Source organism: Lathyrus oleraceus, chromosome 6, assembly GCF_024323335.1.
Source record: "Lathyrus oleraceus cultivar Zhongwan6 chromosome 6, CAAS_Psat_ZW6_1.0, whole genome shotgun sequence".
Taxonomy (NCBI): Eukaryota; Viridiplantae; Streptophyta; class Magnoliopsida; order Fabales; family Fabaceae; genus Lathyrus; species Lathyrus oleraceus.
In genome coordinates this window covers 223,057,848-223,129,936 of record NC_066584.1, presented here as the reverse complement: position 1 = coordinate 223,129,936, position 72,089 = coordinate 223,057,848, and the positions used below count along the sequence as shown (strand labels likewise).

The 72,089-nt window shown below is 36.9% G+C and overlaps 3 protein-coding genes across 3 annotated transcripts; all 3 read right to left on the bottom strand.

The window, feature by feature from the left end:
* Nucleotides 1–40,940: 40,940 nt before the first annotated feature.
* LOC127092496 (ABC transporter C family member 8) lies at nucleotides 40,941–47,746 on the bottom strand. Its single transcript, XM_051031376.1, has 12 exons — nucleotides 47,269–47,746; nucleotides 45,061–46,997; nucleotides 44,615–44,935; nucleotides 44,425–44,511; nucleotides 43,733–44,353; nucleotides 43,490–43,654; nucleotides 43,092–43,386; nucleotides 42,444–42,658; nucleotides 41,922–42,227; nucleotides 41,769–41,832; nucleotides 41,460–41,699; nucleotides 40,941–41,370 (listed from the first exon to the last, which is right to left on the bottom strand). The coding sequence occupies exons 1-12, from the start codon at nucleotides 47,291–47,293 to the stop codon at nucleotides 41,240–41,242; spliced, it is 4,407 nt and encodes a 1,468-aa protein (XP_050887333.1). The 5' UTR covers nucleotides 47,294–47,746; the 3' UTR covers nucleotides 40,941–41,239.
* A 13,710-nt stretch (nucleotides 47,747–61,456) lies between these two features.
* LOC127093571 (uncharacterized) lies at nucleotides 61,457–63,195 on the bottom strand. Its single transcript, XM_051032522.1, has 6 exons — nucleotides 63,085–63,195; nucleotides 62,884–62,985; nucleotides 62,690–62,745; nucleotides 62,438–62,493; nucleotides 61,806–61,970; nucleotides 61,457–61,719 (listed from the first exon to the last, which is right to left on the bottom strand). Exons 1-6 carry the CDS (start codon nucleotides 63,096–63,098, stop codon nucleotides 61,663–61,665), a joined length of 450 nt encoding a protein of 149 aa, XP_050888479.1. The 5' UTR covers nucleotides 63,099–63,195; the 3' UTR covers nucleotides 61,457–61,662.
* A 265-nt stretch (nucleotides 63,196–63,460) lies between these two features.
* LOC127092873 (zinc finger BED domain-containing protein RICESLEEPER 2-like) lies at nucleotides 63,461–66,032 on the bottom strand. Its single transcript, XM_051031766.1, has 3 exons — nucleotides 63,857–66,032; nucleotides 63,690–63,774; nucleotides 63,461–63,608 (listed from the first exon to the last, which is right to left on the bottom strand). The coding sequence occupies exons 1-2, from the start codon at nucleotides 65,937–65,939 to the stop codon at nucleotides 63,701–63,703; spliced, it is 2,157 nt and encodes a 718-aa protein (XP_050887723.1). The 5' UTR covers nucleotides 65,940–66,032; the 3' UTR covers nucleotides 63,461–63,608; nucleotides 63,690–63,700.
* Between the last annotated feature and the right edge of the window lie 6,057 nt (nucleotides 66,033–72,089).

Genomic DNA, 72,089 nt, shown 5'->3' with positions numbered 1-72,089 from the left:
CTTCTATTGAGCAGCCACCTTCCCTCGAGCTGAAGCAACTTCCTGAAAATATGAAATATGTTTATTTAGAGATGAATGAAAAACTACCGGCTATAATTTCTTCTAACCTTGATTTTGATCAAGAAAATAAGCTTTTGCAGGTTTTAAGGAAGCATAAAAAGGCTTTTGGTTGGACATTGGCTGACATTCCAGATCAGATCACCTTCACGTATCCATTTGACACTTTTACTTTTAGAAGATTCTTTGATCCTAGAATAAGAGGCGAAGATACTAATAAAAATTTCAAGTTCAATGGACATTACCCAAAGCTATTCCATGACAGCCCCACTTTGGAAGAAGAAAATGTAGAATATATCTCTTTGGGAAAGGCTGCTTATGTGATCACCTATCCTCCTTGACTACTCGGGTGTGTTCTTTCCTCTCTCTTCTCTCTATTATTTTAGGTTTGTTTCTTTCATTGAGGACAATGCATATTTTAAGTGTGGGGGAGGGAATACTTTATTTTCTTTGTTTTTGTTCTTTGTTTTGTTTGGTTTTTGTTTTCTTTCTTGAAAAAAAATGCATCTTCTTGAAAGTTTTAGGCTATAGGTTACTTTGAGTCGAGTTTGCGGAGACTTGGGAAAAATTCACAAGATCGGTATTGTTTTAACACCGTAAGTCTCTTGCATATGGAAATTGAGTTGAATTTTTATTATGTTTTAGCCTTACATTCTCATCCTCTGACAGCTCTTGAGTAGTTTATTTCAGTAGTTAGCACCATCTCACACACACTCTACGCAGGGAAGCCGATGAATATAAGTGAGTGTTCCGAAAAAGAAAAAAAAAGAAAAAGAAAAGGGAATGCACCTTCTAAGTTTGGTGACCCTCACCCGGTCACTTAACCCAACGGATGTAGAACCTTAAAAAAAATTGAAAATAAGACTCGTTGTCAGTTGGTTCAGCGGTTTCTGGTGCTGGACTTGGTAGGGCAGATTAGGGTCTGATCCCCCGCAACTACAACTGAGTAAGCAAAGGGTTATGCCACGTAAGTACTAGAATCCCGTGCAAAAAGGATCAGAGTCACTAACCGGTCGCCTTGCTATGGGTGTATGGAGATAACGGGCTTAATGTGATTGCGCCTGAATGAAAAAGAGCAAAAAGAAGGATGAGTAAGTTAGGCTTTAACATAATAACATGATTCGAGTTGATTTGTGCATTCAGGAGGTTTATGTATGCATAACTGTGGATTAGTGTTCTTACAATGTCCTTAGTGTGCAAGATTAGTACCTATCGATGCAAACTTAATCGAAGATGACTTGTAGCCTAGAATGAGTAACCGTTGATGTGTCTGTGTTTTGTTTTTCATTTTGCTCGGAGTGCAAAAGTTCAAGTGTGGGGGAATTTGATCAGTGCATTTTGGATGCACGTTCTTCCATGTTTGTACTTAAGCATTTCTTCAGTTTGTTTTGATTATTTTTTATGTTTTAATGTGTTTTCATAATTTATGTTATTTTTGCACTTATTTAATTTTCGTATTTAATTTTCAGCATTAGCAGCTTTCGCGAGAAAAATCATATCTTGATCTAGGAGTATCGAATTGAGACGTGCTACCAGTCGATGGAAAGCTAAGAAAAAGATCTACAACTTTTGTTCAGAAGTCGAGAGCTGAATCAGACTGTAGAAGGGCCAGAAAAGTCGTTGAAGTTGCAGCATTAGTTTTATTTAAGTTTTAGGTCATTAGTTTTGGGCTTGGGTTATGTTTTTGATCCAGTTGGGTTGTAAACCAAATTCCTTGTTTTCCATATACCTAGCAGCCGCATAACATGAGGATAATCATTATTCACGAAATACTAGAAAGCTTTGGCAAGAATTCTCATGAATAACTAATCGATCCAAACAATTTGCTGTATTCGGGTTCCGATACCTTGAGACTTTAGTAATTCTTATTCAGGTTTTTTTATTCCTTTCAATATTAATATATGTATTTTGTTTGCTTAATCGGATTTACATATGCTATGTTGATTTAATCCGATTGATTGTGTGATCCTAACTATAGTCACGATTTCGTTTGCTTAATTCATTATCGAGTCCGTTTAATTCATGTTTGCTTAATTCATGAAACTTAATCCCGTTTGCTTAATTCGGATAATAGGAACATACAACTTATACTATCAATTGCGCTTGTCAGTTGATATTATAATCGAATAGGAATAGTTAATCTGCGGTTGGAATTACGATAGTCGATGATAGGTAAAGATCGAATCAGTAAATTGTTGCTACAGCTTATTTCAATAATCACTTATTTTAATCTATTTTTTTGATTGAATCCTAAACCAACCAAAACCCCATTAAGCGTTACTATCATTGGTTAATTCATTCAAGAATCCTTGTGAGAACGATAATCCGAGTCAATTTGTCGCTAACTATGTTTTGTCAAAAATACTCGTTTTTGATCCGCGCACGACAGCGGATCAGTCATCAAATGCACAAAGTGAATCATGACTTATTCAAGCCATTGAGGATCAAGAACTAGGGTTGAGGTCCTTGGGTGACCAGATGAATCTTCACATATATTTAATGAGGGATCACCATCCAATTAGGGTTTTGGAGGTGAGGGAGTTGTCTTGAGTGACCCTCCAAGGTTCAAGAATGCTTGAGGATGAAGATTATGGTTAAGGTGGCTTGGGCACACTTTAACAAGATCAAAGGGTCTTGAAGCTCCGTAGATGTGTAAGAACAAGATTTTGTGTCTACACTTCATTTCTAAAGTTTTGATGATAACAAAGGATGAAACAAATTGGTACCCTAACATAATTTATCTAAGTGTGCAGAACTCTAATCGAAAAAGGGTCAGATAGACATATATCTGATATACAAGTAAGTCCAGAATGACCACTTAGAAGTTATTCAAGCAGAGGTTCTGACTCTGAACAAAAGGAAACGCACAAAGCTCTACGAAGAAAGAGGTATCAGACGCTCTGAGTCTAAACAATGCACTCTAGGATCTGATGATTTTTCACTCTTAAGAAATCACTATCAGAAAGACATCAAGAACCTCCGAAGTCAATCAGCTCTCAACAACTATCTGAAGATACCCACGCTGAACAGAATCATTTGGGCTCTATATACTCTAACTCAGAATGTTCACCAAGACTTAGCTGCGAAGTCTTCCACTTTTAGTAAGAATCTATTTTTGGAAGAGAGTTAACGCGCTCCAAAACTGATATGGAAAGGACAAAGAGATTAATTACATTAAAAGTCCATCATTGACATGATTTCCTCATCCAACGGTCTCTTCATCAAATTTCTATATAAAGGATGGATCATCGATCATAACAAAACAATGAAGCACACAAGAATATTGCAAACTAATCTCAATTCTCTTTTATTCTTGTTCATTCTCTTTCACACGAGTTACTTCTCTAAGTGTGAAATATTTTCTATTCTCATATTGTGTAACCTCTGCTTATCTAGAAGCACTAAGCACATTACTGTATTTTCACTACTTGTTGAATATTACTCAAGTGACTTGTGCAGTCTGTAAACTTGAGAGGGCTAAGAGATCTTTATCCTATTAGACGCTCTTTGTTGTAATCTTTCAAGATTAGTGGATTAAGTCCTTGTTAAAGGCGAAATCACCTTGGTCGGGTGGACTGGAGTAGCTTTGAATTTCAAGTGAACCAGGATAAACTTTTGTGTTGTTAGTATTATTTTTCGCGTGTGTTTATTTGCAAAAGTTTTTATTATCCGTGGAAACAATTCAAACCCCCCTTTCTTGTTTTTCTCTACCTTCAAGATGAACCCCATATCTTAAGTTTGGGTTTGTTATGGGTGTATATGCACATGAAATGATGTATGAGGGATATATGTTAACGAATTAGGGTTATGAAAGGTGAAACGAAGGTAGGGTAAATTTGAGGGTATGACAATCATCACCTTCCAAGTCATGGACATCTACCCTGCCTATAGTTGCCTATTAGGAAGGCCATGGATCCATGCAACTGGCGTTGTAACTTCTACTCTGCATCTGAAGTGAAAATTCTTGTTTAAAGACAAGCTTGTCATAGTTTGTGGTGAGGAGGATTCTATAATTAGTGAGTTGTCTTCCTTCCGATATGTTGAGACTGAGGAAGGAATAATTGAAGTCTCATTCCAAGGTTTAGATTTTGAAGAAGTCATCTTCTCCTCCGTCAATCAGAGTTAATCAGCAGCCATGATACTATCATCAGCCAAAAGTGCTAAGCAGACTCTTGAGAATGGTCCTCTTTAGGGTTGGGGCCATATTGTGAAGGTATCTGATAAGCATGGTCGCCTTGGTCTCGATTATTATCCTACTTCCCAACATCCTGTTGTGAGAGGAGGTAAGAGGTTCAACCCAGTCAGGTCAAATAACACATGCTACCAGCTTGATTCTTCTGTAGTAGTTATAGATGATGCAAGCTCCAGCAAACATAAAGTTTCCGGTTTCGTACACAAGTGTCCTCCGGGAGTCAAGCTCGACAATTGGACTTCTATTGTAATCCATATGGTTTTATCGGAGAAAATGTAATGCATTTTGTTTTCTTTGTCCCTTGCCTTCGCCCGAGGCATGTGGATAGCTTGTAAGGGACTCCTTTGTTTTTAAAACATTATTCAATTAATGAAAGGCAACTTTTGTATTCAAAATCATGATGTTTTTCTTTCTTTTATTTTACTTTTTCACTAAAAATAAATGGAAAAAGTTTCTTTTTCATTATTCTTCACATTTTTCAAAAACAAAAAATCATATTCTAAAAATAAGCTCATAACATGCAGAGCAAACAATTCCACTGAGAGCAATGTTCCTGAAGTTCACTGTAGACCTAGGTTTCCAATTAACTAAGCAGAATACGATGGTGAGGAAGATTATGAAGTACTGCCTGAACTTGCGAGACTCCTTGAGCATGAAGAAAAGTAGATTCAGTCATACAAAGAGCCGTTGGAAGTAATCAATATAGGTTTCGAAGAATTTAGAAGAGAGGTCAAGATTGGGGCATCCCTTGTCGAGCATGTACACTATGAGTTGGTTAAGCTACTACGTGAGTATGTTGATATCTTTGCATGGTCTTACTAAGATATGCTTGGGTTGGATACCAATATTGTTGAACATTGTTTGCCACTCAAGCCCGAATGTCCTTTAGTCAAGCAAAAGCTTCGAAGAACCATACCGACATGGCACTGAAGATCAAAGAAGTAGTCAAGAAATAGTTTGATGTTGGTTCCTAGCTATCGTAGAATATCCTCAGTGGGTCGCTAACATTGTTCTAGTTCCGGAGAAGAATGGGAAGGTTCGAATGTGTGTGGACTACTGTGATCTTAACAATGCAAGCTCGAAAGATGACTTCCTTTTACCGCATATTGATATTTTGGTAGACAACACAACTTAACATTCAGTCTATTCTTTCATGCTAGTGAGGGGTTAACCCTATAATAAGCATGAAAGACTTATAGTCCAACACTAAGGATACATGTGAGTATTATATCAACCTCTATGATAACTCAAACCTAATAGCTAATGTTTATGAAAAGTTTTGGCAAAAAGTGGCCATTAGAACCACAAAAACAATTTGAGTGAGTTGTATTTACAAACGAAAAGTATTCATAAAATAAGGTCAAAGTTGACTTAAGATTCAATTCAAAATAAGTGTTATGAAAAGAGTTTAAAAAATCAAAGGCATAGTGCCTAGGTTTCTAATTTTTGAAAGCAATGTTAATGTTTGCACAAAGTAAGTTTGACTTGGGTTAGAATGGAGAGAAGAAGAGAAGGGCTAGGTCCTAAACATGCAAATATGAGGGAAGAGAAATAAAACCACTTGGAGTTCCTTTCTTGAGATCATAAAGATGGTCCAATTTGCTCCTTTCCTTTGGACTTAGCAAGCAATAAGCAATTAACTCAAGAAATCAAGCAAATATTCAATCAAGCTCCTAGGAATCTTCCAATTGGACTTGTCTCTCTCATTTTGGATGCTCATGACAATGGTCCTTCTAAGTAGCTAAAGTTTGGGATCCCTATCACAAGAACACACAAATAAAAAAGTTCCACAATGCAATAAAAAGAATGGACAAGAGTGAGTTTAGAATTAGGGGTCCTTTCAATGTCATCTTCAAGATTAAGCATTCTAAAGGCATGAGGCCTAGTTGCTCTTCAACAATTTTAGCATTCTAAAGGCATGAGGCCTAGTTACTCTTCAAACTCCATTTAGCATAGGTAAGGTCCTAATTCTAAGTCCTTTCTCCATTTTGCATTGGGTTCACACAAACAAAAACAAAACAAGCACAAGGCAATAGTATATACACAATAATATGCTCAAGTGAGCAAAAGGCAAATGGCATAAGCATAAATATGAGCTCAAGTGAGCAAAGGGAAAAGACAAATGAATTAATGAGCAAGAAATTAAATTGCATTAAAGTAAATTGCAAGAATTAAATGCTTGAATTAAAAGTTAGTAATTAGTAGTTAGTGTTAGTGTGCCATAAGGCAATTTAGCGCTATGTTAAGCAATCGTAAGTCGACTAATATAGTAGTCACACCTATCTGAGGCCGGTCAACAAAACTATAGGCAAATAAACACAAGTTAGAGTTCATGACTAGTAAGCCAAGCTCCTACGACTTGCCATGCCAAAAGAAAAGAAGAATGACCTTGTATGGATTTAGGTTTTTTGCTTGACCAAGAAGCAACCTATCTTTAATGCAAAGAAATTCACTTGATATTTGATCAAGATGAATTTGATTTGGATCAAAGAAGGTTAAGCCTCTCATATGTCAAGGCTAACCACCAATCATTAACTCATTGGTCAAAAAGAAAAAAAGAAGAAGAAGAAGATGGAAATGGAATGTACATAATTGAAATTCAAATGACATAAGTAAAACACATTGATCAAACATGAATGAAATCAACATCAATCAATGGTAAACAGAAGTGAGATAAAGCTTAGAAGTCAAGAAATAACAAAAATATTTTTGGTAGTTTTTGGAATTAAAATAATACTTGAAATAAAATGAACAAATAAAGGTCAAACTTCAAATCCAATTCAAATCAACTTGGAAAAGTCCAATTGGATCATCATAAGTCTAACATGGTCAAACAAGGTTTGACAAAAAATTTCATCATTTTTTGAAAACAGAAACTAATTTTAAACAATTAAAAATGAAGAAAAAATAACATAATTGGACTAAAATCTCAAATAAATCTCAAATCAATTAAGAAATTGATGAGAATATTTTATATGATCCATCATCATCCAAAGATGTTAAGAAAATATTTTTGGCATTTTTGAATATCAAAAAGTATTTTAAATGAATTAAAAACAATTAGAAATGAAATAATTCACAAAAAATATTAAATGGAATCACAAAAATAATTAAAATCATTTTCAGAAACTAGAATTTAAGAGAATTTTTTTGCAATTGGTCCCATATTTTTGTGATTTCAAATAAAGAAGTTATGAATTTTTAAAATAAAATGGAACAAAAGAAAATTAAAACAAAAATTAAAAATTGGAAAAATCCGCAGCGCTTGGATCCCACTTCATTAATTGACGTGGCTGATCACAAGGCTGGGAAACGCGCGCGCATGGTGCACTCTAGTCAACAGCATGGCACATGGATTAAAAGAAAGTCATAACATTGTATCGCTGAGGATAGGACGCGTGGGGACGGTGGTGGAAACCACCGTCTTCTCCGGTGAGAAGCCTTTTTCCGGCCACAGTTGCAGGTTTTCAAACCTCAACTATAACACACGACCCATACACCATTCGAAAGCTGGGGTGATGTACATCACCCCTGTAACCTTAATTTCTACTCAAGACTCTCATAGAAGGAGAAATCTGACATAGAAAAATGAGGTGTTCAATCTGAACTTGTTCAATTCACAAAATTAAAAGCACAAATCAATTGCCTCTCACATGAGGACTTCAGAGGTACCAACTAAACCAAGCAATGCATTATAATAAGGGAGATTCGAAGGAAAACAGTTGGAGAATCAACCTTTTCAGTGCAGCTTTTCAGTGCTTGATCCAATCCAAATCTTCAATGCAGCTTGATCTTGAAGTAACAAGGAAGCAAGGCTAAGGAATTGTAGGTCAAAGATCAACCAATGAAGTTGAAATTTGTACTTAAAAAATGAAGAGAAAAATCAGAATTCCTTTAATGGAGGGTTAGGGATTCAGTTGTGCAGAGCTTCAGGCGCCTTTAGGTTGGTTTTCAAATTAAGCAAGCATGTGTATTTATAGCAAGAGCTGATGCAATGCATGATCAAACTCGTGTGCATGTGAAGTTGGGTCCTCCATGCATGGGCCTGTACAGGCGCATGTGAGGCCCAAAAGCAATGTCAATTGAGTGCTAAACATCAACCAAATGAAATTGGAGATGCAGATTGCAATGCATAAGCTTGTGCACAAAGATTTAACATGGTTTCCATAAATGATCACAAAACTTCACCTCTTCGAAAATGCCATTTGCAAAATTGAAACATAGGCATATGGGTAATGGTTGGAAAGGTCTTGACATAAGGAACAAATGTTATGTTGAACAAAAATCCATTTGGAGTTGGGAAAATATTGAAAACAGGCCATGAAGTTCAATGTACAAAACATGTATATGGAAATTTTGCCAAAATGAATCAACTTCAAGCCCTTCTGTTTCAATGATGCAAACCTCAAATGACAAAACCTCCAACATAAAAGTTGTATACATTTTCAAGCTAATAAATTTGGACTTAAACTTTGAATCATTTGGAATTTTTATGAGAAAGTTATGGGCACTTGAAGTTGGACTTTTTCACATTTCAATTACTTTTGTCCAAAGTGACCTATAATGTTTTGTATTATCACATGTGTTTATTTTAGGATTATGAAATTTATTCCAACATAACAATTGAAGCAGACATCTTAAAATTTCCAATGCACTTAGTCCCACCTCAAAATCATGAGAAATGAGTGAGTTAGGTTCTTGGGAAGTTGACCCAAAATTAGGGTTTAAGTCAAAATGACCTATAATGTTTTGAAATGAATGATGACATTCCAAGTTTCAAATGAATTTTTGATGAACATTAAAGTTGTTAATATGGTTCTTAAGAATATTTTTCTCTTGGGGTAATCTTCATTTTACAAACACATCAAAAGTTAGGTCTCAGTGGATTTCAAAATAGTCAGATGAATTGACTGATCAACTTCTCAAGCCCAAACTTCAAATCTTGATGAATTGATGATTGAGGACACTCACATGGGCTCATATATGCATAAAATGATGAACGAAAGAACTTCCCTTGATTGTATTTGATCATAGGTTGAGGTTGCTTCATGAGCAAGGCACGGTCAATGCACAACTAAATTAGGGTTTCCTTGGGGAACAAGCCTCAAGCCCTTTGGTTTATCTTGATCAATTTGACAAATTAAGATACTTGGGAGGCATATATGATGATTGAGAGCTTTGGGACCATTGTCATGCTTGATTTCACCTTCATCTAGCCACTTCAATGAGCATAGGGGCCTCCTAGGAGCCTTGGATCACATGACTGCTTAAGCTTCAAAACAAACAAAGTTAGTGACATATTTTTGTGCTTTTGGTTAGTAAACAAAATAAGAAAAGCAATAATATAAAATTCAAGCATGCTTGGTGGTCTCAAAACATATCACACAAGTCCCAACCCTAGGGTAAAGGAGCCAAGATGCTATGATCCTTGAGGCAAAATGCAATGAGGAATGGTATGATGCCATAAGGGATCTTAGGGTCAAAATTAGGGTCTTACAGAGGCTTCCTTGGACGACTTAATTACATATCACAGTTCATCTCGCACTTGACGTCTACCTATGGTCCAATATTTAAGTTGTTAAGGAAAAATTAAGTAGTCGTGTGAAACAATGATTGTCAAGAGGCATTTGACAAGATCAAAAAATATTTGCAAGAACCACCGGTCTTAAAGCCAACAGTTCCTGGTAGGCCATTAATCATGTACATCACTATACTGGATGAATTAATGGGTTGAGTATTGGGTCAACATGACGACACAGAATGTAAAGAACATGCAATTTATTACTTGAGCAAGAAGTTTACCGAATGTGAGACCAAATACTCACTCTTGAAGAAGACTTGTTGTACTCTAGCTTGGCCAACTCGATGCTTGAGATAGTATATGATTTGCTACACAACTTTGTTGATATCCAAAATGGATCCAAAAAAATACATTTTTGAGAAGCTCGCTGTTAGTGAAAGGATTTCCCGGTGGCAAATGTTATTAACCGATTATGACATCTAGTACGTGACTCAAAAATCTATCAAGGGGAGTGTCTTGTCTGACTACCTTTCCCATCAACCTGTTGAGGGATACCAACCAATCAAGCTTAGCTTTCCCAACGAGGACATCATGTTCATTAGGGACTGCAATATTCCAAGCCCGAAAGAAGGACCCATACCAGAAGCGCGATGGACACTCATGTTCGACGATGCCTCTAATTCGAAAGACCATGGAATATGAGCAGTAATTACATCTCCGACTGGTTTTCACATTCCATTCACCTTCATATTATGCTTTGACTACACGAAAAATATGGAAGAATATGAAGCATGCGTCTACGGTATTGAAGCATCCATTGATTTAAGAATCAAGATTCTTGAAGTGTTTGGAGACTCTACTTTAGTAATCAGTCAAGTCCAATGAGATTGGGAAACTTGGGATAAGAAGTTGATTTCGTACAGAGAACAAATTGTAAAGATGATTCCCAATTTTGATGAAATCACTTTTAATTACATTCCAAGGGGAGATAATCGGTTAGCCGATGCTCTAGCCACTCTTTCATCCATGTTTAAAGTCAAGTGGAAGAATGAAGCACATGCCATCCGCATTGACCACTTGGATGAACCAACGCATTGTCTAGCAATAGAGGCCGAATCTGACGATAAGCCTTGGTTCTACGACATTAAAAGATATCTCTAAAGACATAAATGTCCCTAGAAATCATCCATCACAGATAAGAAAGCTTTGAGAATATTTTACTCTAAGTTTTTCTTAAATGGGGATATTTTGTACAAAAGGAATTATGATTTCGTCCTGCTTAGACGTGTGGATTGACACGAAGCGAGCACGATCATCAAATCCATACATGAAGGCTATGATGGTGTACATGCCAAGGGGCCTACTATGACTAAGAATATTCTTTGGGCTGGATACTATTGGGCAACAGTGAAGGTGAATTGTTACAACTTCGTCAAGAGGTGTCACAAGTGCCAAATTTTCGGTGACAATATCCATGTTCCTCCAACACCGTTGAACGTCTTGACTTCTCCTTGGACTTTCTCTATGTGGGGAACTTACATGATTCAAATGATCGAGCCGAAAGCTTCTAATGGTCATCGTTTCATTCTCGTTGTCATTGACTACTTTACAAAATGGGTGGAAGTTGCTTCCTATACGAACATCACGAGACAAGTGGTTACACGATTTATCAAGAAATAAATAATATTTCGCTACGGTGTTCCTAGCAAGATTAGTACTGAAAATGCTAGTAACCTTAATAAGATGATGAGTGAGTTGTGTCAAGAGGGGTTCCATGGAAGTAGCTAACAAAAATATCAAGAGAAACATCCAGAAAATGGTCAAGACCTTCAAGGATTGACATGAGATGCTTCCATTTGCTCTACATGGCTACAGAACCTCTGTGCCTACTTCTACTGGGGAAACTCCTTATTCGCTAGTATATGGAATGGAGGATGTTCTTCCTATTGAAGTTGAAATACTTTCTCTGAGGGTTATCATGGAAGCAGACCTTGGTGAAGAGGAATGGGTGCAGTCCATATATGATCAGCTGGATCTCATTGAAGAAAAGCGCTTAATGGACATTTGTCATGGTCAGTTGTACCAATGACGCCTCAAGAGAACTTTTGATGAGAAGTCTCTTCCTCGCTCATTTCAAGTCAGCGATCTTGTGCTCAAAAGACTTTCTCCTACCACTTGGATCCTCAGAGCAAGTGGACTCCCAACTATGAAGGACCCTTTGTTTTCAAAAAGGCCTTCTCAAGAGGGGCTCATATTCTCACCACAATGGATGTGAATGACTTGCCATTTTCGCTGAACTCAGATATAGTCAAAAAATATTACGCTTAGAAAAAAATTTGAATACAAAGCCCGCTAGATTGGCATCCTTCAGAACCAATCTAGGCAAAAATGGATATCCCGATGGACCCGAAAAAGTAAATGTCCATGCAAAAGTTAGGGGTTAAAACAAAAAATACAAGCCTGCTAAGTTGAAAACCTGAAAGGGTGACTTAGGCAAATATGGCATCCCGGTGGACAAAAGAATCAAAAATTCCACGAAAAAGTTAAGGATAAAGGCATCTGACTATATCTTGACGTTGTCTTTTAAGCACATTCTCACCCTTAGCTTGACCTCTGGCGGCATCAGATCAGTCCAATCACCGTCAACAGAAGCAAAGTATTAAAGCTCAATGCTACAACGAATGACAACCAATGTTGTAATCAATGGAAAGTCAAATAAATTTCGCATTGCCATTTAATTTGTTTTTTAATTTTTGCAATTTACTCTTTAAGGATTTTTGCATCCTTGTACACACTCTACATGTACAAAAATTTCCACTATCAATAAAATTCAGTCGTTACTCAGTAAATTCTCATCCTTTTTATTTTTCCGCATTTTGTTTGCAAAATAACTGCCAATCTTGATTTCATAATTCCATAAAACTTTGAGAATAATAAAAAGCTAAATCAAAAGAAAAACTTTATGCATTGCTTTTATTGTTAAAAAAGTCCTAGTGGATTATCAGTAGTCTATAGTAAGCATTTGTCATATGCTTGTATGTCAACTACTGCTCAGACATGTCATGCACTATTTTTCCCCAAAGCATAGTCAAATAGTAGTCCTTAACCAGCCAGATTTTCTCCAGCTGCATTGGAAGCTCTTCCTTGCAGCTCTCCGATGTGGATACCGATGATTCGAAGTCTATCTTTCATCGACAAACCTCACATTGCTATCTAATATTGCATTGCATACACATCATAAGTAAACAGTCATGCATTGCATCATACAATCATGCATATCAAGTATTCATTTTACAGCTGATCTATCTCCCCAGCAGAATAGTTCAGTCTATCCCCAGTAGATCAAACAAACCATTTTATCTATTACTCTTTACACTCCCTTTTATCAGAAAAATTTCGGTTACTTTTGTATTTACTCATCTTTTACCTTGAACACCCGAAAAGCTAATGCAATTTGCACCTTCAGGTTAAAGATAATTAAATACTGGCAGTTGTCATACCCCAAATTTTACCCTCCCTTTTCCTTTTTTTTGCATATCCCATTTGCATACATCAACTCATGTCATGCATGACCATTACATTTTTTCATGGGATTACAAGCATGGTCAGATTGTGTCTTGTATACCAACACTAGGGTTTCATCTTGTTTTAGTTGTCGACTATCCCTAACTTCATTAAGAGATGGTACTTGTTTGTTCTTTTTACGCATTTAGGTGATCAAGCTTCAAAGCAAATCAAGACAAAGGTCTTTTGATCAAGGGAAATGCAAGTTGGTTCATGGTGATTCAAAGGAGGTTCATTGTGTTTATTTTCATGCCACGTCACTCGATCTTCATGCCATTTTCCATATCACTCAATCCCTAACCAATTATTCATCAAGGGATGCTCATTCCATCATCATTGTGGTTTAAAATGCAAGAAAACATCAAGTTTTCACAAAGGAGCACAAGTTGGTTTAACCTAATTTGCAAGTATGCCAAGCTTTTGGTCCAAACTCCATAACTCCTTCAATTTTTATCCAATTCCCAAGTTTCTTTGAGACAAATATGCCTTTTGGGATTATTTACAACTTTGATTCAAGGGTCAAACATCAATTCATCCATTAAGGACCTCATTTGTACAAAAGACCAAGTTGCCAAAATGGGCCAAAACCTTGACATGACCCCCACTCTCCACCCTTTCCATTTTCAGCTCAAGGACTCTTTTGATCTCATTCTTTTTGAATTTTGTTAAAATTATGTCATAGATCATTTGGACCAAGTTTGGCTCAAAATGCACAAGAGAATCAAAATTTATGGCATCTTAAACTTGGGACCTCAAATTGACCAAACATGTTGCAAAGTGCTTGGCCAATTGCCCAACCTAGAAACCAGGCCACGACCTCAACTTCACAAGAACATATCTTTTACCTCAAAGCACCTTTGGACTTGATTCTTTTTGCATCTTGTTCTACTCCATGAAGTAATCATTTGCCTCAAAGAAAATTGGAAAATGCATTAGTGGACTGGAATTGGCCTAAGCATGACCATGGTGACCTGGACTCTGTTTTGCATCGTGACCTATAACGTTGAATCGTGCACAAATCAACTTGGGACCACTTCTCACGCGTGAAAATTCATTTCACATGACCAAACACATCTGATGACAACATGAAACGACTTGCAAACTCCAAAATCACAAGTTTGGTGTAACACCCCTTTTTTCTACCCCAAAATACTTAACATATAATCAGAGTAAATAAGCACGCATATAAACAAAAGGGTTTCACATCGACGTTTTCAAAAACTAAAAGCTTTCAAAAACCAACATCATTCTTCATCAATATACAATACACCTGGTCATTTAAAATAACCCATTTCACTTATCATGAATATTCAAGAATATGCGTTCGCAGCGGAAAATAATGAATACTCATGTATTTCATAAAATGATCCATGTCCCATACCATGATTATCTCTCAATAATCTCCTCAAGATAACTAAAACCATATCCAGAATATTTGGCACTATGGCCTCTCAAACTGCAATTTTCAAATAACATGGTCACAAGTAATAACATAATACGTATCCAAATCAGATATGAGTTCAATACTACCAATCTACCCCCGTGTTACATGACCAGAGCATTGACTCACTACTTAGTCTCTAAAACAAAGCATCGAAGCTCTCCAGCTAATCTCGAGTGAGCTACCATCCACTTACTTCAGCAATACTACTCTTGAGTATCTGCACGATGCCGTGTAAAGCATCATTCCAACAGAAGGGTGAGAATTCAAATCATTATGAAGAAGTATAATAAGTCACAATGATTAAATCAACAATTAACGGAATTCATCACACCTTGTATAACCATGTAAATAATACTAACCAATATTTATTTCACAGGCTTCAAGCATACATCAAAACTCAAGGAGTATAATATTCAAATCCAATATTATATTCCCAATTACCATATCACATACTTTGCTAAGTTATGTATTCAAACATCATCAAATTCAATTACCATATCTCATACACACATCACAATCACAATAATGCATACACTCAATTATCACATAACTCTAATGTGACTCAATGCAAGACATGTGACTCTATGCATGTGGTACCGCAATGTGAACCCAACGTTTCACCGCTTTCCGATTCAATATCTAGAATCCAAGCCACTACGTTGATTTCCAATTAAGGATTAACGTCTGCTACGCCTATTTCCAATTAAGGATCAACGTCTATGTGAACCCACAGTTTCACCGCTTTCCGATTCAATATCTAGAATCCAAGCCACTACGTCTATTTCCAATTAAGGATCAACGTCTGCTACGCCTATTTCCAATTAAGGATCAACATCTATGTGAACCCACAGTTTCACCGCTTTCCGATTCAATATCTAGAATCCAAGCCACTACGTCTATTTCCAATTAAGGATCAACGTCTGCTACGCATATTTCCATTCAAGGATCAACGTCTAATGCCATGTGAACCCACAGTTTCACCGCTTCCACCATGAAGCCGACCATGCCATGAATGAATGTACAAATACCAACACATATGCAATTAAGATCATCTCTACCATCTTAACATTCCACATATCACCATAATTCAACTCTATGAATTATCCACCAATGGTACATATACACATTCATAACAATATATCATTCACAAATATAGGCTAATTATCAACTACTCACACTTAGATTTCATTCCAAATTGAATACAACTTTTAAAATCTCAATTTTTCATTTTTCACAGCAAGTAACCGGTTAACGCTCGGTGGGTAACCGGTTAACATAAAACAGAATCAATTTCCTGCGCAGATTTTCAAGCAAGTAACCGGTTAACGCTCGGTGGGTAACCGGTTAACATAAAACAGAATCAACAGATTTTTAAGCAAGTAACCGGTTAACGCTCGGTGGGTAACCGGTTAACGTAAAACTGAATGCAGAATTTTCTGCGTTTTTCATCGTTGGAGGACTTTCGGACCTCCGATTTCGATCCCGTAAAAAGCCAAACGTTCAGAAAATTATAACTCATACAATACTCTAAGTATATAACATTAATTTACAGTTTTAACACAATCAAATCACCACAAATCGAGAATACTCATCAAGACCTAACAATTCCAAAACCATGCAAATTAGGGATTTCAACCTAAACATATTTCTACCCATTGCCCAAATTATACTAACCCATAATAATAAGGATTCTCCCCCTTACCTCTTCAATTTTCTGAAAACCCTAGCTTCTCTCTTGTTCTTCCCCTCTTCTCCTTACTTTTCCTCTTTTCTTTCTCTATTGCCGTCAAATGATCAAAATAATCCTACTCCTCACTCTCCTCACCTCTTATATACTAGTATTCTATTTGGGCTTAAAGAATGATACCTCTAATTTAATTAATAGGCCCAATAAGACCTAATATTTAAATATCTCTAATTAGTTCAAAATAAATTAAACCAACACAATATACACACCAAGTTAATTAATTCAATTATTCATTATATCTCATATCAACTAAATAATTAATTAACACACCAAATTAATTAATATAATCGATTATTATACTACCTAACAACCAATTAATTAATTAACACTCCAAATAAATAAATTAAAATATAGTAATAATAATATAAGAAATAGTTACTAAAATTGGGTTGTTACATTTGGCACCAAAATTCCGCACGGTTTGGATCTGAAAATTTCCAAGTTGATTCACACGAATGAAGATCCATTCCACACGTATTTGAATCCCATTTCATTCCCTATAAATAAAATAAGTTTTTTCCTTCATTTTCAAGCTTTGAAATCCAAAGAACTCTGCAATCATTGGAGCCCGATACCTCAAATAACAAGTCACTCTCTTTTTCGATTCAAGCCCTTTTACTCCCATTTCTTTGCCCAGAATCCTTCGTCGGCATCCTCTCAAGTTGTATGAAGCATTTTCATGGTCTAAATCCTCCTACAACCTTGCTTCCGGATCCACCCTTATTGACTTCTAAATCTCCAATAAAAAAGGTAGATACAATTTACCATTTCAAGCAAACAAGTTAACACACTCTCCACCTTGTTTCACTGATCAAAATCCTTCACTTACTTGGAATTTATTTTCAGTATTCGTCATTTAACTTTACTTTGAAGAACTAGGGTTCTTTGAGTTCTTGAGCAAATTCTCCTTATTAGAGGAAATCAATTGCTCTGATGCAAGGAGACATGAACGATGAGATGTTTTACAAATGAATCTATGCTTTATTCATGTTAAAAACAAGAGTTCATGAAGTTGCAAAATCAAAATCTAGAGGTTGAAGATGAAGTACTTCACGCGCTTCCGTGCCAAATTCAAATCCTTCATCCAATCAGAAGGCATCATGTGTCCTAGCTGTTGTGTTCAAATTATTTTCTTTTTCTTTTTATTCCATTTAATTACTTTTTCTTTCAAAATTAATTTTAAATATATCATTTATTATTTTTTAGTCCAACTTTTTTCCATAATTTTATAAACATATATTCTATCATATATATTTTTTCCATATTTTTTAAAACTCATTTTGCATTTAATTCATATTTTCTCTTATTTCTCATTTAATTTTCTTTTATCATTTTTATTTTATTCATTTTTAAACATTTTTCTTCCCAACTTTTGAGGTCAAGCCACCCTTAATTTTGTTGACCTACTCCATCTTTTTGGAATTTTATTTGATGTTTAAATACCTCTTTGACATTTTCTCTTTTTTTTTTCTTTTATTAATCATTATTAATCCATTTTATTTTATTTTTAATATTCACTTGATGTTTTGAATTGAGTTGATTGCTTGGTTGATGATTTCTTCCACATCTCAAATTATTGATAGATGGACTTGAGATTGACTCAACCTTCTCTGGTCCAAAACTGTTGATAGATGATTATGAATCATCTTCAATATTTTCCATCAGTGATAGGTTATCCCTTGATGCGCCATATTTTGAGTTCTTTGATTTGTGGATAGAATGATCCCTATGTGATTACCTTGACTCCTCTCTTCAGTTCTTTCTATCTTCGTATCTTCTCTTCTTTTAATCATTGCATGACATGTTGTAGGAGATTAACTTTGTGTTAATTCTCTAACTTGTCTGATACATACATTATTATTGACCGACCTCAGACAAGTATGACTTCTACATAAGCCTACTTACGATTGCTTAACATAGCGCTAAATTGTCCCGACACAATTCATTAATCATTAACCCTTAACATTATTTTATGTTCTTTACATTATTTTCATTTAATTCTTTCCATTTAATTTAAGTCATTTAGTTTATGTCATTTATTTTTATGTCATTTACATAATGCACTTTAATTTTATGCATCATTAATCATCATCCCACATCATACTCTATTCATTTTGCCTTATTTATCTGTTGCTTCTTATGTTGTTTGATTGATTTGCTTGATAAATCTTAATGAACCAAAACATGATAAAGTAACTGGGACTTAATCTTAAACCTATGCTTGACTTGAAGTGCTGAAGACCTTTTGGACAATGGACTTTGACTTAGGTTTATACCCTTTGCTTGACTTGGAGTGACTTTGGACCCATGGACCTTATGGACATTTTGACTTGCTTTGCTCCCGTTGAACTTTTGAGTTTATGATCTTATTCATCTGCTTATTCATATGCCTCTTGCATTCATCTGCTTAGGTTTAGCACACTCACACACACACACATGGATTTCTCTTGGGCTACCTAACAATGAGACATAGGTCAGTACACCTTACACCCACATGGCTTTCATTTGGGTTACCTAATAATGAGACCTTAGGCTAGTGTTGTATGATCATGCATCTTCGTTGGTTCATTAATTCTACTCCTTTGGTTTGCCTTGATAAAATAGATATTTTCATCTGATACACTTCCCCCTTTTATCTTTGTCAAGTGACCATAAGTCCCTTGGTCATTGTAGCACCTCAAATTTGCCCCCCTCATTCATGCATTCATTTTTAGGTCATTTTTCATTTCATATTGCATTTCAGCAAAATTCAACTATGAAGTCAAAAGTCAATTGTTGGTCAACTGAAGGTCAAATGGCTAGGGAATGACTTGAGATACTTCCAACATGTTCAAATGGGGTCTATTCATTAGTCAACATATTACTCCTGAAGGAACAAAGGTCCAGAGCACAGGTCACAAATTTGGAAAGATGACTTGAACTGTTATGCTCGCTAGGCGAGCAGCATGGTTCGTCTAGCGAACCTTGAACTGTCATGCTCGCTAGGCGAGCAGATCCTTCGCTAGGCGAAACCCACGCATTTTGAAAATAAAAAAAATATAACAGAAAGTCATGGGCTTGGACCTCTCTCATTTTGAGCCCACAAAGCCACGAAAATCAAGTTATAAATTCTAAAATCTCAGTAAGAGAAAAAGAAGAGAAAAGAGAGAGAGAAAAGGAAGAGCTAACAGGATTCAGAGCAGCCTCCAGAAACTGAAGGGAACTCATCTGCAAAGAATCGATTCCCTCTCATATAAACCCTAAGATTATTCTGCAAACCCAACGGTGCAATTCAATTTCATTCGATCTCTCCAATCAGGTTTGCCTTATTCCTATTACTTTACGCTTTTAATTTGAAATTTCTGAATGTATGAGGTATTATGGTGAATTTGGAAGAGTGGGTATCGTTCGGTTTTGCCCACGGGTTTAGATATGCATGAATGTGTAAAACAATGCCTTGAATGTTTAATCGTTTAATTTCTGAAATGTGTGTCGTAGGGTTTAGGGTTCCTGAAAATGCACTATTATCAAAAAGAACTCAGAACCCGCAGGCGTTCGCTAGTACCATCGCTAGGCGATCCTGTAGCGAAGCTTCGATAGCACCTCGCTAAGCGAAGCAGTAGCGAGCGTGACAGAAGTTGTTTTTTTGTTTGCTCTTTAATCTGTTTGGTGATTGTTATGACATGCTTTCTCTCGCCTTCGTGCACTGTTTACCTGACGCTTTGTTGTCATGTTTCTTTTGTTTGGTGCAACTCTTGATTGCACCCCGTCTTGTTATTCTAACCTGTTTGTTGAGTTTTTGTGAGGGCTCACATGACTCCTGAAAGGATAGTTTGCTTGGCGTTCCACTTTATTTGTGGGATACCATTTGGAGATTTATTCCGATTACCTGTACTGACTTGCTTTCTTTGACGATGCTAGCTTGAGAGATCTCCGGGTTTCTGTTTTCTTTATTTGTTGTTACTTCGGATCTTTATCCGTGCGGTAGATCTCGTGATCCCTTTATCTTTCCCGCATTTTACCGCTTTCTTAGCTAGAAGACCTCGATAGGGGGCGATGTTTTCTTGTGTGTCAAGAAGAGGCGTCAGTGCTAAAGACCTCCAAGAAGAGGCGTCAGTGCTAAAGACCTCAATGAAGAGGCAATTGACAGATAAAAGGAATTAGTAGTCAATCCCCCGTTATTCAGTGTGTCGTTCTCTATGCTCACACTATGTGTCGATGCTTCAGAACAAAAGCCAAAGATCTTTTGTCCGGTCAGTCAGTGGAGAGGGTTCCACCTTTCTGAATCCCCACTTTTTGTCATGAGCTCACCCTGCCCAGGGTTAAGAGCTATGAGGTCTTATCCTTATTACCCCTTTGATCTGTTCACTCTGACGTTCAATGTCAGTGGTTAAGAGCCCATTTGATTACATTTCCATGGCTTGTTTGTCGAGGTTGATATGACCCCTCTTGACTAAAGCCCTACCCATGTATGTTTGACCCCCCCCCCCCCCCTTGTTGGTGTTTACTTTAAGCTACATGTTTTGTGTGGTGTGATCGTCTCCCCCATAGGATTGCTAGGCTTCGTATAGTCTCTCGTTTGCATGTCAATTAAGGTAGCACGGTTCCTTCGTCTAGGACTTCCATTTTGCATGAGCATTCCTAAAACACAAACAAATTCATTGATTTTTCTTCTCCTAAGAACAAGTTTACTCCTTCTACTACAGGCGAGTAAGTCTCCAAAGGTCGAGCATCCGGTAGATTGCATAGTAACGTCGTTCGTCCAAAACAAACCCCTAGGTAGCCGAACTACGTTTTGCTTTGATTCTCATTCCAGATGAGATACGTAGGCATAAGACGCGACGTCTTACCGAGCACACATCCCTCTAACCCATAGGTAGCCGAGCTACGAAGACTCTGATTCTCATATTCAGATGAGGTACGTATGCAGTGGATGCGACATCCGTGCGAGTCATTTTCTTTTGACCCCTCTTTTAGTAAATAGTATATTAGGTAAACCCACACCCTTTAGACAAGAACAACAAGAGTGGATCCCGTAGAGTACTACGGATGCGTGGGGTGCTAATACCTTCCCTTCGCATAATCGACTCCCGAACCCTAGATTTGGTTATGAGACCTTGTCTTTTCCTTTTTCCAGGTTTACTTCGAGCGTTTCATTTCCCTCATTTGGGATAAATAACGCACGGTGGCGACTCTTCTGTCATTGTCTTTCTTCGCCGGTTGTTTTCTTTCGCAGGTTGCGACAGCTGGCGACTCTGCTGGGGACCCGGTTTCCCTAAGCGAGTCCCTCCTAGCTTTTGTAGGTTTCTTATTTGTTGGGTGTTTATTTCTTTTGTACAGTTATTTGTTTACCTGTTTTGCCTTATTGCATTCATGTACATATGTCTGCTGTATCTGTGGGTTCTGTGGTTTGTTTATTTGTTGGGATGGGATGTTCTATGAGAGATAAGCCCACTACCCAGGCTTGAGCGTACACACACGTTTTAGAGTGGATAGTCATGAGGCTTGCGTGGCATGTTGCTACGTTAAGTCGTTCATGAGACCCACATCCAGACGAGGTTTCTTTTGTATATATTATGTCCTATGGGTGTTCCATAACGATAATATGTTCCTTTAGAAATCGTCGACTCTGGTGACCATTTCCCGAGAACTCAGTTGAGGCCTCTCCTCCGAGACGCGTTTATGTTAGCTCTGGTGGGCGCATTCTCGCCGCTCAATCCGAGGACCCCGAGACTGGGAACTTGCTTTAGGATATCCTGTTGAGGGGAGTTAGTGGAGGTCTTTTATCCCGTAATAATGCCAAACCTTCCATGGTAAACGTATTATTCGACTGAAGGGCTGAAGCTGACGAACTTCTGTTCTTAGAACCTACCAGTGAGAGGCGGGCTAAATTCAGGAAACCTTAACCTTCAACCAATCCAGTTTTCTGGAGCAGAGTTTTGATCTTGTATTATGTTCCTCAGTGGTTTTCTCTTCAGACAGTGCAACCCAACAGTTGTTCAAGCAGATACAGCAACCTTGAGTTCCATGTCACTGCATTGCATCACATCATTTTGCATTCACATCATTTTGCATTCACATCATTTTGCATTCATATCATTTAACACATGTTTATCATAACACATGTTTATCTATTACTAGGGGTTTACATCTTCCTCTTGATTCCGGTCGGGGTTTTCTGGTTCTCTTAAGATGGATATTGGCGGAAAGAGACATGTCGCCTACAAGTTTCTGGTGGTCTGTCTGGAGCCTATTCAACAGTTGATGAAGTTAATGGACAGTGGTTCTCTAGAAGGATTCCGGAAGGAGTACGGTTTGATTCTAAGCTTCATTACGGTTCTCTCCAAAGATCAACATGATGCTCTCTTTACATTGTTGCAGTTCTATGACCCTCCATTGAGGTGTTTCACATTCCCGGATTATATTTTGGTCCCTACTTTGGAGGAGGTTGCTAGTTTTCTCAAAGTTCCTATCAAGCCGCAGTTGCTATTCTACAGTTCCGAGTTTCTGCCCGATCTCAACATGGTTGCTTCAACCACATATTTGGGGAAGTCAGTCTTGAAGACTAATATGTGTCAGAAGGGAGGAGTTAATGGTTTTCATCTGAATTTCTTACTGGGAGAAGCAAAGAAGAAGCTTGAAGATGGTGACCAGAGGGGTTTCAATGATGTGTTGGCTCTTTGTGTGTATGGGATTGTCCTGTTCCCTAATGTGGCGAAATTTGTGGACGTAGACGCCATACGCCTCTTCGTGTTGGGAAATTCGGTGCCAACCTTGTTGGAAGATTTCTTTCATTCAGTGCATCACAGGAATGAGAATAGAAGGGGAGGATTGGTGAATTGTTGTGCGCCTTTGTTTTATAAGTGGTTCAGTTCCCACCTACCCAAGTCAGGAGCGTTCATAGATCTCAAGGACTCGTTGAGTTGGTCGAAGAGACTGATGGGTATAAGAGCTAAAGATATTTCTTGGTGGTCAGACCGGAGCTTGCTTCGGGCAGATGTTATTCATAGCTGTGGGGACTTCCCGAATGTACCATTGGTAGGAAGAAGAGGAAGTATCAACTACAATCCTTCTCTGGCAGTCAGACAGTTTGGGTATGCCTTAAGAACTCCGCCTTTGGAAAAAGATGTGGAAGAATCTCTGTTTTTCCATTCGTCATCTGATTTGACTGTATCCCATAAGGCAACTGAGGCTTGGCTCAAGGTGATCAAGAGAGGAAGAGTTGTGCTTGAAAAAGGAGATTGTAGAACTTACCCTCAGTATGAAGAGTGGCTTCAAGGGAGAGTCGAAGAGTTTGGTCTGTCGTTTCCTATTGAAGAGCCTTTGTATCCACCTACTCCTGAGCAGTCAACAATGGTGAGCCGAGAGGAGTATGACAAATTGAAAAATGTCGTGGAGGAGCTTCAAACTAAAAACTCGGAGTTAAGTGTGAAGCTGCAAGACTGTATGCATCAATTCCATGAGGCAGAATATCAGAAGAGGGAAGCCGTCAGATTGCAAGGGGAAGCAAAGAAGAAATTAGTTGTGAAGTTGGACTTCTTCAGGGAGACAGACAAAGCCCTGGGATCATCCAGTTCTGAGTTGAGGCGAGTCAAACAGCAGTTAACAGACGCTCATGGTAAGTTAGCTGGTTGGCAAGAGCAATGGGATACATTTTCAGCTTCTAGGAAGGTAAAGGAGGAGGAGATAGTGGCCGAATTGACTGGTCAGATAGAGAAGTTGAAGATTTTGCTGAAGGAGAAGAACAATGAGCTTCTGTGCACCCGCTCAACCAACAGTTATATCACGGATCAACTCAACAAAGCTCAAGGACAGATTGAGGAACTCAAAGTGCTGGCGGGTTTGAAGAGGTCTAAACTTGAAGAGGTATTCGGAGAAGATGATGTGAATCACTACAGAGAGCACATCAACGAGTTGGATGGAGTTATTCACAAGAGGAATCTGCTTATCCGGCGTTTGACAGAATTTCCAGATCATCCTGACACAGTGGTACTACTGGCTGAAGTGAGGAGCAGTCCTTATGGGTTGTATACAGGAGGCTGATTCCTGATTTTTGTTCCTCTCTTTACTTATTGTATTGTAGTGATGATCCACAGACTTGTTGTGGAGATCCTCTCTTGATGTACTGTCGGCTAAGGCCCTTCTCTTTGAACTTATCTGTATGAAGGTTTTCTCTCTATTGTATCTTGATCTTCGAAGTTTATCTATGGCTCGATCTTCTCGTAAGACTGGAATCAAGGGGTTAGAATACCCTTTGGAATTGATAAACATGTCATTGCATTTACATATTCATTTGCATATCTTGCATAACGGGTACCGCTACGGTGTTCTCATATTATTTGGTGTTCACTAGCAAGATAGCTGATTCAGGCATTCACCGGTACGGTACCCGAAGAAACCAACAGAGAGTAATGGAAAGCTTTCAGGCAGATCTAGCAGAGATGAGGACCCACATGGCCCAATTCATGAGTATGATGCAAGGGGTAGTGCAGGGGCAAGAGGAACTCTGAGCCTTGGTCCAGAGACAAGAAACTGTGATTCCCCCTATCGGTCAGAACCCGCCAGAAGGGACCCCTGTCGATGACGCTGCTGTTACCAACCCTGTCAACAACCATGCTAATGGTGACGAATTGAGTGGTATTAGAATCAATGGACAACCCATCATTATAGAGGCTGCTAATGCTCGAGCGGCACGTGCTCCAGTTCATCATCCTTCTCATTTGGTTGACAAGCAAGAAGATATGTTCACTATTCCCAGTGATGATGATGAATTTGGAAAGGCGGAAGAGAGAGATAGAAAGGTCGACGCCCTTGCTGAAAATATTCGTGCCATGGAGTGCCAGAATTCTTTGGGCTTTGATGTTACTAACATGGATTTAGTTGATGGGTTGAGGATCCCGTACAAGTTCAAAGCGCCATCTTTTGACAAGTACAATGGCACTTCTTGTCCCCGAACTCATGTGCAAGCTTACTACCGAAAGATATCCGCTTATACTGATGATGAAAAGATGTGGATGTACTTTTTCCAAGACAGCTTGTCTGGAGCCTCTTTGGATTGGTACATGGACTTGAGAAGAGAATCTGTCAGAAGCTGGAGAGAGTTAGGTGAAACTTTTCTGAGGCAGTACAAGCATAACATAGACATGGCTTCGAGCAGAACCCAGTTGCAGAGTTTGTTTCAAAAGACTGGTGAGAGTTTCAAGGAATACGCCCAGAGGTGGCGTGAACTAGCTGTGAGAGTACAACCTCCGATGTTGGAGAGAGAATTGATAGATATGTTCATTGGAACCCTGCAAGGTGTTTTCATGGATCGTATGGGAAGTTGCCCGTTTGGTAGTTTTTCGGATGTTGTGATTTGCGGAGAAAGAACTAAAAGTCTTATCAAAGCGGAAAAATCCAAGACCCTGGTTCTTTAAGTTCTTCAAGTGCTAAGAAACCATTTTCAGGGGCACCCAGAAGGAGGGAGGGTGAGACAAATGCTATAAATAATCAGAGAAATGGAAACAGAGGACAACAATACCGTCAAATTGCTGTTGTGACTATTCCAGCAACCCAACCTCAACAACAACAAAGAGGGCAACCACAACAACAACAGCAACGCCAATTCCAACCAAGACAAAGAATGCCAGATCGTCATTTTGATCAGTTGCCAATGACTTATGCTGAATTACTCCCTGAACTGCTCAGGTTAAAGTTTGTTGAACTTCGCACTATGGCTCCATTAACAAGGATTCCCGCTGGTTATGATGCTAATGTCCGTTGTGATTTTCATTCTGGTGCGCCAGGGCACCATATCGAGAATTGTCGGGCTTTTCACCATAAAGTTCAAGATTTGATTGATGCCAAGACGATTAACTTTGCTCCTACTCCGAATGTGATGAATAATCCTATGCCTCAGCATGGAGGGCCCAGAGTAAACAGTGTGGAAGAGGGGGAAAATTTGAACTTGGTAGTCGATATTAATGACGTTCAGACTTCGTTGTTTGTGGTGAAGGAATGTCTGCTTAGAGGGGGAGTATTCCCGGGATGTGACAAGAATTGTTCAGATTGTGGTAATCATGAAAACGACTGTGTGAAATTGAAAGAAGGTATCCAGGAATTGATGAATGAAGGTTGTTTACAGTTTGATCGAGTAGTGAAAGACCGTGGAGAGGTATCGACTTTTACCATTTACTTTACACCGTCAGAAGGTCCTATACATGCTCCGAGAACTATTAGTGCGCCTGTGACTATTGGCACTCCTGTGACTGTAGCTGCGCCTGTGACCGTATCTGCTCCGGTGACTGTTGGTGTTCCCGCGATTAATGCTCCAGTAACTATCAGTACTCCTACCACCATTGTTGCTTCTAGTCGAAGACTTTATGAGAATAGTAGAGCGATTCCATGGCAATATGACATTGCTTCTTGCAGAAATAGAAGACCAGAGAATCAGACCAGATCAGTAAATCATACTCCAGTGACGATCGGTTCGTCAAATCAGACTCCTGTAACAGTTGGTTTGGCTGTGGGTAATGTGGGAGGACCCGGAGGATTTACGAGAAGTGGTCGTTTGTTCGCACCACAGGTTCTGAAGGATAACAATGCTGAGGCTCTTGCTAGAACAAAAGGAAAACAAGTTGTAGTTGAAGAAGAACCAGTGCGAAAGGAAGTGCCCGAGAGTTCTTTTGAGGAGGACGTGGAGGAATTTATGAGAATTATCAAGAAGAGTGATTACAAGATCGTGGATCAGTTGAACCAGACATCGTCAAAAATCTCTATTCTCTCTCTGTTGATGTGTTCCGAGGCACATCGTAACGCCCTGTTGAAAATGTTGAATATGGCTTATGTGCCTCAAGAGATTTCTGTTAACCAGCTCGAAGGTGTTATTGCAAATGTTAACACAAGACATGGTTTGGGATTCACGGATCTAGACTTGACACCTGAGGGTCGCAATCACAATAGAGCTCTGCATATCACGATGGAATGCAAAGGCGCCGTTTTGTCGCATGTTTTGGTTGATACTGGTTCTTCTTTGAATGTGCTGCCCAAAAAGGCTCTGAGTAAGCTTGATGTCGAAGGGGTTGTTCTCACACCAAGTGATCTTGTTGTTCGTGCTTTTGATGGATCCAAGCGATCAGTTTGTGGTGAAGTCACGTTGCCTGTGAAGATCGACCCGAAAATGTTTAATATTGTCTTCTATGTGATGGATATTCAACCAACATATAGTTGTCTGTTGGGGCGTCCCTGGATACATGGAGCCGGAGCAGTTTCTTCGACTCTCCACCAAAAGCTAAAAGATGTGCGGGATGGTCAAGTTGTGACCGTGTGTGGCGAAGAGGACATCTTTGTGAGCCATTTATCCTCCTTCAAATATGTGGAGATGGATGGCGAAATTCATGAAACTCTGTGTCAAGCTTTTGAGACTGTCAGTATTGAGAAGGTGGCTTTTGTTGAACAGAAGAAACCAGGTACCTCGATTGCGTCCTATAAACAAGATCTGGAGGTCATTCATTCAGGTAACGCGGAAGGCTGGGGCAAGGTGATTGATGTGCCCGTAAAAGAAGACATGTTTGGCATTGGTTATCAGCCTTTTCAATCATCAGAGCAGGGTGTCCAGAATCAGAAAGGGCCGTGTACTTTCACTAGTGCTGGATTGATGAATCACGGGGATGTCTTTGCAACAGGCAATGAAGATGGTGACAATGATTGTGATATGGATAATTGGGTGCGCCCGTATGCTCCAGGGGAGAAGATCAACAACTGGACTGCTGAAGAAATAGTCCAAGTTACTCTTCAGACAGAGTAATTTTCTTTTGTTTTTTCATTTTCCATGAAAGCCCTACGCTCTGCCCAAGGCGTAGTAGTTCATTGTAGGGCCACATCATGTTTTGAATTTTCAATGGTTATCATCGATAAAGGACGTTTTGCAATCAAATTTGTGCTCACTGTCTTTCTGTTTTTATTACTTTCATTTTCAAAACCATAAAAATGGCAATGTTTTTTGTGACTTCCTTGAACTCTTTTCTAAAATAAAGCATGAAACATCGTTCGTGCAGAATTGATCTTGCGAATTCCATTAAAAATAGTTCTGTTATGGCTCAGTATGACTTCGATAACCCCATTTACCAAGCCGAAGAGGAGAGTGAAGAAGATTGTGAACTCCCCAAAGAATTGGCCAGACTATTGAAACAGGAGGAAAGGGTCATTCAACCTCATCAGGAAGAGTTAGAAGTAATTAACCTTGGTACTGAGGATGCAAAGAAAGAGATCAAGATAGGGGTTGCTTTAGAGGAAAAGGTCAAGAGAGGGCTGATTGAAATGCTGCAAGAATATGTGGACGTATTCGCATGGTCGTATCAAGATATGCCTGGTTTGGATACAGATATTGTGGTGCACATGCTACCTCTCAGAGAAGATTGTCCTTCGGTAAAGCAGAAGCTTCGCAGAACTAGTCCTAATATGGCTGTCAAGATCAAAGAAGAGGTTCAGAAACAGTTGGATGCAGGTTTTCTAGCAGTTACCAATTATCCCCCTTGGGTGGCCAACATCATACTCGTGCCGAAGAAGGATGGTAAAGTCAGGATGTATGTTGATTACCGAGATTTAAACAGAGCCAGTCTGAAAGATAACTTCCCCTTACCTCACATTGATGTATTGGTCGATAACACTGCTCAGTCCTCGGTTTTCTCTTTCATGGATGGATTTTTTGGCTATAATCAGATCAAGATGGCGCCAGAAGACATGGAGAAGACGACATTCATTACACCTTGGGGCACGTTCTGTTATAAGGTAATGCCATTTGGATTGAAGAACGCCGGTGCTACCTACCAAAGAGCTATGCCGACTCTCTTTCATGACATGATGCACAAAGAAATTGAAGTGTACATGGATGATATGATTGCGAAGTCTCAGACAGAAGATGAGCACTTGGTAAACTTGCAAAAGTTGTTTGAAAGATTGTGAAAGTTCAAACTGAGGCTGAATCCAAATAAGTGTACATTTGGAGTGAGATCTGGAAAGCTGTTAGGTTTCATTGTCAGTGAGAAAGGGATTGAGGTTGATCCAGCGAAAGTAAAAGCTATTCAAGAAATGCCTGAACCAAGAACGGAAAAGCAGGTTCGTGGTTTTTTAGGGAGGCTGAACTACATTGCGCGGTTCATATCTCACCTAACAGCTATGTGTGAACCGATATTTAAATTGCTAAGAAAAGATCAAGCAATCAGGTGGAACAATGATTGTCAAAAAGCTTTTGATAAGATAAAAGAATATTTGCATAAACCTCCAATTCTTGTACCTCCAGTTCCTGGGAGGCCTCTGATAATGTACCTTTCAGTAACAGAGAATTCGGTGGGGTGTGTATTGGTACATCATGACGAGTCTGGTCAAAAAGAGCATGCAATATACTACCTTAGCAAAAAGTTTACCGACTGTGAAACAAGATATTCGCTGCTCGAGAAAACTTGCTGCGCTTTGGCATGGGTTGCTCGCCGACTAAGACAGTATATGTTGAACCATACTACCTTGTTGATTTCTAAAATGGACCCAGTAAAGTATATCTTTGAAAAGCCGGCTCTTACCGGACGAGTGGCTCGTTGGCAGATGATTTTGATAGAGTATGATATTCAGTACACGTCGCAAAAGGCCATCAAGGGTAGTATTCTGTCTAATTACCTTGCCGAGCAACCAATTGATGACTATCAGCCGATGATGTTTGAATTCCCCGATGAAGATATCATGTACTTAAAGATGAAAGATTGTGAAGAGCCTCTTGTCGAGGAAGGACAGGATCCCGATGACAAGTGGACACTGATGTTTGATGGGGCGGTAAATGTGAATGGAAATGGCGTTGGGGAAGTACTCATTAATCCTAAAGGTGCACACATACCTTTTTCCGCCAGATTGACGTTTGAAGTAACCAACAACGAAGCTGAGTACGAGGCCTGTATCATGGGGATTGAGGAAGCCATCGATCTAAGGATCAAAATTATGGACATTTATGGAGATTCTGCTCTAGTGATTAACCAAGTCAATGGAGACTGGAATACTCATCAGCCGCATTTGATTCCTTATAGAGATTACACCAGAAGGATCCTGACTTTCTTCAAGACAGTAAAGTTGTATCATGTACCCCGAGACGAAAATCAAATGGCTGATGCCTTAGCCACATTGTCTTCCATGATTAAAGTTCATTGGCAGAATCATGTGCCACACGTTGCTGTGAATCGACTCGAGATACTTGCGTATGTGTTTGCAGCCGAGCCTGTTATTGATGAGAAGCCTTGGTTTTATGATATTAAGAATTTCCTCGAAAGCCAAGAGTATCCTGAAGGAGCGTCAAAGAATGACAAGAAGACACTGAGAAGGATAGCTGGAAGCTTTTACTTGAACAAGGATGATGTGTTGTACAAGAGGAACTTTGACATGGTTCTGCTCAGATGCGTGGTTAGACACGAAGCAGACATGTTGATGCAGGAAGTACACGGGGGATCTTTTGGTACCCATGTTGGTGGTCATGCGATGGCCAAGAAGTTGTTAAGAGTCGGTTATTACTGGATAACCATGGAATCTAATTGTTTCAAATACGCTCGGAAGTGCCACAAATGTCAGATCTATGCAGATAAAGTGCATGTACCACCAAACCCTCTGAATATTATGAATTCTCCTTGGTCATTCGCGATGTGGGGCATCGATATGATTGGAAAGATTGAACCTACTGCTTCTAATGGACATTGCTTGATCTTAGTCGCGATTGATTACTTTACCAAGTAGGTGGAAGCAGCTTCCTATGCCAATGTTACCAGACAAGTGGTTGCTCGATTCATTAAGAAAGAAATTATCTGTCGTTATGGGGTTCCTGAGAGAATCATCACTGATAATGGTTCGAATCTCAATAACAAGATGATGAAAGAGCTTTGCAAAGACTTTAAGATCGAACACCACAATTCTTCTCCTTACAAACCAAAGATGAATGGTGTTGTAGAGGCGGCAAACAAGAACATTAAGAAGATTGTGCAAAAGATGGTTGTGACGTACAAGGATTGGCATGAGATGTTGCCTTTCTCTTTGCATGGGTATCGTACCTCAGTGCGTATGTCAACCAGGGCAACTCCGTTTTCACTTTTGTATGGCATGGAGGCAGTCTTGCCAGTAGAAGTTGAAATCCCTTCTTTGAGGGTGATGATGGATGTAAAGCTTGACGAGACCGAGTGGGTTCAAGCTAGGTTTGGTGAGTTAAATTTAATTGAGGAAAAGCGATTAGCAGCTGTGTGCCATGGACAACTATATCAAAGAAGGATGAAGAAGGCCTTTGATCAGAAAGTGCGTCCTCGAAGCTATCAGATAGGTGACTTAGTTTTGAAGAGGATCCTTCCTCCCGGTACAGATAACAGGGGCAAGTGGACTCCGAATTATGAAGGTCCATATGTTGTTAAAAAGGTCTTTTCTGGTGGAGCCTTGATGCTTGCAACTATGGACGGTGAAGATTTTCCGTCTCCTGTGAATTCAGATGTAGTCAAAAAATACTTCGCATAAACTGACCCGCTGGACAAAGAAAGAAAGTCCAGGAAAAAAAGGGCATCCCGGCGAACCAAGAGAAAAAGAAAAGAAAAAGGTTCGGGCAAAAGTTAGGGATAAAGAATAAAAAATAATATGTACACCTGGTAAGTCGAAAACCTGCAAAGGCGGCTTAGGCAAAAATGGGTATCCCGGTGGATTGAAAACCTGAAAAGGCGGTCCAAGCAAAAGAGGGATTAAAGCGAAGACTACAGTCTGAGTTATCTGTACTTCACCGTGTTTCAGTGTCTACCATCTCGAAGGATATGATCGGTCCAATCACTCTTCTCAGAAAGGAAAGAATTTGGGGGAAAGTGAAGATCTATGAGTCATAACAGAATTGGAAAATAGCGGAATGCCGTGTTCACATTGCCAATAGGATAGTTTATTTTCTCTTTTGGCGCAATTACCTCTTCCTAGGAATTGCTTCCTGATGTATTTGCCTTTATAGGCCATTTTCAATCAATAAAAGTCGTTATTCAGTCAAATTGCTCTCTTGTTTTTTTTTACGTCCGAATTTTTGATAAACATTGCATCTAAAAACATGAAGGCTAGACAATGACGTGCGGAAAGATAAAACATCTGAAAATCATTTTGAATGTTGAGTACACTTGAGTATATTTTTCCCATACGATCCCCTGGGGCATGTATGTCTGGCCGTTTTGCAGGTTACTATCTTTGATTGATGGCTAAAGCAGATGAGCCAAAGTTTGTTTGAAGGAAGACCCTGTTGTTTCAACACTGTCCAGTCGTGTGAGAAGTTGGGTCGTCTAAGTCGAGTTCAGAATTTGTTTCCCCAGCATGGTCGAGAGGTTGGTGTTTTCCCAATAAGTGACTCCCCAGTTGAGTTGGTTTCTCTACCGTTCCAAGAATGTCAGATCAGTAAGTATCCTCAGCAGAATTGTTGTATCTCCCCGCAGAGTTGGAAGGTCGAATCAGAAATTGTGCGCTCAGTAAAGTGATCATTTGCTTTCCCAGCAGGAGTTTTCCTCCCTTTGCATCTTGCATATAGTAATCATCATTTGCATTCGCATTCTCAAATCGCGTAGCATTTCCATTTGGTATGGAGCATTACACCATGGAAAACTCAAACATATGCATACATGTATTAAACCAGATTTGATCTTATCCCCAGAAGAGACGGATCATGTCTCAACATCAGTGTAGCACATTTGCATCAGTTGCTCTTGGCAACATTCAGAATCGATAATCCCAGTGAGATTTATTTTCTCACCAGTCCGTGAAAGGGAAGCTTGATTCTCTCCCCAGTTTAGTCCCCGGCAAGTGTGTGCCTTATTTTCACATATGTAAATATCATCCTTGCGATACCGGTAAGTGTCGTGTTGATCCCCGTAAATGTCTGTGTTTTTCCTTGGTGTCGGCAAACATCATCTTTTGATGTCGGTAAACGTCAAATCCCAATCGTTGGCCATCAATAAATGGCATGTCTCTCATGGCGTCTATAAAAAATCGTTCTGCCAACACCCGTGTGTATCCTTTCCCTTCTTGGTGTCGGTAAACATCATTGATTCGATGTCGGTAAACATCAGCCGCTTGTTAACCATCGGTAAATGGTTTTGTCGTTAAGATTCCTCAGCAGATTCGCTATCCGTAAATATCGAGTGCTTTGTTTTCACCATCGGTAAATGGTTTTGTTTCATAAATGTATTCTTTCCTTGGTGTCTGTAAACATCAGTGTTCGATGTCGGTAAACATCGAATTCCTTCCTAGTCATCGGTAAATGTCTGGTCTTGTAATGCTTTCTTTGATACCAGTAAATATCAAATCTGTTTTGAAGCCGCCATCGGTAAATGGCCTCGCTTTCCCAGTCATCGGTAAATGTCTGGTCTTGTTTCACTTATAAGCATCAGTGTTCGATGTCGGTAAACATCGAGTGCCTTCCCAGGCATCGGTAAATGTCTGGTCGTGAAGCGCTTTCTTTGATATCGGTAAATATTAATTCCCCAGTAGAGTCATCGGTAAATGTCTGGTCTTGTTTCACTCTTAAATATATTTGTTCGATGTCGGTAACATCGAGTTCCTCCCTACTGAAGCCGCCATCGGTAAATGGCCTCGCTTTCCTTGATATCGGTAAATATCAATTTTATTTTGAAGCCGCCATCGGTAAATGGCCTCGCTTTCTTTGATATCGGTAAATATCAAATTTATTTTGAAGCCGCCATCGGTAAATGGCCTCGCTTTCTTTGATATCGGTAAATATCAAATTTATTTTGAAGCCGCCATCGGTAAATGGCTTCGCTTTCTTTGATATCGGTAAATATCAAATTTTATTTTAAAGCCGCCATCGGTAAATGGCCTCGCTTTCCTTGATTCGTCACCTGCAGAATGCAAATTCTCCGGTTCTTTTGGTATTCAATCCCTGTTTACCTCGAAAGTCTGATAGCCGCTGCTTTCATCCGTTCAAGTTCACAGTTGATTGAATAGGGGCAGCTGTAGCACCTCAAATTTTCCCCCCTCATTCATGCATTCATTTTTAGGTCATTTTTCATTTCATATTGCATTTCAGTAAAATTCAACTGTGAAGTCAAAAGTCAACTGTTGGTCAACTGAAGGTTAAATGGCTAGGGAATGACCTGAGATACTTCCAACATGTTCAAATGGGGTCTATTCATTAGTCAACACATTACTCCTGAAGGAACAAAGGTCCAGAGCACAGGTCACAAATTTGGAAAGATGACTTGAATTGTTATGCTCGCTAGGCGAGCAGCATGGTTCGCCTAGCGAACCTTGAACTGTCATGCTCGCTAGGCGAGAAGATCCTTCGCTAGGCGAAGCCCACGCATTTTGAAAATAAAAAAAAATATAACAAAAAGTCATGGGCTTGGACCTCTCTCATTTTGAGCCCACAAAGCCACGAAAATCAAGTTATAAATTCTGAAATCTCAGTAAGAGAAAAAGAAGAGAAAAGAGAGAGAGAAAAGGAAGAGCTAACAGGATTCAGAGCAGCCTCCAGAAACTGAAGGGAACTCATCTGCAAAGAACCGATTCCCTCTCATATAAACCCTAAGATTGTTCTGCAAACCCAACGGTGAAATTCAATTTCATTCGATCTCTCCAATCAGGTTTTCCTTATTCCCATTACTTTACGCTTTTAATTTGAAAATTTTAAATGTATGAGGTATTATGGTGAATTTGGAAGAGTGGGTATCGTTCGGTTTTGCCCACGGGTTTAGATATGCATGAATGTGTAAAACAATGCCTTGAATATTTAATCGTTTAATTTCTGAAATGTGTGCCGTAGGGTTTAGGGTTCCTGAAAATGCACTATTATAAAAAAGAACCCAGAACCCACAGGCGTTCGCTAGTACCATCGCTAGGCGAGCCTGTAGCGAAGCTTCGCTAGCACCTCGCTAAGCGAAGCAATAGCGAGCGTGATAGAAGTTGTTTTATTGTTTGCTCTTTAATCTGTTTGGTGATTGTTATGACATGCTTTCTCTCGCCTTCGTGCACTGTTTACCTGACGCTTTGTTGTCATGTTTCTTTTGTTTGGTGCAACTCTTGATTGCACCCCGTCTTGTTATTCTAACCTGTTTGTTGAGTTTTTGTGAGGGCTCACATGACTCCTGAAAGGATAGTTTGCTTGGCATTCCACTTTATTTGTGGGATACCATTTGGAGATTTGTTCTGATTACCTGTACTGACTTGCTTTCTTTGACGATGCTAGCTTGAGAGATCTCCGGGTTTCTGTTTTCTTTATTTGCTGTTACTTCGGATCTTTATCCGTGCGGTAGATCTCGTGATCCCTTTATCTTTCCCGCATTTTACCGCTTTCTTAGCTGGAAGACCTCGATAAGGGGTGATGTTTTCTTGTGTGTTTACTTTTGTGCACAAAGACCTCCAAGAAGAGGCATCAGTGCTAAAGACCTCCATGAAGAGGCAATTGACGGATAAAAGGGATTAATAGTCAATCCCCCGTTATTCAGTGTGTCATTCTCTATGCTCACACTACGTGTCGATGCTTCAGAACAAAATCCAAAGATCTTTTGTCCGGTCAGTCAGTGGAGAGGGTTCCACCTTTCTGAATCCCCACTTTTTGTCATGAGCTCACCCTGCCCAGGGTTAAGAGCTATGAGGTCTTATCCTCATTGCCCCTTTGATATGCTCACCCTGACGTTCAATGTCAGTGGTTAAGAGCCCATTTGATTACATTTCCATGGCTTGTTTGTCGAGGTTGATATGACCCCTCTTGACTAAAGCCCTACCCATGTATGTTTGACCCCCCCTTGTTGGTGTTTACTTTAAGCTACATGTTTTGTGTGGTGTGATCGTCTCCCCCATAGGATTGCTAGGCTTCGTATAGTCTCTCGTTTGCATGTCAATTAAGGTAGCACGGTTCCTTCGTCTAGGACTTCCTTTTTGCATGAGCATTCCTAAAACACAAACAAATTCATTGATTTTTCTTCTCCTAAGAACACGTTTACTCCTTCTACTACAGGCGAGTAAGTCTCCAAAGGTCGAGCATCCGGTAGATTGCGTAGTAACGTCGTTCGTCCAAAACAAACCCCTAGGTAGCCGAACTACGTTTTGCTCTGATTCTCATTCCAGATGAGATACGTAGGCATAAGACGCGACGTCTTACCGAGCACACATCCCTCTAACCCATAGGTAGCCGAGCTACGAAGACTCTGATTCTCATATTCATATGAGGTACGTATGCAGTGGATGCGACATCCGTGCGAGTCATTTTCTTTTGACCGCTCTTTTAGTAAATAGTACATTAGGTAAACCCACACCCTTTAGACAAGAACAACAAGAGTGGATCCCGTAGAGTACTACGGATGCGTGGGGTGCTAATACCTTCCCTTCACATAATCGACTCCCGAACCCAAGATTTAGTTGCGAGACCTTGTCTTTTCCTTTTTCCAGGTTTACTTCGAGCGTTTCCTTTCCCTCCTTTGGGATAAATAACGCACGGTGGCGACTCTTCTGTCATTGTCTTTCTTCGCCGGTTGTTTTCTTTCGCAGGTTGCGACAGTCATTTGATGGGACTTGTCTTTGTAACTTTGGAGCTTCAACTTCTCAACAAGTACAAGACTTCTGATGGATCCTAGTCATTTCCTTTAGCATATCTCAATCACCTCCACAAGCATCTTTGGGAACCTGCTTCAACAACTTGTCAGTCATTGACCAGGCTTACATGTCGTTAGCCTTAAGCAATAGAAAATGATGAGAGAGGGTCTTATATACCCTTGTCTAGAGTACCTCTACGCACAGGATGTAGACCCTAGCTGCTCAGAGTATTCGTTTCTATTCATAGACTTTAGTGTTATTCCAATAAATTCATTGTCAACTCTGTAACTTTTCCATGTGGCTCTTTTATCTTTCTTAGTTTAAACACCATTGTAATAACTTTTCTTAGGGACACACCTCTATGGTTAACTCTTTATCCTTTTCTTTTTAGGTTGACACCTTTATGGTTAATCCCTGTGTTGATACATTCATGCTTATTCCCTTTTCTTGTTTTAAACACCATTGTAATCACTTTTCTTAGTGACACACCTCTATGGTTAACCCTCTATCCTTCGAACAGGCCACTTAAACTAAAATATAGTGAAAATAAGTTATTTACAGTTATTTATAGTATAAAGTAAGTAAGTGGAAATAATGATATAAACTTGCTTTGTTGCGTAGAGGAATGTGAAATCATTCTCATTGACGGGGGCTAGTGATGACATTATCGACCAACCCCATGCTTGGAGCAAAAAAGCACAAGAATAAAATGAACAAGTACCCTTAGATGCATTTTTACACAAAGAACTATATAGATGGGATAAAAAGGTTAAACTCCAACTATATGTTCCTATTTTTTTATGTCTCTTAACTAAGGTAAATACATAATATTTATAGTATTACCAGTAGTTTCAAGAAAAAACGTTACCAAATAGTATCATAATTATTCATTATTGATCGAATCTTCTGTTAATATCATGCATGTATAATGTTTTTTAAGGTACTTTAGAATAATACATTGGCTCCTCTCCATTTCTTCAAACAAATTGGCACCCAAACGTTGATCACATACTGCGTTGTCTTGGTTAGCTCAACCATTAACATCCTTACCTTTGATAGGTAGACCCAACAACTTATACACAACCTCTAGTGTGACAGTACATTCAATGGTAGGAAGATGAAATGTGTGTGTCTCGGGTCTCCATCTTTCTACCAAGATGACATGTTTTGCTGGCAGCATCTTACCAGAAGAGAAGTGATCCTTGGGAGATAAGTTTTATGGATCCATCTCACACTTGCATGATCACCAATCCGATGCAGGATCATCGTAACTAAGCTCTATGATAATATGCCAGGAAATATTGCCTATCATTAGAAAGGATTTGTCATTGAATGTGAGTACAATAATCCCTCATATCGTTACACGATACAATTATACTCCCTCATACAGGAAGACAAGGATAGCGGAGACTAAGGTTGTTGGATAAGCATGCGAAAATTGAGAGGATTCGTACAAAGAGCTTCCAAAATATTTGGTTGTACTTAAGCATTATGCTCCACAAACTATTGTAATTTTGGAAACACTGTTGGCATATGCCCCAGACAGAACTTGTGTTAGTGGAAATAGAATATTCCATCTACTGTTCTAGGCATATGAACCATGCATCAAAGGTTTTGTATTCTGCAAACCTATTATTCAAATTGCTGGAACATGATTGTACGAAAAATGTAAAGGAATGTTACTCATGGTAGTGGTACAAGATGAAAACAATAATATTTTTCCAATTGCCTTCGGTCTGGTTGAAAGTGTGATTGTTGGTGGATTGAGTTTCTTTCTTAATAATCTTCGATTACACGTTGCTCTGCAACCCAACCTATGTTTGATTTCATGCGTACTTACATATATTAGGAATGTATACAATAACCTTGATAATGGTGGGCAAGATCCTCCTTCTACACATGTCTATTGCAGTAGACATATCGCACAAAACTTCATGCGGGAGATCACAGACAAGACGCTTCGAAAAAAGTTGTGAACGCAGGGTATGCATTAACAAAACCATCATTCCAACACTACCACGAAAAGATAATATTGACAAATGCAGATGCATTAAGGTGGATCAATAATAATCCAGGGGAAAAGTGGACTAGGGCATTCGACAATGGTCAAAGATGGGGCAATATGACAACAAATTTGTGGAATCAATGAAATTTGTCTTCAAAGGCATCAGAAACCTACTTATAACCGTGTTGGTGAGAGCAACATATTTTAGGTTAAGGTCACTGTTCGAGACCAGAGGTTCAAAATGGAGTTCAATGTTACAATTAGGACAGTTGTTCAATGAAAGTTGTATGAAATTTTATTAAGGAGGAAACTACCAAAGCTAACACATACGTGGTTACAATGTTTGACCATCGTAGTTGTTGGTTCAGTATAAAGGAGACAATGGATCATAATGAGGGGAGGCTAAGAGGATACTATCGGGTCGAACTAGATAGAGGTTAGTGCGATTTCGGAAAGTTTCAAGTCTTCTGTATGCTTTGCACCCGTGTCACAACGGCATGTTCCCATGCTCGCCAGGACCATTCCAACCCTCTATTTGTTGTTTACAAAGTCATAAACATATGAAATGTAACACAATAGCTTTTCGGTGGTAGCAAAGGAGGATTATTGTCCTACATATCAAGGGGATATAGTTTGGCACAACAAAAATATGTGAAGCAAGAAAAAGGGTTGCCATAACAACATGCGTATTCGAACCGAAATGGATACGACAAATAAAATGGTAAGATTATGTTGTACATGTCGTCAGCCCAGACACAATCGTAAAAAATGTCCCAATGTTGGAGCAAGCTCCACAACATAATTTTTGTATCCACTTTTGATATGTAATTTATTTTTTGTAACCATTCCATTTCATATTGAATACAACGTTCATTTCATATTGAATACAACTTTTGGTTACAACAAAATGAACACAATCACACATAAAACACAACACGAAAAACAAATAAAATGACTAAACACAACAACATATCTAGGAGATTACAACCACCGGGACAATATCATCTGAACCAGGCATCATAACACGACAATCACTGTCAAATTTAACTAGCTCCCACACACAATGTACTCCATTATTGTTGAACAACGTAACGAGCCTTTCAAATTTTCTAATCTTTTCAATGTCTTCAATGTCTCCGTCTAACCAACGGGTCAAGCTCCTCTCAAGATGTTCGAAAGTCTTAGTGTTTCAAAGTCAAATCTTCATCGGAGGCTTTACTGACAAATAAAAAAATTAATATTTTTTTAATGATATAAGACATTTTGAATAAAAAATTAAGAATGAAATGGTAAGATAGGTGGCAAAATAGTGGAGAATGAGTGACATATTTATTAAAAAAAAATAGTATAAGATATGCGATAGGTGGAAGGGCGCCTCTTCTTATGCCAGCATGCATGTGCCAGAGGGAATGACGCATCCTTCCTCTTAGGGAAGTAATGCATGCACCATAGGCATTGACATGTCTATAATGCATGCGCCAATGGGCATGACGCTTGAAAGCCAATTTTGAGTGAATGCGCCAATGTCAGTGGCACATCCTCTTAAGTGCATTTTTTTTTTGTTTTGAAACATGAATATTTTGATATATAATTTAAAATATTGGTTATTTAGGAATTCAATTTGAAATTTTTGGTTATTTGGAAAAAAAATCTAATTTTTTCTATAGTTGTAGTAAAATTAATAATATTATAACTTATTTATAATATGATTTAATTGAAATGTTCTGACAGTGTAAATATATTTTACACTGTCAGTTAATTACAACCATTGATTTGTTAGAGAAATTTGATTTTTATTATAATCACATATAAGTAACACAAACGGATGATTGTGATGTATTGACAGTGTAAAATATTTTACACTAGCAGTGTATAATAATTAATCTCTTTAATAAGAATCATGTTGTGCATCTGGGCATATAATTGTTGGGTATAGGATAATACACAAATTTCTAAAATCTATCAAAGAAATTGTAATACTTGTTAGAAATTGCAAACCATCTATGCAACCTTCTTATTAAAGAATCTAATTTTGTCTTTACTAAAGATGAAAGTTGTGGGCAATTAAAGAGACATCTCCACAATACCTACTTAGGGTTTAATAGATTTATAACTACTAGAATGTGAACCAATTTTTCCTTCACTTTATTTGTAGTAATATTTATTACTCATTGTTGCTGTATGCTAATATTTGGAAATGAATTCTTCCTGCAACTGGACCAATATTCAGCCACCAGCTTAGAGAATGAAGAGTTTGTATCCATTAGCTTTGAAGGTTCATCGTATTCCATCAGTTTCCCTTTAATAATAACCACCAAAATATTATGAGGCAAAAGATAATATTAATAAAACAGAAACAATAGCATGTATAATAAGGTAATAACATACCATAAGATAAAACCATAACCATGTCACTGTCTATTACAGTTGGAACTCTGTGAGCCACTGTTATAACCGTACATTCTTCAAATTCCTGTCTGATTACTCTTTGTAAAATGGCATCTGTAGCAGAGTCAATGGAGGCAGTAGCTTCATCCAGAACAAGAATTCTGTTTCTCTTTAGTAGAACTCTTCCAAGACAAAACAATTGCCGTTGTCCTAAGCTCCAATTTCCACCTTCATCACTCACTGCAAAACTTTTCAAAATTAGGATTCCACAACTTGTATATTAACAAAACCATATATATAAAGACTCACCAGAAGAGTCCAAGAGAGTTGGTAGTTTGCTGATTGTTTCCTTAAGCTGACATTTCTCTATAGCCTAAATATACAAATCAAATATAAAATTATTGAATGGTTCATGTAAAATTCAACTACACGTAATGCTAATATTAAGATTAGTTTATTCACCTTCCAGATATCTTCGTCTGAGTACAGGCCAAGAGGGTCCAGGTTTGTCCTAATGCTGCCCTTGAAAAGAGTTGGTTCTTGAGGGATTATGCTTAGCTTCATTCTCAAATCCTTCAACCCAATTGAGCAAATGTTTACCCCATCTATGAGAATATCACCTCTTGATGGCTCAACTAAGCGAAACAAAGCACTAATCAGTGTACTTTTTCCACTTCCAGTCCTTCCAACAACTCCTACCCTACTCCCTTCTTTAAATTTACAAGTGATTCCCTTAAGAACCAATGGAGCATTAGGACGATATCTTATCTGAAACCAAAGTAAAAATAGGCATCAAAGCAGAATTTTTTGTTCATTTCAGAAATAAAAGATGAAAACTGAAAGTAGAGGTAGAAATATAGTTTTCTACATATTTCAAGTTGATGTCAGAGATTCGGGGTTGGACTGCCTCCTTTACATTACAAGTCAAATTTGCAGAGATGAGTTAGGTCGTAAAAAAAGTCTAAGACATTTATCTAACTTTACCTCCAAGCCTTGAAGATCAATCTTTCCCTTGGAAGGCCACGAAGATGGCGGTCGGTTATCTTCCACAATAGCGGGAGGCTCAACTGGTATATGAATGAATTGTTTGATTCTTTCAACAGATATAATATAGTTTGATAAGTTAGAAAACCATCTACTCCAAAATATTTGGGCTCCTGTCAAGGTAAAAGCATAAGAAAGAGACAGTCCCACAAGGCCTGCACAGAACATGAGAGTTGTTAAGAGTTATTAGCTTGAAGAAAACTTTATCTCGACAATTGTTAATTAACCATATAGGTTTAGGTTTAAATATAGTTCGTCCATACGAACAATACCATTTTTTACTTTTAGTCATCTAATGATTATGCTTGTTTTAGTCCTTGCAAACAAATTACTCTTTACTCTTTGTCCTTGTAATTTATGTTAGAATTGATCTTTGTAATACATAGAAGTAGAATATTTAATTGTAGTCCCTCAAATATGACCTATATAAGGACTAAAATGAATTACAGGGTCAATTTCAATTTTTGACAATTTTTGCAAGGACTAAATCAAAACAACAAGAACCATAAACAACTACATGGACTAAAAGCAAATAACAGTATATTCGCAAGGCTGAAAAGTATATTTAAGCATATATTATATTACTACCTGAGGATACATATCCATGAGGAAGTAAAATAAGCAACAAAGATGCAGTGATGACAGTCAAATTTTGAAGTGCTTCAATCCTTAACACTGCCCATTCCATTGCCGCATTGGAATGAAAGAACAATGAAGCATCTGTGTCTACAAGTGTCAAGTAGTTTTTGAAAAATGTGTCTACCATGTTGAATGCCCTTACAGTAACCACTCCAAGTGATGTCTCAGCTGCAAAATTCATGACTGGGGCTTTGGTTGTTCCATTAATCCGTATTAGTTCCCTTGCAGTGGCTTGATAATAATTCTTAAAAGGGAATGAGAAAAAAAAAGATTTAGAAGTTACTAGCTCAATGATCTAACCTTGGACAGAGAATAAGGAATCAAGAAAAGCTGGAAAGTGGATAAACCTGAATGTATATTGATGCAACCATTGCAGGAACAGCAACAATGAGAACTTGCCATGTGACTGAAGCCATTATACAAATTACCACCAAAACTTCGAGTATTATACATGCTACAAAGGTGATGGAATAAGGTATATCAAAGTCCAAAATACTTAAATCTGATGAAGCCTGCACAAGAGAGAAGAAAATGTTGGCCTAAATTAAATATGAGGGGTTATGAAATCGTAATGAATGGAAAAATCTTACTCTAGTTAAAATCCTTCCTACAGGAGTTGAATCAAAGAAAAGCATTGGAGCATTGAAAATAGCTGTAGTGAATCTTGAGAAGAAAGAAGTAGAAGCTTTTAATCCAAGAAGTGCAGTCAAGTAAGACCTTACATATACAAAAGCAGCACTAGCAAAAGAAATTAATGCATAAATTCCAATCAAGGTGGCATTAGTTACTTTTGGAATTTCAATGGCTATAACAAGCCAAAAGTTTGATGCAGTTTGAAAAGCTATGAAAGCAAATTGTGCTAACATGATGAAACACAACATAAATGTCCCTTTGGAATAGTTTATATAATCCCAGAATGGCTTCCATCCAACATTACCAATCACTTTTTCTTCCTCTTGTGTAAGTTGTGCACCAATTGGTCCCTTGATACTAGAAATTTCTCCCTCACTTTGATTTTTAGTAAGATAAAAACCATGAGAGGTTTGAGGATTAGACAAAACTTTGATTTCAGAACCTCTTTTATTTTCACTATCTTGATTCAACTCAGTAATTGTGTCTTTATGAGCACTCACAAGTAGTTCAAAGGCTGTTCCTGCTGTTAGGAGACTCTCATAACTACCTGATTGAATAACTTTTCCACCCTCCATTACCTAGAATTTGAATTCATCATGTTAAATATGACCAATTATTATATAATAGGCATCTAAATGAAATACATTACCAAGATTGTATCAACTTCTGAGAGAAATTCCACTTGATGAGTAACTAGAATAACAGTTTTCTCTCTTAAAGCAGTCATGACACATTCCTGTAATGTTGTAGACGCAGTTAATTTGATACACCAAAGTGAGGATTATAGTTTTATTATAACTAGCGGAACCCATTTATCATATGATAAAAGGGATGCTTACATTGAATAGTATTGCAGCTGTATGTGCATCAACTGCACTGAATGGATCATCTAGGAGATAGATATCAGCATCATTATAGACTGCTCTAGCTAGTTGAATCCTTTGTTTTTGTCCTCCACTCATGTTTATCCCTCTCTGACCAATTTCTGTAAGATCACCATGGCTAAAATCATTGATATCCTTATCTAAAGCACAAGCTTTAATTGCTTTCTCATATCTTGTTTTGTCCATTGGCTTGCCAAAGAGTATATTATCTTGAACTGTTCCACTTTGAATCCATGAAGATTGGGAAACATAGGCAAAAGTGCCACCTACATCAACCTGTTTTCCGTTATAGTGAAATATCAAAAGTCAAATATTATGCTTATTCATATGAATTTGGCATGATAAAATTTAAATATGAAAATATCCAAGTCAAATCTAACTAGGTTATATTAGAAACTTACCGTTCCTGACATCTTAGGAATCTCTCCAAGTATTGCATACAAAAGTGATGATTTCCCAGCTCCAACTGGTCCACAAACTGCAATTTTATGTCTCCATTTGATTTCTAAATTCACATCTGCTAAAGTTGGAGACACAGATTCATGATCCCAAATAAAGTTGCCGTCTTGAACTTCCACAGCGTTAACCGGACATTCCTTGAATTTTCTTTCACTAACATCCTTGTTTAGTTCTTCATCAAGCAAAAAGTTATTAAGACGATCGAAGGAAACCTTAACTTGAATCATAATGGATAGAGCCTCTGGGGCCAATCTAACAGGCTCTCCCATGTTCCTCAATGTTGCAAGAACGGTGAAAATAGTTCCAGCATTCAATGGTGCACTCTTGGTAACAGCACATCCAAGAAAAACAACAGCAGAAATAACACTAGGAGACATCCAATAAAGAAATGAAGTAGAAGTTTTCAAGATCTGTGCCTTAGACAACCATACGAACTCTTTATCTCGTAGTGACTGGACTAAGTTTTTGAATTTTTCTTCCCATGATTGTAACTTAATGATCTTCATACTATTTAGAATCTCTGAAGTCGATCGAAGACGCTCGTCCTGTGCAATCATAAACTGTGAGTGGCAATTTTGTAGGATCCTTGCAAATGGCACATTAAGAAATCCACATATAAGAAGGGAGACCAAACCAGGAAGAGCACCAATACCAACAACACCAAAAAGGATACCAATGGAGAGAACAAGTAGCAATACAGAATTCCATGTTGTATGAAACCACCATGGAAATTCTCCCATTCTATATGCATCAACAGCAATGTAGTTCACAATTTCTCCAGCCGCATGTCGTGACCTTGCCGAGCTAGAAAGCTTTAGCTGCTTTTGATAAACTGCTACCATCAGAGCTGATCTCATTTTCAACCCTGATCTTCTTGAGTTAAAAAACCAATGTCTTTGAAACAAAGACTCAAACACTTTGGTGACAATCAAAAAACCAACTATGGAAAGACCTTGTCTAAGATCTGGCTCAGTTCTATTTGAGTATTTAACAAAAGCATAGAGTATTAGAGGTGAAACAGCAACAGAAACAGTTCTGATTAATCCATAAAATGCTATTAATATGTTTTCTCCTAAGTAAGTTCTAACTATAGACCAAAGAACCAAACTCTTTGTATTATTCTTTGCTCTCTCTCTAACAAGTGATTCCCAAGCATGGACAAATTTTTGATAGGCCATGTTGGCTTCATCTTCCGAAAGAAGGGAAGGGATTTCTTCAAGATCTAATGGCTTTGAGTAACCTAAAATGAGTAAAGAATTCATCCAAGAGAAAACCAGCTTGCTGATAAAAGTAGCATGACCAAGTCCTGTTTGTTTAGTTTCAAATTTTTGAGCTAATAATGGCTCAGATAAACCTTGTTGGACACTATGAGTTCCCAAATAACCAAGATTTTTAAATGCACAATACAGAAGAAGGAAATGTACAAGCCACTGTACAATATCAAAAGTTCCAATTGCATGATTTCGGAATAGAATTTCAATGTTGAGAGATGAAACCAACACACAAGAAAATAACCACCATATAGAGTTTAATATTCTTATCCATCTGACTAGCTGAACAATCAAAGAAACAGAAAAAGAAATCCAAACGATTCCTCTGATAACGCAAGTTAACCATTTCAGTTGCTCAGATTTATCTTTGATATTCCACAATCCAACAGTGAAAACTGAAATGCTAACAATAGCACAACAGATTGAGGCAATAAGAAAAATCCAGCATTTTGTATGGCTTTGATTTGATGAAGTTTTTGTGATGAAAGTGATAAGCAAAGATGTGAAGTAGAGAGAGAGAAAGAGTATGTTGATTGTGTCTATTAAGGTCCTTTGAAAGCATAAAGAAGCGAAATCAAAATTGTTGAGACAAACCCATGAAATTTCACCTGCATATATATAATCCAAGAATGAAAAATGCTATAACAACAACAAACACTGACTTTAAAGAAAAATAGATAAATAAATGCACACAATAACATAACAATCCAACTTATAAAGTAGAAAATATATGTAAATACTAGAGTGCAAATTACATGATATAAAATGAATATTAAGCATAGAGACTCAACAACATGAAAAAGAATGGAGATGACATACATAAATTAAATGGTGCAAAAGGAATGATGATACTAAAGATTGAAAAAGAATGAAAGTTACCAAACGAATTGCAAAAGGAAGCCATTTTTGGAGCTTGAATTTGAATGGTTTGTTCTTCTGAACTCAGCAGCAGAAGAGACACAAGTGAGTTGTGATCCACATGCTCTTCATATTTTAACAAAACATTCTCCAATTAATTTGTGACGAGTTTATACTGAGAGTCTAAAACTAGTATTATCTAGTCAACCTTACAAAATCATTTCGCAAAAAGTGAATTACCTACTCTTATAACTATACATATTTAATACATGTGTAAGAACCACGATGTGATGTGCATGGTGTCATAGGAGAAAAGGGTTCTTAGAAGCATTTCATCAAACAGGTTTGTTGCTTAAAGGATTCAAGAAATGGAAATCTAATGGCTGTTGATAAAAAAATGTAGTTTTGTCATTTTGTTGTCTCTAGGTCTGAATGCCTAAGAAAGCGGATTAGAGAAAAAGAAAGTAATACATGCCACCTTTAAAACCGCTTCCATTTTGTTGTGTCAAAGCATAATAATGAACTAGTCATTTCCCTTTACAGACATCAATAGTGTGTGTTTTTAAAGAGATTAATTGAAATCATCTGATAGGGTAAAAAGATTTTACACCGTGAGTTAATAATAGACGTTGGATATTAAAATAAGTTTAATTTTTATTTAAAAAATATATAAAGTAATACAAACGGATGATGGTGATGAATTGATAGTGTAAAACTTTTTACATTGACAGTGTATAATAATTAATTCTTTTTTAAAACCATAAATTTACTCATGTGAGAAATAATTTTCATTCATTCCATATTAATATAGTTACTAACCAATGTTTAAAAAATACTATAAGACCGGTCGTCAAATCGAAAAGATTATTGGTCGTACTACTAAATTATTTATCGGCCTGAATGATTAAATCAGATTAAATTGGATAATCTCGATTGAATAAATGAGTCTTTATAATAGAATTATATAATTATTAAATCGGTCGAACATGACGATATAATCTCTAAAAAAATCACAACAACTACACAATTTCAAAATTTTAAAATATTATAATTTCACAATTATTCTTTAAATTCAAATTCTTCAAATTCTAAATATAATCATTACACACAACAAAATAATATAAAATAAATATTAATCAAATTCTAATTGCGACATTAATTGAATAATAAAGCAACAATGTCTAAATTTTTTAATTTTAAACTAGAAAAAATGTTTTAAATAAATTTTGAACAAAATCTATATATATTTTAAACCCTGGTTTGATCCAACTTATTTGTACAAAATTGATTTGTAAAAAGAATAAAAATCATTTAAAATTATTAAAACATAAAAGTGATATATTTTAAATAAATAATATATATTTAAATTTTATATTTACAGTCAAATATTTATTCCTTCAATCTCAAAATAAGTAATATTGCATATGTATAAAGAAAGATTGTACTAATAAATACGTCTTATAAGATGTTAAAAGAAAAAATTAATGATAAATTTTGTTCTGTTGTGGAAACAAAATTGATCGAAGAATTGGTAGTTGAGATGAACAACGGTGGATCTAAGTTTCAGTGGAGGAGGGATTGACGTATAAGGTTAGTACTCCAACGCTCAAGTTAGTATATGAAAGAGAAGAGTGAATGAATTTTAAATTTTAAATTTTCTACCTGAAATTAGCATGTGTGTCCTTTATATAATAGAGCGGTTATAACAATCTGTTATTCTCTAGGCATGTGATGCGGCGAGTCGTTGGATGTATCATGATCCTGGATCTCTTATACTCTTCTATATAGTGGTTCTCTTGTGCTTTGTGCAATTTGAGCGAATCATTGCTTCCTTGGGTCTTCAGCCGATGGTCATTCCCGTCGGCCCGAAATCGTTGTCCCTCAAGCCATTGTCTCTGTTTGATACTGCAAGGGCTTGTCGTATTTGCCTCGTTCAAGTTAGCATATTTCCCAAGAATTGGAACAAAGGTCATTTCTTGATGGTGAATGGATTGTAAGTCTATAAGTAGGGCGGCCTGTCTCAATAGGATATTTATCTAAAGAAATGGTTGGTAGGTTTCATCAAAGAGTTAGGTTATCTTAGGGGTGTTTCTCCTCGAGATGAAGCTCCACAGAAGGGCTTGAAATGACTTATTGAAACACGCATGTTGATGGACGCTCGCACCATGGAGGAGAGGAATGCCATTTTTGGTAATTTCAGAAGTACTTTGCCTCACTGTCGTTAATTCGAATATTTGCAATGTGCTTACTTTGGAAAATATTATTTGCAGAGCCAATAAAGGATGAAGAAGCGTTCAAGCTACTAAGACTAGGAATCCGACCAACTCGAACTGATATGGGACCTTTAACTAATTTGTGGCCAATCAATTCTCCTTTCTCCTCAGGGCTCACCTGAGGTGCTTAAATAATCTCCGACAATCATCGCATGTGGTGGATCCTCCAGCTCATGCATAATTGTTGACGTTAGGGTAAGTGATGCTTTGAGTGTCGTCAGTCTTCCCGACTCGCTACTTGACCAGATAATTCTTTTTGTGAGGCGTGTAGCAAGTGATCGTGACTTTATGAGTCTATCGGATTACCTAACTGCAAGTGTACAGTCTATCGCGTAGTTTTAAAAGATATCGATCCCACAGAGATCAATAGTCAAATCTGTCGTTTCTAATTGTCATGGTGTGTATATCTAAGGCAGAAGAATTAAGAATGAGAAAAGATAAAATAATAAACTTTAATGAATTCAGATAAATAATACTAAAATATGGTCCACATCAATTAACGGTGCTCTTATTATTTCTAGATAAGATTACTTTGCGGGGTAATATTTCCTACCTTGAAAAGAATTCAATTAAACGGGAGTTGTCGCTTTCGTGTATTAAGAACCAAATTTTATTCCTTAATTTATATCGTCCACTGTCACCTATGACCGGCGCTAATTGCGTTAAAGTAGTAAAATCTATTTTAAGGAATTAGACTCTTTACTCAGTTGAAAAGTGATTTTGATTGGAAAGTTTAAATAAAAATGGTCCCCGATTTCCGCTAAGGCGACCGGATCTTAATCCTACAAGCGGGCGTTTATAAATAGTTTTAAAACCACCTTCTAGAAATATTAAACTTCCTAAATAATTAATAAAGTGTTTTCACGGTATTTACTAACCAAAAGTAAACTAATTCTAATCTTTAGTATCAGACGACTTTCGATCTTACCTGACGTTATAACTATCCTACTTTTGTAGTAACAGATTAGATTAAGTTCAGAAAAATTGCATTAAAATCAAAACAACCCACAATTGTAATTCTAAAGAAATAACTGACAGAGTCCCATCAAATGAAGGTCTTCACATTCTAGTACTGACAAATTAGCTAGACATAGTTACGCTAAACAAATAGGCAATTGGTTTGAATTTAGAATTAAAAATAATTACGGATTTAATAAAAACATTTTTAAAAACAAAAGAGAGGAAATTAATTTAGGGAAAATAAATTGTGTGAAATAAAATGCGAGGAAATTAAATAGACAAGACAATTAAAACGTAAATAAAGCCGAATTAAATAAGAACCTGCTCCAATCAGAGACTTTAATATGATACAATGCAAGTAGACGAAAATAAAATTCAATGGAATGTAAATGCGGGAAGATAAATAACTTCAAAATAAAGCTGCTCCAAACTTGATACACGAACAAGATGTGATAACCCTTTGATGTAAAGAGTTAAAGCTCTAATGATACTAAACTTTATGGCTTATGTTTGTGTTAAGCTTGGATGGTTCAAAAAGTGAAATAAAACCAATAATTATAATGTTTCAAAACCCTAAAATGTCATGAGAAAGTTTCTTAATTCGTGGGAGGGAATATATGAAAACATGGGGTGAATGGGAGACCAAGCAAGGTCCATTTGCAACCGCAGCGTAAAACAAAGGATGGCGAACGCCACCTCCTGCATGGCGAACGCCATCTTCATAAAGTAGATGTGACTGAGTCTTTCAACCGTTGAGGTGTGGGACACGGCATTCTCCTGGTGGCTACCTCCATGGTGAATGCCATGCAGGTCGCCTTGAGTGCAATTTCCCATTTTATTTCTCTGTTTTGCATCCGAATTGCTTCATTTCTTCGCACATGACTCATATATGGTCAAATACCTGAAATACGGATAAAGTACCCACATAACATTGGAAATAGAGGTAAAACAATAATAAAAGATGTACAAAACGAGTAAAAATAATGGTATAATTTGGTGTTATCAATAAGGAAGGATAAATGTCTAACTTCTGATCGGACTACTTTATCGTTTACAGAGGAATCTTTCTTTGCGGTTTAATGAGACCTAGAAACCCTGCACCTTGAGAATGACTCATTGGTTCAAAGTTTGAATGAATCATCAGTTGCTAGTATAATGGTCGTTTTAGAGTCTTTTGAGAACTTCTTTTTGTGGAACCTTATTTTGCAGGTTACTTCTTGGTGATATGACTTTAATGAGGACAAAATGTTTTGGTGATGACAACTAATGTCAAATAATGAAAACTAGTCTTTAATGACAATAACTAAAGTCAAGCATAAAGTGATTAAAATAGTTAAAGATGTAAACCAAATTATTAGTGTTTGATGGACTTGACTCTCTGATGATGGCAACCAAATGGAACCAAACTCAAGACTCATCTTAAGTGAACTCAAGCAAGTGTCTACAAGATATAAACATTTGACAAGACTTAAAGTATATGAAAGTCTGCCTAGACACGTCCGAGTGAACATATTGTAAAAGCATAAGGACTTTCTCATAAAAGTGCATGGATAATTACACAAAAAAAAAACAAGAGTTCAACCTACTAAAAGCTACAAACTTCATTTTTCCTTGTAAAAGGGGGTTCGAGAGTTCAACCTACTAAAAGCTCTTAAGTTTTTTGGATACTCTTAAGAACAATTATTAGAGAGAGGATTAAGTATTTTTCTCTTTGACCGAACCTCTATAAATTCTGGGGTCTTCTCTCTTCACTTAAACTCTTTATTTTCACATTTTATTTTTCGGCAATTTTATTTTTCCGCTGCATAACTCTAGAGCTTTTCTAAAAATGTTTTCAAACTCTTATTCTAACTCTAAAAGTTTTCTAAATCCAAAATTTTTTGGAAAACACAACCCCACAAAAAAAAAATAAGAGTTCAACCTACTAAAAGCTACAAACTTCATTTTTCCTTGTAAAAAGGGGTTCGAGAGTTCAACCTACTAAAAGTTCTTAATTTTTTTGGATATTCTTAAGAACAATTATTAGAGGGAGGATTAAGTATTTTTCTATTTGACCAAACCTCTATAAATTTCGGGGTCTTCTCTCTTCACTTAAACTCTTTATTTTCAATTTTTTTTCTGCTGCATAACTCTAGAACTTTTCTAAAAGTTTTCTAAATCCAAAATTTTATGGACCCCCCCCCCCCCCCCCCTTCTCTTGTGTGTGAAGTCACATGTCTATCAATTGGCATCAGAGCCTAACTTCTGTTTAAAGGCTAAACGTGTAAGGAGGAAGATAATTCCAACACACATCTAAGGGGAATATATTTTCTAAATACACCACAACTTTTTAATAGTAGTAGATTTGATATACGGAAAACTAGGTTTAGAATTTTTATTCAAAGTATACATCATTTTTATGGGAAACTATAATCAATGGTCTATTTATCCCTATTTTTCCATTTATCGTGTGAAAGTAATACACACTGCACATATTTTAGAGAAATGGTTAATTCAATCCTGGGTGAATCAAAACTTAAAGAACATCTCAAATACAATTAATGTTTGAAGAATATTCTAGTAAGGTTTTACTTTGAATTAATTAATCTATGTAATTCATTGCAATGAATAATCAAACACAAATAAGTCAATGTAGTTCCATTGGGATTCATTGAATTTCATAAGCCTCCAAATGATTTGAAAAACTCGTCTAGGATCGAAGGAACCATATCCTCAACTTTTGGAGTCATTAGACTTTGATCAAAAGCCATACTCTGATACCAATTGTTGGGTGATAATTGTCGCATTACGCGAGAAACCGACGGGAAAACAAAACAACAGAGCCGCCACCGTGCGTTATTTATCCCGAAAGAGGGAAAGGAAACGCTCGAAGTAAACCTGGAAAAGACGTGGTCTCGTGACCAAAGAGAGATGGGATCGGGAGTCGGTTATGCGAAGGGAAGGTATTAGCACCCCTACGCATCCGTCGTACTCGACGGGATCCACGCACAAAAGGAAGGATAAAGGTTGCTAAAAACACTGCTCAAACATCATACACTGGCTGGAAAGAGACACAGAAACGACAAAAGAAACTAACTCGGCAGGATATCGCATCCTGGGCCTACATAGTCTGTCAGGCACAGACATCAGAGTCGACGTAGTTCGGGACAGGGGAAAACGTGCTCGCTAGGATATCGCATCCTATGCATACGTATCTTCTCTGACAGGAGAAGAATCAGAGCACTCGTAGCTCGGCTAACGCACGCCAAACAAAACAAACACGGGAAATCGACTGCCAATCGCTGGACTTACGTCAAACTCCACACAAACAGGCAAACATGGAAACCGAATGCCAATCGCTGGACTTACATCGAACTCCGAACCAATAAACCCACACTGGAAACCAAATGCCAATTGCTGGACTTACATCGGACTCCAACTCAACACAAAGGGGTTGAAAAGAAAAAGGGCGCCCAGAGAGATCTGCTCATCTCCTGCCTACGTACCTCATCTGGTATGAGGATCAGGGCAACGTAGTTCCCCTACACAGGGAAAAAGGACTAGCCTAACCAGAGACTGGGAAATGACAAACTAGAAGGGAGACTGACTCGAGCCTAATAGTTATCATGTGAATTCACCATGGTCCTAGGTTGAGGTTGCTATCTAACTTGCACAGGGAGCAAGCTATCTTAAACAGCACAAACAGTCATACAGAAGCACAAAGCAAGCACACACATTATATACAAACAGAGGGGCTCAAACAAGGCTAGGCTTTAGTCAAGGGGTCATGTCAACCTCGACAAACAAGCCACTGTATCAGGGTGATGTTAGCTCTTAACCCTAACATTGAGAGTTAGGGTGAAGCAGATGAAATGGGAAGTGAAGATAAGACTTCACAGCTCTTATCCCTGGCCAGGGAGAGCTTCAGACAAATGAAAGTGTGGGAGTCCAGAATGTGGGACTCTACTCCACATGACTGACACAACAAAGATCTTGGGCTATTATCCACAATGCATCAACACAAGGTGTGTGAGCAAAGTGGATGACTCACTGATTAGCAGGAGATGGACTACACATCTCTTGTATCTGCCAATGCCTCTTCACTTAGGAGGTCTTTGATATGTACAAGGACAAAGATAAACAATCACAAGCATTGCCTCTTAAGGAGGACTTCAGACAGGTGCCTGCCCAAGTAACAGGACAAGTCTTCCAGACTACATGAAGTCAGTGAGTTATACCTCAATGGTTAAGCAACCAAGCAAAAGCAAAAGCAAGTTCAAAAGAACTTAAGCAACTTATGTACCTGAAAAAAATCTAACTCAATCAGTATACAACTCAAAAAGTCAAACAGACAATAAATAGTCAACAGTCAACAGTACACAATCAGACAAGCAATGCAACAATGTGCAAGCCACAAGCTCAACTCAAATGAGCTAATATCCACCTACAAAACAACTCAAGGTTAACCAATCAAGCAAACATCAATGCTCAAGTGAAGAAGCATCCTCAACTATGGACTTGGATGTATAACCCTGAAATCAAAACTCAACTGTGAGTCACAAACCACTAGGGCAAGGCCTAGGGTCAAAGAGGGAGAAAAAATTCAAAACAGAACATGAAATTTAACATGAATCAACCTCAATCAATTAAGAACATAATCCAAAAGGTTCCACATCAACATCATGCACCAAATTCATTTCATAAACCAATCATGGCAAGGTATGCAAATTGAAAGCACATTGAGACAACAGAATGAACAAATGCACATCAATTCAAAAATGATTCAATTAATCTCAAAAATATTTATGGTTAAACAGCACATACAATATGATCAACACACAAAAAATCAAGGCATTTGAGCAACATTAGGCATGGTAAAGAAATTGCATGAGGCAAAGTAAGCACAAACAAGCATATTAGTGACACATCTTGGCACATCAACTTAGCACAAGCCTAAAACAGAAATGGAACAAGGTAAAAACCTCAAACCAAAGCCAAAACAAACTTTAACATGTCTAGAGGCAATGTGCAAAATTTCACATTCATAGGATAAAGCACAAGCATTTCACAAATGATTGAAATTCAAGACACTTCAAAAGTGCACAAATGACCATCCAGAAAGAAAAATCTCAAACAAATCAGAAATGAATCCAAAACTTCCACAAAAAATCATGAGCATTCACAACATCCATAGGAAGCATCATACAAAAAATCACATCAATTGGAATTCATTTGGCATGGCAAACAAATTAATCAAATTGGACAAGCAAAGGTGTGACACACATTGTCACACCTACATTCACATGATAATATCTCAGCAATGGCAATTGATAAAAATGCAAACTCAACACCAAAATGTCCAGCCAAGAGTCTAGTTTAAGCTTGTCAAATTTCATAGGCATTGGATAAACAACCATCATTTCACAAATGAAATAGTAAGGCAAGGTACAAAATGGACATGTTCACACAAACCCTAGGCAAAATAAATTTTCAGCCATGCACAATTTGTGGAAAAATAACCAAAAAAAACTAGACACAAAAAGGAAAACAATACAAAAATTCCCATATTTTTTGGATGATTATTTAATGATTTATGAATTTATGAAGTGAGACAAAAAATAAAAAAATGTAAGTGAAGCATATGGAATGGCATGGAGGGAAAGCACATAATATGTGAAGCCTTTTGAAAATAATGTTGGAATGGGGAATCGAAGGGAGAGGTAATTCAAACTGAAGCGCGCCTTGCTGCAAAACACAGCGCTTCACTAAACAGACGTGGCATGTCCAAGCAATAATAACCAATCGTTTTGCCACGCCAATGCCAACTGGACCAGTACATGTTCAGATATCCACAAACACATGCAGGACGCGGAATACACATTTGAATGGATCAAAACCTATTTCTGGAAAATATTTTCACCAGCTTCATCATGTTCATCATGTTCATGCACGCTCAAGAACATTTCTCTCAAATTTCCAAACTAAGCATATCAACAGATCTTACAACACACATCAACAATCCATGCATGGTTTAACATGAATCAACATATATAAGAAGAATCGAAGCCATTAAGTTTCACATGTGAATCTTCAAATCAGCATAACTAACTCAATTTGGCATGGAATTTAATGAAACAAAGCTCAGATTAACCAGTGTTCAAAGATCTACAAAACTAGCATAACAATTTCATGAATTAAGGAAATCGATTTGGAACCTTGATGAAGCTACAGAACTGGAATTGCTTGATCCAAGGCTTGCAAAGCTCAAACAGTTCCTCTTCAGAGCTTGTATGATTGAATGGATGAGGAATTGAGGTTCAGATGCGCACGATTCTTCCAGAAATTGCAACTGCCATGGATGACCTTCAAGCTTTAAGCTGCTTCCAACTGCACGATTTCTACTGGATCTTGGCTCAACAATGCTCAATAATGCTTCTAGATGATGAATGGATCAAGAAATATGCAATGTGTTTGAAGAAATTCAAAGAAAAAAAGTGAGAGAAAATTTTATGGTTTGGATCTAGATCTGAGAATTCTGATTGTGGTTATGCAGAAACAGTTATGCTTAGGCCTTTATACTCCCTCCTAATCATGCTGCTAATCATGCTTAAGCCTTTTGTAATTGGATTAGGGAAATGAGAGTATAAATGCAAATTTGCCATTTCACCCTTATGCATGGAAAATGAATGGAACAGTGCACGAGTTAGGGCTTGAATCCACTTGAAATTCTGTTTGGAAACCAATGTAAGTGGTAGAATGATCAAACAATGAACCAAATTCAAACTTGAATTTTTCCCTCCAAAATCAAGTGATTTTCCAAAAAATTATGTGATGAGAATGCATGGCATGTGATGTAGGTTTTGGATAGTAGAGGTCAAAACATGAATGTACAAAAAAGAACCATTTCATTTGGCCTTATGGTTTGAAAGTTATGCATGTTTGAAGTTCCATGTTCACTTGGCCATGATTGATCCATATCTTTTCAACCATACATGAGAAATTCATGATCTTGGACATTTTGGAAATGGGAGAGAAAGATATTCAACTTTCATGTTGGACAAAATTTCATTTGAAGCTTTCTTGATGATGTAATCTTGAGGAGAAAACCTTTCCATTTTTGGCAATTCCAAATTACAAGTCACTTACTATTTTTGGCAAGTTTTGATCTGACCTCAAATCCTTCAATCTTGATGTTTGAAATGTCAAATGAGACTTGTTTGGATATGAATGAGGCATCTCTAACCATCTCCCACATTCAAATCCATGATTGAACTGACAGTTGACTTCTGTTGACTTTCTAGGGTTTCAGATGATCTGCACATGGACTGATGAGCTTAGAGCCTTCAATGCTTGACCAATCCATTTCAAAATGATCTTTGAATCATATGAACTCAATATATCAACCCTAGGGCTTTGATCTTATAGAACATGCACTTGCTTGCTTGCACAGCTGAATCTTCTGACCAGTCTTGCCTGATGACTTGATGAACTATGCAATGACAATGCCATGAGCTATACAATGGACAATGCAATGTTAATGACCTAAAATGAAAATGTATGTACAAAATGGTGGGTGCAAATTTGAGGTGCTACAATAATATAGATACGAAGAGGTCTATATGGGGGGTGAATAAAACCTTTTTTCTTTAGGACAATTTCAAAAATATTTTAGATCCCATAAACGAAATCAGAGATTTTAAGAAGTGCGAAAGCAAAACACAAAAACGTGAGAGCTTTAGAAGCATCTCAATGAATCAAGCCAGGTGAAATAATACATGAGGTTACCATGAGGTTGATTGTTTCTAGCGCAAGTCACTTACAAGACAATCAAAGTCGCTTTAGACAAAGCGATTTAAAAACACTTTACTTAGATGTTTTTAACAAAACATAATTAGCTTCATGATGATTCCATAAGATTTATACACCACAAACCTAAGCTTATACATTAAACCAATATATGCACGGTCTAACTTATATGGCATAGAATCAATGCAATTATGCAATAGCAAAGATGAATGGATACTTGTAAAATAAAAGAGAAAAGGGAAAAAGAAAAGATACACAAAGATATCTAGTGCTTTGGTGTTCGTCTTTGCTTTTTCTACTGCACTCTTCAATGGATGATGTCATCGAAACATAATCATGGTCTTCCACTATTTTGATAAGTTTGATTATAATATTTTGATTACAACAAACTATCACACGATAATTTCCCATGTTAGTGCATACACTAAACTACTAACAAAAAAAAGATCCCTCAAGATCCTTATCCAATAATCTCGATATCCACAATAACCTTCTCTAAGTATTCATGTGTGGCGATCCCCTTGATCCTATCGATATCTTGTATGAGCGACTGCCATTAATTGAGCGTATATTGGACAAATCCTAACTTTGTCTTCGAGCAATCTTTCTCCAACACCATCAAAGAATGACAACTTCCAAATATGCCTTACAGACTGTTGGTACTCGATCTTGCCAAAGTCTTACTTGGAGTATATTTGAAACTCTCATCTTGATAGATAACAAATCAATAGAAAATTGTATTCAAGAAAAGATGCCTGCACCTGTTACATAACAACCAGTTTCACATAAAAACATTAGATACCTTAATGTTCCACTGTTCTCAATCTTTAGAGGAAGGTCCACAATCAAAGGGAAAAATATTAAGGATGAAGATGATCAACAATGCCAGATAATCTCAACCAACAACTGAAATTACAAGGTGTTAGTCAAGTAATTCAGTTTTGGTGAATGAAGAACACACATAAGATGATCAACAAGAGCTTGATCAATCACAACAATATTAATCCAAGACAACAACAGAATTGCACAAGAACATGATGCAACAAAAAGAGATAATGAATTGACATGGATTCAAAATCAAGAAGCTGGTTTTGGAGAATACAATAAATATTCGAGAACAGTGGATCTAGCGTTTGATTTCGAGAACTCTGGTCTGATAAGTTGAGGAGGCTTCAAATCGATGGATCGAAGAGTGAATGTGTAATCATGGAAAATGCAGGAATCATAAGTCGATACACAGATTGTGCCATTATTCTGCTATGGAACTAAAATTGATTAGAGAATCGATGGTTGCGTTGGACAACTATGGACCTGAGCCTCATATGTATTGGTGGAGGGGTTGACCTCCAAGGTTATCACTCAAACGCTCAAGTCAGAATGTGAAGAAGAAAAGTGAATGAATTTTGAGTTTTGGATTTCAAATTTTCTACCTAAAATTAGTTGGTGTGTAATGCGGAGAGTCATTAAATGTATTATGACATATAATCTCCTATACTCTTATGTAGAGTAGTTCTCTTGTGATGTGATGTGAGAAATTTGAGCAAAATATTACTTCTTTTGAGTTGTTGGGCGATGACCATTATGATCGGTCTAAAATAATTCTTTTAGAAAAATGTCTATATCTAAAAATTTTAAGGTGTAGAATAAACAGAAAAGATATTCCTACACCAAACAGATACCCTACACCGTATTTTATTGTTTATCAATACAGTGAAGAGTGAAATATTATAATAATATTTTTTTAAATAAAATTAAATATAAAAAATTATTTTTTTATTTTTTTATTTTTTTATTTATTTTTAGATTAAATGATATTGATATAAAATCATGTGATTAACTAACTTTATAATTTATTAATCAATCTTTTATATTATATTAACCAACTTTGGTGATTGCTCAAAATTATTTTTGATACCTGGACGTTTATTAACCAACTTCATAAACCAAAATTTTTCCTTTTTATTAATCAACTTTAGTGTACTAGTAAAAATTATTTTTAATATTTTGACGTGTATTTGATATAAAAAAGGTGTAGAAATAGTATTACTAGTTGAATAAATTATTCTAAGATCAAATTTTATTTGTTATTCTCAATAAATTTATTTTTATTTGTTTTTCTTTGAATAAGCTTATATTAAAAAAAATGATTGGTGAATTTGGGATTATACTAAACCGTGTGTCTGTCCTTTGTGATAGCTAAACATTCAATGGATAAGACAACAAAGCAGGTATATGACTGAATCCAAAGAATTCTATATTGCACAACATCACTAGCAGGATCAAAGTTTAAGAATTACTAATAGAATTTCATTGAAGATATCACATCTTAGACAATAACAAGAACCAATAAAACACGATCTGACAAAACATAGAGTTGTGGCCATTTAGTGATGATAAATCGTTGTCAATAATGTGCTAGTAATATTCTTCCAATACATATAGGACAATTCAAAAGCAGTAGTGTGGGTCCATCTAGGGGTGGACAACGGGCCGGGTTGGGCGGGTTCGGGCCCAAAAGTGTCACCCAATCCAAACCGCGGTTGACTTTATAAGACCCATTACCGCCCAAATTTGAAATCGGATTTGACGGATTGGGTTTAATCGGGTTGCGGGTGCATCTATACGGTTCGTGCGGGTTATGAGATTGACCACATTTTTAGGCCCAATAAGATTTTTTTGCCTTTTGAAACAGTTTTAATATACTTATAAATTTAAAACTAAGTAAACTTAATATTAATAAATTTGTAATATACCAAATTATATAAAATTTAAATAAACTATTTACTCATTAGGCTCGAATAAGTAAATTTAACATTAGAGAACAAAAAAAAATCATTACTTCTATCAACATATGAATATAATATAAACAGGTTAATATGAAAACAACTATTCATCTTTTATTGTATATCTATGTATTCAATATTTTACAGAACTTTTATGATATATCTTTTTCAATTCCAAGAATGTTGCTATGCAACCATATCTTCATGAGCCCTGTCATGTACATTTATTAAAAAGAGTATATGTATGAACTAGCTAAAGGTGACCAATTAGAAAGTACCAGCAGAGTATATGTATGAACTAGCTAAAAGAACAAAGTGTAAAACCATATATATAATTGAGCTTTTTAAAGTTCATGAAACATCAACAAGTAATAAACAAAGAACAAAGAACAAAGTGGAAGTTATAATTTTTATAAATAATATATGAACTAGCTAAAAGAACAAAGAAAAAAACTGCAATTAAGAAATCCAGAAACACAGTAGTAGCACCTTCAGGTTTTAGCTTTATTTATCCCTATATAACATTGTAAAAATGCCAGCCATTTCACACTACATGGAATGGACCCTTAAATTAACATGGTATAAAAATCTCTTTGGACACTCCAAAAGGTAAATCAAACATCCTGTTTAGGTTCTTCGGGGAATTTCAGGCATGCTCTCCAATTCACAATCTGACACAATACAAGAATATCAGCTTGTTAGAAATAATTAATTTAGAAGTTATAGAAAAGATGGATAATTCAATCAACCGCAATACCTTCCGGCAGGTCATTCTTGGATCATCAGAACAAAATGGAGTATATCCAACAAGCATCTCATACATGATTGCCCCAAGAGACCACCAATCACACTCTATTCCATACCCCTTCTTGAGCAAAACTTTTGGAGCCATGTAGTCAAGAGTTCCAACAGTTGAATATGCCTGATGAAATGCAAAAGTTGATAAAGTTAACAGACTTCGTAGTTTAAACATCAAACAAAATTGCCACTTAATATTAGCGGAGGCGTGATAAAATTTGAATAAAAGTTAAAGCATTTTTGGATTTGATTATTCTCTGTTTTTAAAGTAAAAAGTGTTCCCTAGAAGATTTTGATTATAAACAGTTTCCAGTGCCAAATAAACTACTTCAAACAAACATTAATCCATATACTTCAACTATTTGTCAGTTACACCAATAGGTACACATTACATACTGTGGAACTTGAATGGGGGAAACTCATACCAATGCACGGCGATTACGTTTCCACTACTGTAATTTTTCCTTTGGCATTAACCAAGGGGAGACAAATTTGCGGTGATCATGAACTCGTAAAGGTCTTTCTCTATCCACCCATTCAACATCATTTACTTGATACAAATCAATAAATTGATTATATACTGTTGTATACCTGGAACATCAAAGAGTCTATAGACTTCACCACTTCTTTTATTTTCTCCAACAGGGCTGCCAAATAATAAAAATAGATTAATGAAGTTAACCATTCTGTATACCATATTGTGATTAATAAAATGCAATGAGTAGCACCGAGTGCTACGATAGAATCTGTTCATACAGTATCAGGAGAACAGAATGGGGACAGTAATAAGCATATTATTTTATCATTTGAGTAGAAAAAATCATGTCATCTCTGCATGTTCACCTGAACTGGATCTCCACAACACCAGTTGTACGAACTCTTGCATACAAAACATCCTCCTGTATTAGTAAAACAGAGTGAGAATATTGAGATTTGTGACTTTATATCACCTTCAAAGTTGAGGGTCTGGTCTATATATGAAAAAAACAATAATTTCTATTTTTGCAAACAACAAAAGAGTGATAGATTTTCAATACCTTTGTAGGAACATAATTAGCATCAGACAACCTCTGCAAATTTTCCATGAAATATTTGGTACAATCAGGAACTTGGAGTTCATTACCACGGGCATATGTTTCCTATAGCAATATATTTGCACAAGCCATGCCTACTAAGTAAATTGATCACAAAAAATAACTATATACATGGATCAAGGTAGAGGACGTTCAATCGGCCACCTGAATGGCAGCATCCTCCCATAGAGTCTCTATTTCCTTTGCAAGATCCTTAGTGAGATGAGGATAATCCAGCCTGCTTCCAATTTCTGAAAGTTTTTCACCAATGTCCTGCCAAAAAAATTAAGCTCTTTATGAATTCAGAAGACAGATGTGCATTCATGAATTAGGAGTTTAACACATAAGATGCAATAACTAAGATGTGCATCTGCCAGAGACAGTGTGCACATTATCAACTAAGTTGCTTGCAGAATGAACTCATAACAGAAACAACACCATCTGAGAAAACAAATGTGCAGCAACCAAAAGAGAATTAAGCACCCTTCAACAGCATTAAGAACCAAAAAGAATAGATTTGGCGTGAATGACTAAGCGAACCTGTAATGTGAATGGTTTTATTAAGTTCTGTTTCCTTAGCTTTCTGAACTGCAATTTCTTCCCTCATTTACGGGACAAAATATATATTATTTGACCATTGAGTAGTCACAAAATATAAGTCACATATGACTTCAAAAAACATAGTTGAACTGAAAAATTAAACAAGAAAAATATTAAGCTTTAAAAATGAATAAAGTAATAAATAAATCAAATTAATAAAGTAAATATACCTCCATATTTTTCAAGCACAACCAGAAGGTTGTGGCTGAGACGGTAAAGATCCTCTTCTTGCTGTAGAAGAAATTTCTTCAAATTCTAAAATAATGAAATAAACATTTTTTTAGAAATATATAACAATTATGAAATAAAGATATAACATTTTTAAAAATAATTTTACCTGCTATAATATCTTCAGAAAGCTCAAAATCTTCCATGAGGTTCAAGTCTTTGAAATAGGTAAAAGACAGCTTTAACCAATTCTGGGTGCAAATTAATGCCTCTGCCATTTCAGGTTTTAGGGAGCTCCTATAAGTTTCTAAGACTCTCCCTCCCGTACTAAAGGCACTTTCTGATGCAACCGTAGACACTGGTGTGGCAAAAATATCTTTAGCTATTGTAGATAAAATAGGATATTGTGTTGAATTGTGTTTCCACCACACAAGAAGGTCAAATTTAGGATCCCTTTTGACACACTTACTAGAGTAAAAACCCTCAAGCTCATTTTGTTGATCAATCGAGTCTTGTTCCTCTAAATGTTGCTCAAAAGCATCGGCTCTAGCCATTAGTGAAGGACGGCCAGCTGTTGTTTCATCATTGGAAACATTGTTTTCACCATTACCAAGAGGTTGTCTATTATGATTTTGGTCATAAGCTTGCTTATACCAATCATACAATTTTTGTAAGCTCTCTTTTATAGATTTGATCAACCCGGTAGCAAACACAGATCCGACTCCATATATATCCTTAAAAGTCCACTCAATATAACTCAACTTGTATCTTGGATCCAAAATGATTCCAAAATAAATCAACTTGTTCATCTTAGTAGCACACCCCCAATATCTATTATACTTTTCCATCATGTCCCCACCCACACTTGCAAAAACACCATTCAAGTTCATAGTAGCTTGCTTCAGCTCACAATAGATCGTAGACACTTGGTGAAAAGCACTATGCAAACTCACACTTTGAGAGGTGGAAAAAACATTAGTTGCTTCATAGAATAACTTTAAAAAAGAGATGAAAGCTCTAACAATGTCCCAATCATCACTACTAGGAGGACTACCTTTTCCAAAGAACTCCCTATAGCTCGACTCTTCATACTCAAGCTTATCAAAAGCAGCTTGAAATTTCTCTGCAGCCTCAAGCATCAAATATGTCGCGTTCCAACGAATTGAAACATCGAGACATACTAGTTTTTTACAAGTTATTCCAGCAAATTCAATGCACTCTTTAAACTTGGATGCCCTATGAGGTGAGGACTTGACAAATCTAACAGCATCCCTAACACTAGTAATAGACAAATGCTTATCTTTCAAACCCTCATTTACCACCAAATTCAATATGTGAGCAGCGCACCTCATATGAAAACATTTTCCATCCCCCATCATCCCATTCATAGTTGATATTTTTCTATGCAAATATGCTACAGCTACATCATTTGAAGTTGCATTATCAATAGTTATGGTAGACACATTCCTAATTCCCCAATCCCTTAACACCTCTTCAATCTTCCTACCTACCGTATCACCCTTGTGGTTTGGAATAACTGTGAAGCTTATAATTCTCTTTTGATAGTTCCATTCGTTATCCACAAAGTGTGCCGTAAGGGTTAAGTAGTTTTGATTTTGGATAGAAGTCCAACAATCAGTAGTAAGTGCTACTCTATTGCAGTCAGACTTAAAGAAGGCTTTTAGTTTTTGTTTCTCATCCAAGTGTAGCTGAAAACAGTCTCTAGCTACTGTACGCCTAGATGGGAGAGTAAACTGGGGCTGCATTACTTTAGAATAGTACTTAAAACCTTCCCCCTCAACTGCACTAAATGGTTGTTCATCTAGAACCACAAAAATTGACAAATCTTTTCTACAAGCTTGCTTGTCAAATTTGGAGCTAACATGACCCAAACTAGATCCTTCTGCAGAGGGGTATGTCAGAATAGTTTGGGTGGGATCAATGGTTCTAGGCTTCTTTGCACATTTTAGAATGTGATGGTTCATGTTGGTGGTGCCATGAGTCCTAGGGTCACATAGGTATTTTTTGTGGCAGTGTTTACAAGCTGCAGTTGGTGTATCAACTAAGTCATCTGGTAATCTAATAAAGTGCTCCCAACAAGCAGATGATTGCCTAGAACCACTTGCACTAGCTTTCCTCTTCTTTGTAGGTTGGGTATTAACTAATTCTGCTCCAACAACTTTAGTTGTTGCTGTTGAACCAACTTCATTCATGACATATTCAGTAGGTATAGTTTGATTAGGCTGACCCATCACTGAAAAATGACGGAGCCATAATCAACATAATTGAAGGAAAAGCAGGTTGCAAAATTTAAAATAGAAATCAAGTAAAAATTGGCTATTTGAAAAAAGTCATTATCAGATAAAATAAAATGAAAATAGATGATAGCTATTTGAGTTGAAAATGAAATGCACTGAATTTCTACAATGACTTAAGAATGTTTGGATAACTTACTTCAACTTATTAACCAACATAATTTACTTTTAATTATAAGTTCAACAAGATAATTTGTAAAAACAATTTGAAAGGTCCTAAGAAAAGCACTTAAAGTATGAAAAAAAGCAATAAATGGTGCAAGCTCTTACTTGTTTTCTGCTTTAGACAAGTCATAATCAGAAACAACACCAACCTGCAGAGAATAAAGAATAATTCAGAATAATGCGTATAAAACTCCAAAATCAAGATAAACTAAATGATACCAATTGTAGTAGTTTACCTGAGAAATGTGACCTTGAAATTGGTTTCTACTAAGGTCCAAAACCTCCAACTTTAACACAAAAACATATGTAACAGAACCCTGAAATAAATTTCCTGATATGTTAAGACTCACAATAGATTTCAACCCTGAAAAATCTGAGACATAAAGCGGAACGGTGATTGAATACTAAAGCGGAACGGTAATTGCATAACCTACTTACTCCCCCAGAATCTTGAAACAAAATTGGATGGTGATAATTAGAATTAACAGTAAATTAAGAATTAATTTTCCAGAAACAAAACCGTAATAGGACTAAGAGTAAAACAAGAAAGAAATTGATAAGAAAAATAGAAAGAGAGACTTTACATTGAAGATGAGAGCCTTGTTGGTAGAACTCCAAGCCAAACCACCTCTAAAATGGAAGTTCCAGAACAACACCAACACGACGATAATTAGAATTAAGAGTTAAGATATAATACTAAATCAGATTTGAGCATTGTGAAATACTAGCAATGAATGAATCCAGATCCGGAAAGAAATTGGAATTTTAAGCGAAACGAAACAATAACAATATGAAGAGCGTGAGTAAATAATAATAGCTAGACACAGCACAAACGCGATTATGAAGAAAAGCGAGAAAAAAAAAAGCGATTCGAAAGCAAAATAGTGGTTGAATGAAGGAATCGAGTGTGTAACGGAAAACCTGAGGGTGGAAAAAGGAAAGAAAGAAAAGGAAAAGGAAAAGAAAACTTACAGTATCTGCAATGCAGTTGAGAGAGAAATGAAATGAATGAGCGAAATGAGTGAGAGAACAAGTGAGTGAGAGAACAAAATGAGCTGCTGGAAAACCCTAGGAGGGTATCTCAATTGGGCGGGTTTGGGTACCCGCGGTTCGGAATTTTGAACCCGACCCGCCCATATAAACCCAATTGAAACTGCTATATTTTAATCACTGACCCGATAGACCGTTTGAACCCGCCCATTTCGGTTTTCTTTCTCGGTTACCCGCGGTTTTGGCCGGGTGAACGGTTCTTGTCCACCCCTAGGTCCATCTATCCAATCAATTTTATTAAAAAAATATAATTTAAATCATTTTTATAATAATTTAATACTCCTTCCTGTCCTTTTTAATTATCATTTTTTATTTATTTATACCAATGAAACTAATCAATTTTACTATTTTTCAAGTAATAATTATCTTTTTAATCTATAATACACCTATAGATTTAATTTTTTTTCTCTTTAATAAATAATTAAGGATAATTTTGACAAAATGACAATTAATGTTATCTCAAACTTTGAAAATGACATTTAAAAAGAAACAAAAAATTTATAGTAAAGTGACACTTAAAAAGGAACGATGAAATAGATAAAATTGTACTCCTTCAGCAAAGTAGATATTTCTATCTATTTAATTAAAGAATTAATTTAATGAGATAATAATATTGTTCTATAAAAAAAATTAGAATTGAGTGGAGATCCGGAGATTGTAACGTTTAAGTCATATAATAGATTGATTATAATAATTTGTTGGTCTTTAGGCGTGAGATGCGGGGATCCATTGAAGGGATCTTGAATTTAGATGACATGCAGGTGAATTATTGGAGTTTAAAAAACTATAGTTTAAGAGAAAAATGATCTTGAGTGTTTCGCATAATCCTTGGGAGCTTTTGATGAGAAAAATATTTTTAGTAGAAAATTTAACTTCAAGGTACCGTCCTCATTTACGTGTCTATTATCAGATTTTAAACTAATAAACGTATGCGCTCGCGTGATATTTTTTATTAGTTTAAAATTCCTTTTTGAAAATTGGAAATTTCTTAATTAATTTAAAAAACGCTTTTGATGTATTTAAAAACTAATTTATGAAATTTCTTTATTGAGATACCGTTTTCACTCTTTCAGCTGAAATCGATATCTCAGTATTTCTACTTTCATAGTAAATATTTAGCTTAAAAATCAGAATTCTCAGAACTAGAAAATATTCTCGTTACAAAATTATTATTTGCGCAATTTACAGAGTTTCGTCGGTAATGACGGTCCTCACATTCCGTACTCAATAGATTTATTCAGACATGGTAAATAAAGTAACTAAACAACATACAATTAAATTAAATATAATAAAAGAAATAGTGAGAATAATGGAACCTGAAATATAAATTAAAACTGAAAATTGGATATAAAATTTGTTTCGAATGGAGACTCTTATCCGGTACAGAATTGGGAAATTGAAACAGCTAGACTTGAACTTGCAGAAAATAAAATAATAGTTACTTGAATGTAAAATTGCAGTAATAATGAACTTGAAATAATGCAGAAAATTAAGTGCATAAGCACCTCAATGTGAGTTGTTTATGCTTTTACATGTAAAATGTATGGCTCTAACAAAGCTTGGTTGGTAAAAAGTGTGAACTAATGACCTATTTATAGTGTCAAACTCGTACAGGAACTTCCAAATTCGTGCAAAGTGAGTGGAGATAATAGGGGAGTGCGAAAAACTTCTCCATGGAACGTAGGCGAGAAAACTAGGTATCACTGTCATGATGGGCGTCAATAAGCTGATTGTTTTCCCGTCATGATGCTATATCCTAGGCATATGTAATGTGTGACCATGACGGGCGTCACTAAGGTGACGGTCCTCCCGTCAGACCATTTGAGCTTGCGCCTATTAGTTCCATGACTTGATGGATGACGACATGGCCTTTAGGGTGGCATGACGATCGTCATGACTGGGCTAAATTCGTCATGTCAGTCAGTACTTGATGTAATTTTGTCATTTTCGCCATTTTGCTTCGTTTTTCCACGCAAAGACATCAGAATGATAAATATCTGAAATATGCATCATAACACCATAAAAATGCATGAATATACCCTGAAACATGTGCAGATCGAGCTAAATAAAATAATGCATTTTACATGTTATCACAGTACTAGAGAAATTGATCAAAAAGAAAGAAAAATAAAAAGTTAAAAATAGTTTCTTCAAAACAAAATTTGTGAAAAATAGGACCAACAATATGGAATTCTCTAGTACCAAGTGCATTATAAAAGAGTGAGATGGAAGGAATTTGATAACATCAGGATATTAGCTACCTAACTCCGAAGGTTTAAGCCTATTATCCTAAATTGGCCTACCCTTACATAAGTTGCACTACAACCTATAAAAGACCTCAAAAGTGAATGTTTATATATGACTTTGATTGATCTAATTAGAAAATTTTCAAATTCATGGTTAAATGCTTTTGTATGTTGATTGAGTGGTTACCTCAAAATGAGTTCACAATTGTGATATGAGAGACAGGTAGAGTATTTGTATGTCGGTAGAACTTTTTTCGAGTTGATTGGATCGAAGTAGGGAACCAAAGTCTTGATCAGAAAAAAAGTGACATTTATTGATAAGTGTAAGCATTTTAATTCTGATGAAATATTCAGTGTTGGGATAGGTTACTTCAGGACAAGCAATAGTTCAAGTGCGGGGTTGTGATGACAATCGTCATTATGTGATTTTTATGAGGAAATTCAGATGAGCTATGAAGAATAATGACCAAAAGCAAAGCCAACGTGTGAAGAAAGAAGCAAAAATACAAAACAAGGAAGAAATAGGCACTTGCTGAAATTTATGAAGAAAAAGGAAGCAAAACGTGTGATTTTCCACTGGAATTCTCGTGCATGCGGTGAGGATTACATCTTGGCGTGATACTGATTATCGCGGACGTGATGAAGCTTTTTGAGTTGGCACACTTTTTCTATTTAAAGCATTTTTTGGCAAGTTTTTCAAGGGCTCCGAATCCCAAGACTGAGAGTGACGGAAAATGGCAATTTTTGGTGTTTTTGGAGACCATTGGATCCATGGGAGAGCATTTTCTTCATTGGTTTTTCATGTACTTTGAATCTAAACTCATGGTATATTTATTTTACATTATGAGTAACTAGATTTATCCTAGGATATATTTGTTTGTATGATGAACATATTTTTATTCTATTGGGACATATGAGTGGATGATGTTAATGTTATTGCTTTGGCATATTGTTATTATTAATTGTCGTTTGTGTTTATTGCCTATTGTATGTTACGGCATGCAGTTTAATCTAGGTAAGTAGTGACATATTGACCGTAGGGCTGCTTATCGTAAATAAGATAATTGTTTGGTTCTCTAATTAACTTGGGATAGTCTAATTAGGATTATGACTTAGGAATTAACATGCTCTAGTTCCTAGTCTGACGTTCCAATTGGGCAGATGCATCAGGGAGTTAACGCTTAAACTAGTGAGTTGCACACTAAGGGATTGGGTGCAGCGGTAGGGTTAATCTTTCGTGTAACTCTTATGTCTCATCATGTCTGTTAATGCACATTTCATCAATAGAATAGAAGTAGGGGATTCTAACGAAAAGGCCTAATCGCTTTTATAATCATATATTTTCCAAAGTCAAATTTCTCTTCTTTTCAAATCAAACACACAATTTTCAAACAAATGCCCATTTGGTTACGTTAACTCTCACTCATTTTCCATGTTAAAATCCAATCCTCATTGAGACAAATCTTATTTTATAACTTTGATACATACTAGTCCACTTGATAGCTTTCTCATCAGTTTCCCCCTGGTTTGAGCTCATATAGACATAATGTCTCACACAATGTCATGACATCTTGCTTCACATGTTGCTTATTAAAAAGACGTCAATCGGTTGTAAAAATAGTTGGGTCATCCTTTTTTTAACATGGGTGTTTATGCAGATAAAATGGACTTCTTGCAAAAGGTACATGTTATTGTGGTTGTTGATCTTCGTCCTCGGTCCACTATCAACCAGACAAAGAGGGATCGGGATTAATATCAAATTCCTCTCTTGGAGAAAGATTAACACAAGCTGGCTTGACTGTCTTATGGTGGTGCTTCAGGGTCAACCACCTATCTTCTCAAGTTCCCTCTTATCCTACCTACTCGGATTCTTCGCACTCCCGAGGAAGCTATTGTTGTTATGTCTAAGGAGAATCTTATCTACCTTCATAATCTTCTTGAGGAAGAGAAAATATAACTTTTTCCGAGGCTACCTTTTACATCTACCATACAACTTCTTTATTCTCTCTTTTTGCTATTGGTTATGGTGATGTCCCAGATATTGGTAATACTTCCAAGGATAAGGATGCCTAGAAGGGAAAATGTGAGGCCATGGAGCCAAAATGGTCCAAGCTTCAGGAAGAGATGTTTTCCCTTCGGGAAAATGTCAATCGTGTTAAGGCTTTTCAAAAGGAGGCGACGATTCATGGCCCCCCTTCTTCTTTAACTTCCAGACTTTTTGAACTTGAGTTTCCCTATAGGTTGAAAAGAAGCATAAATTGAACACAATCGTTCCTTTTACATGTGGTTGGTTACCTCTGTTAAGTTACTGCTTGGATGGTAGTTGGTAATCATTCCTTTTGAGCTTATTACCTTATGTTAAGCTATCACTCGGCTAGTAGTTAGGTAATATCTCATTTTACCTGTCGTTGGTTACCTTTGTTAAGTTACCACTTGATTGGTAGTTCGTAATCATTCCTTTTGAGCTTATTACCTTGTGTTAAGCTATCACTCGGATGATAGTTAGGTAATATCTCCTTTTACCTTTGGTTGGTTACCTTTGTTAAGTTACCACTTGGCTGGTAGATGGTAATCATTCCTTTTGAGCTTATTACCTTTGTTAAGTTATTATTTGGCTGATAGTTAG

What these genes read in the sequence shown, in the direction of transcription:
- LOC127093571 (XM_051032522.1), bottom strand. An exon ending in CTAATTATGTTCCTACAAAG is followed by an intron (nt 62,746 to 62,883) that starts GTATTGAAAATC and finishes TTACTAATACAG; the next exon opens with GAGGATGTTTTGTATGCAAG. An exon ending in TAGACTCTTTGATGTTCCAG is followed by an intron (nt 61,971 to 62,437) that starts GTATACAACAGT and finishes GCATTTCATCAG; the next exon opens with GCATATTCAACTGTTGGAAC.
- LOC127092496 (XM_051031376.1), bottom strand. Translation starts at nt 47,293, where the DNA reads ATGGCTTCCTTTTGCAATTCGTTTG. An exon ending in CAGACGAAGATATCTGGAAG is followed by an intron (nt 41,833 to 41,921) that starts GTGAATAAACTA and finishes TTGTATATTTAG; the next exon opens with GCTATAGAGAAATGTCAGCT. An exon ending in AACTCTCTTGGACTCTTCTG is followed by an intron (nt 41,700 to 41,768) that starts GTGAGTCTTTAT and finishes AAAGTTTTGCAG; the next exon opens with TGAGTGATGAAGGTGGAAAT.
- LOC127092873 (XM_051031766.1), bottom strand. Translation starts at nt 65,939, where the DNA reads ATGGGTCAGCCTAATCAAACTATACCTACTGAATATGTCATGAATGAA. An exon ending in TTCTGAAGATATTATAGCAG is followed by an intron (nt 63,775 to 63,856) that starts GTAAAATTATTT and finishes TCATTATTTTAG; the next exon opens with AATTTGAAGAAATTTCTTCT.